The following is a 72089-nucleotide window of genomic DNA, read 5'->3' as shown; positions in this document are numbered from 1 at the left end:
ATTGGGACAATGCTCAGATCATGCAGCAAGAGAACAACAGATACCACCGTTGGATTAAGGAGTCAATAGAAATAAGAAAGCGTAGCCCAAGAACAATAAACAGGGATGAGGGGGCATACAGTACATGCACTCCCACACCTGGAGCGCCGTCCTGAGGGGGCAACACTGACAGCGGGAGGTGTGACCGACCTGTCAATATTGACAGGGAGGTCACACCTCCGTAACATCAGCTGATTATAAAGGCACGTCACACACCAACATCCGGGTGACCCTCTGATGAAGACGGAAGTTACACCGTTGAAACATGTCAGGTAAAGGTAAAAACTTTTACATGTCTGAAACAAAAGAAAACTAATGAGTTGCTGTGTATGACTGGTAGTGTTGGTAATTACCAGTCATACACACCGCCTAGGTGGCACGGTGGTGTAGTGGTTAGTGCTGTCGCCTCACAGCAAGAAAGTCTGGGTTCGAGCCCCGTGGCCGACGAGGGCCTTTCTGTGCGGAGTTTGCATGTTCTCCCCGTGTCCGCGTGGGTTTCCTCCGGGTGCTCCGGTTTCCCCCACAGTCCAAAGACATGCAGGTTAGGTTAACTGGTGACTCTAAATTGACCGTAGGTGTGAATGCGAGTGTGAATGGTTGTCTGTGTCTATGTGTCAGCCCTGTGATGACCTGGCGACTTGTTCAGGGTGTACCCCGCCTTTCGCCCGTAGTCAGCTGGGATAGGCTCCAGCTTGCCTGCGACCCTGTAGAACAGGATAAAGCAGCTACAGATAATGAGATGAGACACACCGCCTAGTGGCCAGTGTTAGTAATTACCAGTCATACACACCGCCTAGTGGTCAATTACTAACACTGGCCACTAGGCGGTGTGTATGACTGGTAATTACTAACACTGGCCACTAGGTGGTGTGTATGACTGGTAATTACTAACACTGACCACTAGGCGGTGTGTATGAATGGTGGTACACGTACACGGACAAACCACAAAAAATCGACTCGATGGGTTTACCATTTTTTCTTAGGTATGTTGCTCTGCTGGGAGCTACGCTATAAATGGTGATATTTCTAGACGTACTGAGGTAAAGTTTGGTGTTCCACGAGGTTGTGTCTTGGGTCCACTGCTTTTTTGTTTATATATGTTACCTCTGGGTGATATTATTCATAAACGTATTAGTTTCCACTGTTATGCTGATGACACACAGTTGTATGTTTCTGCAAAACCTGATGAGAGACACCAGCTTAATAGAATTGAGGAATGTGTGAAGGACATTAGACACTGGATGGTTATTAATTTCCTTCTGTTTAACTCTGACAAGCCTGAAGTACTTGTGCTAGGACCACATACAGCTAGAAGTAAGTTTTCTGATTACACAGTGACTCTGGATGGCCTTTCTGTTTCTTCACGTGCAGCAGTAAAAGACCTCGGAGGGATTATCGACCCCAGTCTTTCATTCGAAACTCACATTGATATCACCCGGATAGCTTTCTTTCATCTCAGAAATATTGCAAAAATAAGAAATTTAATGTCATTGCATGATGCAGAAAAACTAGCCCATGCTTTCGTTACCTCCAGGTTGGATTATTGTAATGCCTTACTGTCTGGATGTTCCAATAAGTGCATAAACAAGCTCCAGTTAGTACAAAATGCCGCAGCAAGAGTCCTTACTAGAACTAGAAAATATGACCACATCACGCCTGTCTTATCCACACTGCATTGGCTCCCAATCAAATTTCGTATTGATTATAAAATACTACTATTGACCTTTAAAGCACTGAATGGTCTCGCACCACAGTACCTGAGTGAACTTCTGCTCCTCTATGACCCGCCACGCCTACTTAGATCAAAAGGTGCAGGCTATCTGCTGGTACCTCATATAGTGAAGGCTACATCAGGGGGCAGAGCCTTTTCTTACAAAGCCCCACAGTTATGGAACAGCCTTCCAAGTAGTGTTCGGGAATCAGACACAGTCTCAGTGTTTAAGTCTAGGCTGAAAACATATCTGTTTAGTCAAGCCTTTTGTTAATGGTGTTTATGAGGTAAAGGTGTAGATCTGGAGGGTCCTCAGACATAATGTGTTTTGGTAAACTGGAATGTATGGATGCTGTCAGTCCCCCACTCGTTTGCTCACTCGAGTTTGTTGACGGTGTAGTGGCTGGCTGCTTTATGTCCCGGGGCTCCCTCATGCCTGTGTTACCTTCTGGCTCTCCCCTTTTAGTTATGCTGTCATAATTAGTTGCCGGAGTCTCTGCTATACTGTTCCTACTTATTGAGGTGACATTGGGCATACCCAACAACCTGTGTTTTCTCTCTCATCCCCCCCCCCCCAAATCTGTCCCTCTGAGTTACATGTCGGTCCTGGGATCAAGATGCTGACCTCTTCTGCTCCTCGGACCTGCCTGATTCATCCTGGTGCCCTGTGTCTGGCTGGAGTCTCATCGCATCACTCCTGTGGAGGGCAGCCCCATGTGGACAGTTGGGGGTCGCGCCTGGAGGACGCGCTGGACTCTTGCAGTGGTACTTTTTTGGCTGGGGACTGCAGTTGACTTGCTGACTTTGGGACTACGGTTGTCATGAACGGTTTTGCACTCAGCTTTCCGTCAGTGGGGGGTTTATAGCATCAACGAAGCTGACTTTATGTTAGGACTGTTAATGTTATAGTCATGTTGTCTGTTGTTGCCCGGATGGGGATGGGTCCCCTTTTGAGCCTGGTTCCTCTCAAGGTTTCTTCCTCATGTCGTCTGAGGGAGTTTTTCCTTGCCACCATCGCCACAGGCTTGCTCATTGGGGATAGATTAGGGATAAAATTAGCTCATGTTTTAAGTCGTTCAAATTCTGTAAAGCTGCTTTGCGACAATGTTTACTGTTAAAAGCGCTATACAAATAAACTTGACTTGACTGATTGTGTGGTGAGCAGCACTTGGGATGGTCCCATCCACCTGGGCTTGTTCCACTTCATCCTTCTAAAGTCCTTTATCACCACCCAGTCATCAGGTTTCAGGTCATGCAGTGGTCCCAGCGCCAAGACTGGTAAGGCTGATCTCACCTGTTTGTGAATATTATTCAGAGCAGGAGAGAGGGTTGCACACATACAAGACATTTTTGACAAAAATTGAGAGTAATTAAGTATACGTTACACTAAGTGTACACTATACGTACTGTAGGTATCATGCCGCCATCTTGTGTCAGAACTACAATTCCCAGTCCACTTCCGTGTGACCTACGTCACGCGTGGGCGGGATCATCTACGTCATCATACAAGGAAACATAAAACAATGGGACAACGCTTCCATCTTGCTCTCTCACGGCTGGCTTCCGATGGATCTGGACGTATAAAGAGGCGCGCTCTCCACCCCAAAAAGACGTCTTCTTTCTTGCAAGATCCATCACTCAGCGCGATTTTCCTTCTTACCCTTGGCAAAGGTAAACTCTAGAGTCGCACGATCTTTAAACTCAACCTGAGTTACAACCGGTTTACTTGCATTAGAAGTGACGTCACGACTGCAGCCCAGGCAGTTAAAAGTTAAGAAGCGATTGAATCCTTTTTAACTCAAAAGCGCTGTGCATCTGATTCTGATCAGAGACTTTTCCTCACGAACGCTGAGGTTCGGACCAAGAATCCTCTGCTTTCCACGGGAACCACCCAAGTGCTCCGCTGGACCAGAAAGTTTTCTACACCTCCATCCCGAGCAGCTCACGTGCTCCCACGGCGAGGCCTGAAACTACACCGGCGAATAGTTCTTCATATCTTGCTAAAGGCAGGATTAAGTAAGATTTTGGCATTTGGGCATAATTAGGATAGTCTTAGGAATTTGCTTTTATTTGAAATAGTGTGAATTTAAACCCAGGTTTATCTGTTACACTGTTAGACACGCAGCGTGTTGATTTATTTTGGTTCTATGTTCTCTCAATTGTTTAATAGATAGGCTGCGCATGCTTCTCTCTTTTATTCTTACTAACAATACAATTTCATTATTATACATCTTGATCTCATTAAGATTTCAGTGGATTCAGTATGGTTATGAGCTAGTGGGTTAGCTACAGCTTCCCTTTTGTCTGCTTAGCAACACAAAGCTAATCAAGGCCTACCATGTGCTCAGCAGGCCATCAGGCCTGATAAACCACACCTCAGCTAGAAATCCACAAGTTAGCTTTTAGTTAGCTACGGCTAACACCCTTGTCTTTAGCAACACGTGCTCAGTAGGCCTCACCAGGCCTAACAAACACACTTTAGCTAGGCCATAGGGCCTTTAGCAAACTCACACTAGCAACACAAGGCTAAACACAGAGCTAATCCTTTGTTCTGTTTAGATAACATTCTTTTGTTTAGCTACCAACAAGCTAGGCCTCCACCACGTGTAGTTAGCTACACGAGGCTAAACACATGGTCAAGTCCTACACACACACACACACACACACACACACACACACACACACACACCTCACTGCTTGTGTATATATTGATTTATTTTATCTTTTTATCTTTGTATAATAAATTCATTTATTAAACAAGCTGTGTTTATTTGTGTGAACAATATGAAGTCCCCAGTCTCCCTCGAATTCAAAAGGGTGCATATACAAGTTATGTAATATGGTAAGTGATCGTAATAATTTGGAAATATACCATAATTTAGCTGTTTGGTAATTTATTATTAAGCACCAGGGTTAATGGTATGATTCACTAAATGATTCACTGAACGATTCCCTAAATGATTCACTGAACGATTCATTGAATGATTCACTAAACGATTCATTGAACGATTCACTTCAAATGAGTGATTCTATGGTATGATTCAATTCAAATGAGTCAAAGTAAACGATTCAATGGGATTGATTCATTTTAATTATTAACCTTCAAAATTTAATGAGACTGATTTAACGAGATTGATCACTTAATATCAATAATTAACTGATTGCACCCACAGTTAAATTGGTGCCCCGTGTGAGGCGATTGGTTTGTTGACTTCTGGGATATTGTTCAACAACAAATAAACTATCAGTTGATTCAGCAACTGCTAAGGTATATCCCCAGGTGTGTTAAAACGGTTAACAGTAGTGTGATAACCATATCACCAATACTCATAACCTATTCAACTTAGGATAAGAGAGCATTTCCAAATAAACCTTATTAATTAATTACATAGTTAATTAATAATGATTAAATTAATAATTAACTTGATTAATTATCTAGCATCCAGCCTAAGTAAAATGGCATCCCCTCGTGTCTCAAAAATGGAAGACAACGCTCAAGATGTGTCTCTCCTTGAGGTCATCGCAGACCTCATTCACTACTCTGCCTCCGAAAAGGCAAACATTAAGTACACGAGTGAGTGTGAATGCCAAAACAACTTCGATAACTCAAACAAACATATGAGAGATCCAAAAAGAACAATTATTAGTGTCCAAGCGGCACTAGGTAAGCTATTCCTATCATACTTCCAAAATGCTGATTCAGAAATCAGATGCCTTCGCGGAGAGGTTGAAAGGCTGACCACCAGCAACGCCAAGCTGACAGCCGATAATAATGATTTACATAGGGAGTGTGAGCTCTTGAAGACCTCCCTTGATGATTGCATCAAGCGGCTAGAGAAAGCCGAAATGGTTGCTAAGAGGGCTGCCCAGGAGCAGACCCCCCCAGAGCAGCGCAAGGGGCGTGAAAGACCCCCAACAATGCGCCAAAGCTCAGAGCGGGAAGAGGCGTCCAAACCGGACACCGTAAATGATCTGGTCGAGGACCAGACATCCCGCCAAACTCCATCAACTCGCTACACGACTTCGTCGTCGTCGTCTAGCCAGGATGGAGCCGCCCTGCGCTCATCCCGAGCCCAGGCCCGTAGCACACCTAGATCAGTGCGCTTCAGTTTACCTGATCCATCTACAGATGAATCAGACCACGCATCTCGTGCGAAGCGGGAGCGATTCCAGAGTAGCTTAGATAGTGAGTGCTCAGAAGAGCCAAGAAGGTCGCACAAGGACGTGCACCAAACCCTTCGCCTACGGCAAATTGACCTACTTGCCAAAGATGTCGAACAATTCGATCCCGACAATCAAAGAACAAACGTAAATAACTATTTACGAGAAATTGATCGATGCCTGATGGACCTGCCGAACGCCACAACACGTGAAAAACTTAGACTAATCTGGAAGACCTCCAGTAGTAGCGTTTGTGCCTTTTTAGAGACACTACCCCCAAACATTCGCGATAGTTATTCGAAACTTCGCAATTACATGAGGGAAGAATATGCGCCATACACGGACGAAACCTCCGCGATATTGTGTGCATTACAAATCAAACAAAAACGGTCTGAGGCGCCTCGTGAATATTACAGACGGCTACGTACTGCCTATTTCCAAGGTAGTAGCGCACCAGGGTTGGAAGAAGATAGAGGTTTCATATCTCTCTTCTTACATAACCTCCACCCAAGCGTGCGGACCCATGTCACACTGACGTGCCGACAAGGTCACTATTCGATGAGGGAAATTAGGCGACTAGCCCAAATGACCTGGGAGACCATCGTCAAAACCGCAAACGGAAATGATGATGACCCCAGAGTCCTTAGCCTCCAGGGTGAGGACAAGCCCCCGCTAACCTTAGAAGGAGGTGAAGCACCGAAAGGGGGACCCACCTGGAAAAATTCCGGTCCAGCCCGATCCTTGTCGAGCCATCACAAGGGTGAGTGGAAAAATCGACAAGGTAAGGCCAGGAGGGACCGAGGGCGAGTCCACAGTGACGATGGCAATCGCCCATCACATGAAAAGGGTCGTAGGGAACAAAACGGTTGGCAGCAAAACCGTCATCCCCGCTCTGACCAGAAACGGCAGAAGCGTTCCGACCATAGCTCTAAACATAAGGGTAGAGACGACCAACACAGTGACTCAGACCAACCTGGTGAGTTCCACTCAGAGCTGGACTCTTTAAAAGCCCAGTTGGCTGAGATTAAAGAACTGTTACAGGAGACGTCAGACCCCTCAACAGAGAAAACAAAAGAGCCCAAGAAAAATGGCAAAAAGCTATTTGCTGGCATGACTAGGCCAGGAACCACGGGTATATCTCGTAAAAGGGGGAAGGAGATCCCTCTGAAACAGCAGGCGAGGGTCAGGATGTAGGGCCCCCCCCTGGTGGCGAAGGCAAACACACAAGACGCACCTCTCATGTGCGCTAAAGTCTTCACCACCATTTCTCAGACACACGGCTCTCACAAGGCGACCCAATCCCAACCAAGCCCTGCGACATAAACTTAGTCAACTTCACACCAAAACAAAACCCCACAGTCGTTGGATCCCACAAAATATGCACAAACCCGTTGCAACGAGATCAGTGTGAACACCGATCAACCAAGCGCCACGTGAGATCAAATTTCTGATGAACTTCAGTTCATGTCTTTGCACACCGAGTCCGGTGTCGAAACACCTGACATCGCGACTCCCCCTAGTGGCAAAAATCTCCCTCTATCCATCGACTCAGACACAGACACCCATTTCACCGCTGGTGTAATGGCTGCGCTGTGGAACATGTTAGGCGTCGAGGCGAAATTCCATATCGTGTACCACCCTCAATTCTCTGGTCAGGCTGAACGAGCCATTCAAACCATTGTGAGCATGCTGCAAAAGTATATCACAAACCATGGTAAAATTTGGGACGTGAAACTTCCCTTGGTGCTAAGGGCCATTCGGTCCACCCCTCATTGCGCCACTGAAGTCACACCCTATGGGATGATGACTGGGCAAGAGTCGGTTCTTCCCCCGCATCTCCTATACAAACCAGAGGCCATGAGCGTCACGATTGCATACACCGCACATCAACATGTCGCCGACCTACGATGCCACCTACAGTCGACCTTTACAGGTGCCCGAAAGAATCTCGATCCGAGAGTAGAAGGACACAAAGCCTACTACGCCCGAATCTCAGAGAAGTTCCTACCACCCTGGTCGAGACCTTTCGATCGTGGGAAAACCGTTCCCTGTCGCGTATCACATTAGGACATCTAGGCCTAATCAAACGCTTTCATATCGATTTCCACGATAATCGAATCAAACCTTTTGAACAGTCCAAAAGGGGGTGGACGACAGCTAGGCCCATCCTGTCCACCTAGCTTGTACGCATCACTCAACCATAAGCGTACACTAACATTCCCGGTCAGACTTCACCAACACAATGAAGTAACCCTTCAGTATAACATGGTAGATAAAATACTAAAATCCGCTATTATTACTAGTGTGTATTCATCGCAAATACACCTGGCATATAGTCTTGGCAGTGCTATCCTCACTTTTGTGAATCCACAAAACTTAGAGATGTGCACCTTCACGAAAGACATCCACTCTGCCCAGGCAACCCATACATAACACTACACACCTAGCTAGATAAGATGGTCTGTGTCCCCGACAGCTAGCCGCAGTAGCGCACGCTTTCTAGCCAGACCACCCACTGCTATTACACCATTCTAGAAGATTAGGTTTGCCAACCCAAACACTAATACTTCTTTTCTTCCTTCATTTCTTCTCTTTTTCTTTTTTTTATGCATAGGAAATTGAACACTACATGTTTCATGTTCCATGTTTAATTTTTTTGATGTGGTTTTGATCTAGTTAGTTAGATAGTGATTATATGCCCAAAATGCCCATAGTGATTATATTATGCCCAAAATGCCTCTGTCTCCAACTGTCTTACTGGAACTCACAAGTTTACAGTCTTCACAGGACACCATGGACTGCACAGGACAAGTCTACCTCAAGGACTATGGACACGGCGATGATACGATACGGTGCTCTCAGTGCTACGACTCCGTCATACCCCTGAGACCAAAAGGGGGACTGTAGGTATCATGCCGCCATCTTGTGTCAGAACTACAATTCCCAGTCCACTTCCGTGTGACCTACGTCACGCGTGGGCGGGATCATCTACGTCATCATACAAGGAAACATAAAACAATGGGACAACGCTTCCATCTTGCTCTCTCACGGCTGGCTTCCGATGGATCTGGACGTATAAAGAGGCGCGCTCTCCACCCCAAAAAGACGTCTTCTTTCTTGCAAGATCCATCACTCAGCGCGATTTTCCTTCTTACCCTTGGCAAAGGTAAACTCTAGAGTCGCACGATCTTTAAACTCAACCTGAGTTACAACCGGTTTACTTGCATTAGAAGTGACGTCACGACTGCAGCCCAGGCAGTTAAAAGTTAAGAAGCGATTGAATCCTTTTTAACTCAAAAGCGCTGTGCATCTGATTCTGATCAGAGACTTTTCCTCACGAACGCTGAGGTTCGGACCAAGAATCCTCTGCTTTCCACGGGAACCACCCAAGTGCTCCGCTGGACCAGAAAGTTTTCTACACCTCCATCCCGAGCAGCTCACGTGCTCCCACGGCGAGGCCTGAAACTACACCGGCGAATAGTTCTTCATATCTTGCTAAAGGCAGGATTAAGTAAGATTTTGGCATTTGGGCATAATTAGGATAGTCTTAGGAATTTGCTTTTATTTGAAATAGTGTGAATTTAAACCCAGGTTTATCTGTTACACTGTTAGACACGCAGCGTGTTGATTTATTTTGGTTCTATGTTCTCTCAATTGTTTAATAGATAGGCTGCGCATGCTTCTCTCTTTTATTCTTACTAACAATACAATTTCATTATTATACATCTTGATCTCATTAAGATTTCAGTGGATTCAGTATGGTTATGAGCTAGTGGGTTAGCTACAGCTTCCCTTTTGTCTGCTTAGCAACACAAAGCTAATCAAGGCCTACCATGTGCTCAGCAGGCCATCAGGCCTGATAAACCACACCTCAGCTAGAAATCCACAAGTTAGCTTTTAGTTAGCTACGGCTAACACCCTTGTCTTTAGCAACACGTGCTCAGTAGGCCTCACCAGGCCTAACAAACACACTTTAGCTAGGCCATAGGGCCTTTAGCAAACTCACACTAGCAACACAAGGCTAAACACAGAGCTAACCCTTTGTTCTGTTTAGATAACATTCTTTTGTTTAGCTACCAACAAGCTAGGCCTCCACCACGTGTAGTTAGCTACACGAGGCTAAACACATGGTCAAGTCCTACACACACACACACACACACACACACACACACACCTCACTGCTTGTGTATATATTGATTTATTTTATCTTTTTATCTTTGTATAATAAATTCATTTATTAAACAAGCTGTGTTTATTTGTGTGAACAATATGAAGTCCCCAGTCTCCCTCGAATTCAAAAGGGTGCATATACAAGTTATGTAATATGGTAAGTGATCGTAATAATTTGGAAATATACCATAATTTAGCTGTTTGGTAATTTATTATTAAGCACCAGGGTTAATGGTATGATTCACTAAATGATTCACTGAACGATTCCCTAAATGATTCACTGAACGATTCACTAAACGATTCATTGAATGATTCACTAAACGATTCATTGAACGATTCACTTCAAATGAGTGATTCTATGGTATGATTCAATTCAAATGAGTCAAAGTAAACGATTCAATGGGATTGATTCATTTTAATTATTAACCTTCAAAATTTAATGAGACTGATTTAACGAGATTGATCACTTAATATCAATAATTAACTGATTGCACCCACACGTACACTAAGTATACGTTATACTATATTATATGTGGTGCAGAGGGTGACTAATTTTACCTGTCACCCTCTGCACCACATATAACGTATACTTAGTGTTTATTAGGGGACATGTGACGTGGGAATATTATCCGTATTGATAATATATATCATATTTTTGCAACATTCGCATCCTGTTGCATATTCTATGTATATATTCATAGTATATTATTTAAGGTATGTGTATATCTTGTTTTTTTTATTCTCTTGACCTCAGTATTTTATTTTATTTTGATTTCAGTACTTATCTAATTAGAGAATCCGTTGTTATTGCTGCTATCATTCCCCCTTTTGACACATGGTCTTTCCCATGTGTCAACTTAGCATAATATGGAAACATATATTTGGGGAGACAAGGTAGCCTGTCTGGGCTTGCCCAGACCCCATCTTTAATACTACACTCTTCTTTCTGCCACACAGCCTTTTCCTCTGCTGTGGCCCACTGCTGGAGGTCAGAAACCTGTAAGGGAGGTGTATAAGGGTTAGTTGAAAGCATTAATGAAGTTGGGGTCCTTGTGGCTGCCTGTTTTGCCGCTGCGTCAGCTTGTGCGTTACCTAGAGAGACTGAATCGGATTTGTTAGTATGTGCATCACACTTGCATATAGCAAGAGCAGATGGGAGTAGGACAGCATCCAGCAGGTCAGAAACAAGCTTGTGGTGGGCTATTTGTGTGCCTGAGCTGGTCAGGAAATTTCTATGTTTCCAGAGTGTGCCAAAGGCATATCTGCTGTCTGTGTAGACAGTGGCTGATTTACCTGTTGCATGTTTACATGCTTCTGTCAAGGCATATAGCTCTGTTACTTGAGCTGACAAGTGACTAGGTAGTGTTCCCACTGTGATTAATTCTTTGTCTGAAACTACAGCATAGCCCACTTGATTTTTACCTGTTTCTGGGTGTCATGATGCTGACCCATCCACATACAGAATCATGTCTGGATTCATGAGTGGTTCATCCTTGAGGTCCAACCTAGGGGAACATAATTGGTTAGTAAGTGCCACGCAGTCATGTGGATCACAGTCCTCCTCTGTAGGGAGCAAAGTAGTGGGGTTAAGTACAGTACAACGTTTTACTGTTATGTTCGCCATGTCAAGCAGGACCGTGTTACATCTTATCCACCATTGTGTTGACAAGTGTGAAGTTTTCTGTTTTAGCAGAAGCATGGAGACTGAAGGAGGGTGGAGCCTGGAGTGAGTACAAACAAGTCCAGACTCTGTTTGAGCATTTGGTTATAAATGGTTAGTGACTCGCAATACCCTTGGGACAAACATTTGAAGATGTAAGGCTTGCCATCAAATGTAAATGCAAACCAGTATTGAATGTCTTTATGTACTGGAATGCTGAAGAATGTGTTCGCTAGATCTACTACAGAAAACTATCTGCTATCAGGTGGCACTTGACCTAGAATAGTGTAAGGGTTTGGAACATCTGGTGCACACTGTCTGACAGTTGCATTCACTGCTTGTAAGTCTTGTAATCAAGCAGTGATTACCTCATCAGGTTCGGGAGGTTTTCTGGCTTTCTTTACAGGAAATATAGGAGTGCGCACTGGTGAGTCCAGGCAAGGGACAATTACTCCTGCCTGCAACAGAGACTCAAAGACAGGCCTAACGCTTTCTATGGCCTCTGGCTTTAGTGGGTACTGTGTCTGTCTAGGTCTAAAATCTGACTTGGGAGTTATCACAACCAGTTCAGCATGCTTCATTAAACCCACATCATGTTTACCTGTGGCCCAGAGCTCTGGTGGAACCTCTACCAGCCTAGGATGGACTTGGGCTGGGGAGACATCTCCTGAAATGCTTGCAAAAGCCCCCACTGAGCGTGTGGAGAGCTCTACGCTGTGCTGTACATGTACAAGCATAGAGAGAGACTGTTTAAAGACATCCTTTTCTGGATTATAAAATACAGAAGGATCCATTGTATTAACTCAATCGGAGGCTTTCTTACTCACACACCCTTGAAGCCAACGTCCCACCTCCTTCCATGGGACTGCCTTTGGTTTGGCTAAAGAAATGTGGGGTGTGGATGATGGGACATTAAACAGCTCCTTTTGGCAGCACCTAGGGAATTTGGTTGTGCCCTCTGATTGAATCCAGGCACAAATGTCTGTGCAGCGCTGTAATTCAACAGAACACACACAATATTCTTTTGACCAGTAGAAATCTCTAAGATGAATACATTCTCGCTCGCAGGTGTCTTTAAACCATACTCTCTCATATGCAGCATCCTCTCCATCATGCACATGGGCCATGCAGTGAAGGTCCGTATGCTCCATATAGTCAACATCATGTGCTATGATTCTGTCATGTGCTTGCTGCACAAAGTATTGAGTTACATTACTTAAAGTGTCTGGACAGACCTTCCACTCATATGCATAAACGGGGAGCTTTTGTTCATGTAAAACACACATCAAAGTGGTATTTGTCCCTGTAATGCCCTCTGGGGATGATGTAAGAACCAAGCCAAATTGCACATTAAATCTCACCCTAGTAAATTAACTGGGCAGGAAGAGGAGATCAGGAATGAGTATGACACTAAAATTTACTCTACAACATTCACATCAACTACTGCACAGTGCTTTATAAATTATCTCCCAGAGTTATCAACTTTGATTGGGTCACTGTCAGCCCCCGCAGAACAAAGCCTGTTCTCCCCGTGTCTGTGTGGGTTTCCTCTGGGTGCTCCGGTTTCCCCCACAATTCAAAGACATGCAGTTAGGTTAATATGGGACAGCCTTGGGCTGAGGTGCCCTTGAGCGAGGCACCTAACTCCCAACTGCTCCCCGGGCGCTGTTAGCATGGCTGCCCATTGCTCTGGGTATGTGTGTGTGCTCATTACTCACGTGTGTGTTCACTGCTTCAGATGGGTTAAATGAATTTCACAGGTATGTGATGAATAAAGTTGTGCTTTCTTTCTTTTCTTAATCTCAACCACTAAAATCAAATCTTGGATCTGGACCTTCCCCTCATCCCATTCCCGAACCTTGGTTGAGGATCATCAGACTGATCACCAACCCCTTCAACCAACATCCAGATTAAGGTACGGAAAAATTGTTTGCTCGGGAATGTGGTGTCTGGGCTGTGGTCGGTGGGAGAGTAGATGGACTTTGGACAGGCCCGTGCAGAACACAGGCCCCGGCTTTTGCTGGGGCAACGGAACTCTTTCACCCTAACACGCCAGTGCCGTCTGAGTCCGGTTTGCCTCCCCTTGCCTGCAGTCTGGATCATCACTGGTTCTGATACTAAAATCAAAATTTAAAGCCCCATTTTGAATTCATTTCATTCAGAAAAAGAGCATCCACAAAATTTAGATATGGTTGGTTACTATTTCAGGGTCCAACGGTTATCATTTCCCCCTGCTCCCCAAAAGGAAGAAACTTAGGCACGTTTAAGCTGCAAATTGGTTCCCATACAGGAGGGGGAGGCAGGGTTAAAGGTTTCATGGCCTCAGGAAAGGAAGAAACTTAGGCACATGTATGCCACAATTTTATTCCCAAACAGAAGGGGCAGGCAGGAGCAAATGTTCCGTGCCCTGGGATAGAGAGGAAGAGGGACAGCCATGTGAGCACAGGAGGGAGAGGCATTTTTTTCCTCCCCACCTGGCAGAGAGAACAAGCTAAAAGGGGATTTCTTTTTTTTTTTTTCCTGGCCTGCTGGCAATTTAGCCCTAACCCTAACCCCAACCTTGAACCCTAACCTCGACCCTTAGACCTAATCTCAACCACTAAAATCAAATCTTGGATCTGGACCTTCCCCTCATCCTATTCCCAAACCCTGGTTGAGGATCATCGGACCGATCACCAACCCCTTCGACCAACATCCAGATTAAGGTACAGAAAAATTGTTTGCTCGGGAATGTGGTGTCTGGGCTGTGGGGGGTGGGAGAGTAGATGGACTCTGGACAGGCCCGTACAGATGGCAGGCCCCGGCTTTTGCTGGGGCAACAGAAATCTTTCACCCTAACCCTTAAACCTAATCTCAACCACTAAAATCAAATCTTGGATCTTGACCTTCCCCTCATCCCATTCCCAAACCCTGGTTGAGGACCATCTGACTGATCACCAACTCCTTCGACCAACATCCAAGATTAAGGTACAGAAAGATTATGGTTGCTGGGGAATGTGGTGTCTGGGCGGTGGGGAGTGGGGGAGTAGATGGACTTTGAACAGGCCCGTGCATAACACAGGCCCCAGCTTATGCTGGGCTAACAGGAATCCTTCACCCTAACCCTGACCCTAAGCACAACTACCCCTTATCTAACTCCCTAACCCCAACTGAGGACCACCTGGTTGATCACCAACCCCTACAACCTATATCCAAGATTTAAGGACAAGGTTGGATGACAAGTGAGAAAAATTGATGCTTCCTAGGGTTTGTGGTGTCTGGGCTGTGGGGAGTGGGGGAGTAGATGGACTTTGGACAGGCCCGTGCATAACACGGGCCCTGGTTTTTGCTGGGGCAACGGAAATCCTTCACCCTAATACGCCAGTGCCATCCGAGTCCGGTCTGCCTCCCCTTGCCTGCAGTCTGGATTATCACTGGTTCTGATATTAAAATCAAAATTTAAAGCCCCATTTTTAGTTCATTTCATTTGAAAAATAAAAAGCATCCACAAAATTTAGACACAAACCATTATGGTTGGTTACTAATTCAGGGTCCAAGGTTTCATGGCCTAAAGAAAGGAAGAAACTTAAGCACATGCATGCTGCAATTTTATTCCCAAACAGAAGGGGCAGGCAGGAGCAAATGTTTCATGCCCTGGGATGGAGAAGAAGAGGGACAGCCATGCGAGCACAATGATTGATTCAGCACAATTGCCATTTCTCTCTCCCCACCTGGCAGAGAAAACAAGCTAAAAGAGAATTTCTTGTTTTTCCTGGCAATTTTGCCCACATGGGGGGATATATATTGGGTGTTGTAGTGACATTTTATCACATTTGGGTGAAGAATACCACACAATATTTTATTTTCCTTTCTTGCACAGGGAAGAGGTTGAAAATAATTATTTTTCCTTGCCTATTAGCAATATGATGGTGGTATTTTGCCACATTTGGGTGGTAAATACCACACAAGATTAAGTGGCCATTGGGTATTTACAGTAATAAAACAGCCTCATATAACAGCAAATAAGATTTTGCTTATTTCGGGTCATAAAACTCACAAATAAAAGCTTTTTCCTCTTGAATTTTATCAAACCTCGGCCTGAAGGTTTATTTGAACCGAAACGTTGCAACATAAGTCAAGTCAAGTTTATTTGTATAGCGCTTTTAATAATAAACATTGTCGCAAAGCAGCTTTACAGAATTTGAACGACTTAAAACATGAGCTAATTTTATCCCTAATCTATCCCCAATGAGCAAGCCTGTGGCGACGGTGGCAAGGAAAAACTCCCTCAGATGACATGAGGAAGAAACCTCGAGAGGAACCAGACTCAAAAGGGAACCCATCCTCATTTGGGCAACAACAGACAGCCTGACTATAATATTAACAGTTTTAACATGAGGACAGTTTCGTTGATGTTATAACTCTTCATTGATGGAAAATTGAGTGCAAAACTGTTTATGACAACTGCAGTCCTCAGCCATAAAAGCATTACTGTAAGAGTCCAGAGCATCCTCCAGGTATAACCCTCAACTGTCCTCATGGGGCCGTCCTTCACAGGAGCGGTGCGATAAAACTCCGACCAGACACAGGGCACCAGGATGGACCAAGCAGGTCCAAGGGGCAGAAGAGGCCAGCATCTCAATCCCAGGACCAACATGTAACTCAGAGGGACAGATGGGGGGGGGGGGGGAGAGAGAAAGAAAACGCATGTTGTTAGGTATGCCCTAAAAATGACAAGTATTAAATCTGTGTGGTAGGCTCGCAGAGACGAGAGTCTTTACATCAGGCATAACACACAACAATGGCATGTTAATATGGTAAAGAATATATCATGACCTGTTCTCGCTGGATGCTTGATTGGGTGATGGGAGCACACTCCTCAGCAATGATGAGATGCAGATGGGACCCTTAGGGCTGGCCAAGACAATTCAGTTACATTTCACCGGGTCTGGGACATGCGACAGAAAATCTGACGGACGATTCCCTGCAGGCTACGATAGCCAGTCGAGGTCTCGACATAAGGCTTGATTCGTATTAGAAATGGTCAATGCACAACGTAGGGGATAGCGTATGACTCCCCAAGAACGTCACAAGAAACTAAATTGCTAGAGAGCATAATTTTTTGACACTGAATTTTCCCAATTCAGGGATTATTTTTCTGATTGCAAATTCCAACTCTGGACCCACCAGAGGCAATTATTTATTAATTCATTATTTATTCATTCGCCGCTGGTCAAGGAGGTAGGCTTTTGAGGTCAAAAATAGCAATAATTACTGATCAAGTGGTGAAGGTTTTGGGTTAAGAAGCAGACCATTTAGAGTTTAAGAATGCAATTATGGCTGGTTAAGTGGCTAAGGTCATGGGTCAAGAATTAGAAGATTTTGAGGTTAAAACTGCAATCATTGCTCATAAAGTGGTTAAGGTATTGTATAAAGAATTAGAAGGCTCTCAGGGTAAGCAGCCAATTAAGCCAAGTGGGGGTTTCCAATCAATTAGATTTGTTTTAAGGGCTTTTTGCCAGAACCCCCAAACCTAACCCCAACCTCTACACCTAAACTTAACCGTGACCCCAGGACCAAACTCTTAAACCTAATCTCAACCACTAAAATCAAATCCTGGATCTTTACCTTCCCCTCATTCCATTCCCAAACCCCGGTTGAGGACCATCTGACTGATCACCAACCCCTTCGACCAACATCCAAGATTAAGGTACAGAAGGATTATGTTTGCTGGGGAATGTGGTGTTTGGGCGGTGGGGAGTGGGTGAGTAGATGGACTTTGGACAGGCCCATGCACAATGCAGGCCCCAGCTTATGCTGGAGCAATGGAAACCCTTCACACTAACCCCACTTAACCCTAGCCTTAGCCCCTAACCCAAAACCTAGCCCCAGACAATGACAGAAAAAAACCAAATATAACATGGGGGTACTTACCAGGCACTTGTGCAGCATCAAGCATAGGCCTTGGGAAGGACAGGAGACAACACAGCCCTGGCCTAGGCCAGGATGTGGATTTTTCGTGAAACCCTAACCCCAACTCCTAATCTGACCCTAGTATTTTGTCATGTTTGGGTGTTAAATATTACAAAATACTATTTTTTCGTTGTTCATTGCACAGCAAACAAGTGAAAAAGAACTTTTTTTTTCTTGCCTGCTAGCGATTTGAACTCATACTCAGGATATATATCAGGCACTGTAGTGGTATTTGGTCACATCTGGGTGATGAATACTACACAACACTATTTGCTAGTGGGTACAGGCAGGAAACCATCTGCTGTGCCTAGTGGCTACTGTTACTTATAGTAATAAACAGCCTTGTAGAACAGCAAATAAGATCTTGCTTATTCTGAGCCACAAGCTCTTGAATAAAAGTATTTGGCTCTCCTGTGGATGTTCCATCAGTCTGTGGTCGCCAGTGTCCTGTTTTACACCGTGGTGTGCTGGGGGGGGCAGCACATCCAAGAAGGACACATCCAGGCTGGACAAACTGATCAGGCAGGCCAGCTCTGTGGTTGGCGTGAAGCTGGACTCTCTGGTGACGATGGCAGAGAAGAGGACCATGGACAAACTACTGAGCATCATGGACGATGCCAGTCACCCTCTGCACACCGTCATCAGCAACCAGAAGAGCTTGTTCAGTGACAGAATTCTCCTTCCCAAGTGCAGGACGAACAGACTTAAAAAGTCCTTTGTCCCTCACTTTAATTTATCTAGAAGTTTTTTCTCTATTTTCTATTTATCCTGTAATGATGCTGCTGGAATCTTAATTTCCCTGAGGGAACCCTCCCAAAGGGATCAATAAAGCTCTATCTAATCTAATCAATCTTTCTGCCTGACGAAGGTGTACAATAACAAACATTGCAACAGTAGGCTTGCCTCTTGTTAGGAATGGTAAACTTAGCTTATGCATGACCTAGGGGATGGTGTATAAATCCTCAAAAACCAAGTGGCTATAGAGCACAATTTTTGACACTGAATTTTCCCAATTCAGGGATTATCCCTCTTATTACAGACCCTGACTCTGCAACCACCAAGGGCGAGATAAAGAGTCAGACAATAGATAACAGAGTTGCCAACAAAAGATTTGATTTCACAAACAGACAAAAGCAATGCTTTACACACAGGAACAAAAACAAAAGAAGGTCAAACAAAACATACAAATGCAAACCCAACAACACAACCAACAAGCAGCTTCAAGGGAGTACCAGGAATTCATTACACTGGTACATCTCATATATATATATATATATATATATATATATATATATATATATATATATAGGTGGCACGGTGGTGTAGTGGTTAGCGCTGTCGCCTCACAGCAAGAAGGTCCGGGTTTGAGCCCCGTGGCCGGCGAGGGCCTTTCTGTGCGGAGTTTGCATGTTCTCCCCGTGTCCGCGTGGGTTTCCTCCGGGTGCTCCGGTTTCCCCCACAGTCCAAAGACATGCAGGTTAGGTTAACTGGTGACTCTAAATTGACCGTAGGTGTGAATGTGAATGGTTGTCTGTGTCTATGTGTCAGCCCTGTGATGACCTGGCGACTTGTCCAGGGTGTACCCCGCCTTTCGCCCGTAGTCAGCTGGGATAGGCTCCAGCTTGCCTGCGACCCTGTAGAAGGATAAAGCGGCTAGAGATAATGAGATGAGATTAAATATATATATATATATATATATATATATATATATATATATATATATATATATAACCTGATCCAGTCACCTTGGCAAGGTCTCCACCAGATCATGTCCAGAAAACAATCCCCCCCACCATTTCACACATAACTGGGTTAGGTAACTCAACGAGAAAAGGGCAAAGAGAAAGGCCAGTTCCAGCAATGTTATGATATGCTCCTCTTACATTTGTAGCACCTGCACTCAAGCTTGGCCTTCCAGGATTGGTCTCCACTCCCATGAACAGATTCACCACCAATGTCGTGGGATACTCGTGTTGCCTTCAATGTGAGAATCAATCATCATTATTCACAAGTGATGGAAAAAGAGAGGAGAGTCGCAAATCGTGTACTGGTCACTGTACTGGTTTGTGGTAGTGAAGAAGCTCAGTATGTGGATGATGCTCTGTTTACTGGTCAATCTATATCCCTATCTTCACCTATGGTCATGAGCTATGGATAATAACTGAAGGAAAGAAAGAAAGCACAACTTTATTCATCACATTTGTGAAATTCCTCTCTGCATTTAACCCATCTGAAACAGTGAACACACACACACAAACACACACGTGTGTGGCCACTGTAAGGTTTCCCTACATGGTTGCTACCCTTACCCTCTGTGATAGAGTGACAGGGTAAGAAGCTCAAAAAGCCAGTTGAGGTGGTTTTATTACAAGAATGCCCACTGGTCAGTTCCTGCTACAGTGGTATCAGGCACGTCACACTGGATGGAGACCCCACAGCACCCTGTTGCCTCCACAACCCATACCATTAAAAGTGGAAGGATAACGAATGCATTTCTAACAGACAATGCACATCCCTGCTACCGCGTTAAGCATAATACGGGACGTAATACAAACTACAGAGATAATGAAACGTTTTCAGCTGGCAACTTGTAAATAGTAGTTCTATCTCTCTATTTCTGAAGTTATGCTCTGATCACAGCTCTTATGCACAAACACCCTTTTGTTCTTATTTCTAATACTGTGTTCTGTGCTTTGATTATGAAGGCATATAATACTTCTGTGATAGTAGCATTAATTCAGAAATATGCATTAGGATTTTGGAATAAAACCTATGCTGCCTTTCAAGAAGAAAACTTCTTCCAAGTATATTTCAACAAGACAATGCAAAACCAAATTCTGCGCACATTACAAAGGCATGGTTGTGGAAGAAGAGGGTGCCTGTCCCCTCTGTCCACAATAGAGAATGTGTAGAGAATTCTGAATTCAAATAAATAAAAATTGACAGTGACCCCATACACACCTTAAAAACTGCTTCCAGGTAGAATGAGACAAAACACCTGAAGCGCTTTATCACTTGGTGTCTTCAGTCCCAAAACATCTTTTAAGTGTTGTGAGAAGGAACGGCAAAATTAAGTCGTACATGCATTACCGTCCCAGCTTTTTTGAAATGTGATACAAGAATCAAAATTGAAATGTGTTTATTTTGAAAATACAATAAAATTAACAAGGTAAAACATCAAATAATGTGCTGTTGTATTAAAGTGCAATACAGGTCAAATATTATTTACAAATAATTGTTTTCAGTTTTAATTTCATTTTCAACATACCATCCCATTTTTTTTTTTCATTTAGAGGTTGTAGTTTATAACAATTTTGGCTTTAGATCAGTAAATATACATACATAGTATTTGGTTAAATCTATAACACTGACCATACTATTCACTGTTTTGAGAAGGTAAACATCGATGTACTCGCAGCAACTGTTGTTCTGCAATTTCAGTTCAAAATGTTGCTTGAAGGTTTGAAGTTTACTACAGTAGAACAGAAACAACAGCCACTCAGGCCTGTAACCACAAAAATGTAGTAATTATCTTTACATGCTATGACAGAGCAAACAAGACATTTTTTTTCTTCTTCGTTTTGTCAAACCTCACAAGGTGGGGAAATAATGCGATTGCAAATTAACATTTACAAGGAACCCTGAATGCGGCATCAGAGACACTGGCTAATCCATATCTCAAGAACATGCTGAGTTCTATAGATCTCAATGCAATGATTACACATCAAAATACTGCAGCTTCAGCTGAAGTAAGTTGACTGAAGAATCAGGAGACCAAAAGCCAGGATTTAATAAAAGAGATTATTTATTGGGCCCACAAAGACAACCTTGGCAACAATCTTAGTCTTGGTCTAGGTCTAAACAGAAGTCGAACACAGCCAGCTTATATTCTGATGTTGATGTGTACATGTAAAGGACACACTCTAGACCAGATAAATAATACCCAAGGCTAAAAGAAAACATGAATAAAGACAATCATCTTGACCCAATAAACCGATGTTTACATTATGAATGAGCAAAGTACAGACATATGCACTGTGAGTGAACTAAGACCCTTACTGGATACACAAATTGTTATAATCATCGAGATCAATTCAATCACTGAAAAACAGAAAATACTACATCAATTGACAGTTAAGCACCAGGTGGTTAGCTATGTGCCGAGGCCCCGTGGTCCAAGCCTTGGCTAGTAGGCGGTGATAGGATTGGCCTGAACTGCATGCCTTTTGCATTGCATCAATGGTGGTGTCACCAGGCATTCTTGTTTAGAAAAAAAGAAAGCAACTCCCATTGTACTCTGACTCTTAGAGGACTAAATTGGTTCTTTCAAGTCCTTCTTTCACACATGCTGAAGCTGTCAAATGTTTGTGCTGTACATTCATGTCACTGGATCTGCACGATGTATACTTCCATATTCACTACCACCCCAGAACACTGGTATGTCTTGAGTTCAAACCTTTGCCTTTTAGGCTCTCGAGAGCCCTACAGGCATTTTCGACATTCCAATGGCCAGAAGTGGCAGGATCCTCCTGTGCCTCCACCAGTGTGCAGGCCATTCTAGACAAGTTACATCTCACATTTTCAGGCTCAAGGTACACTCTCTGGTGTTAATGCACACCAACACCAAAGCACCAAATTAACAGGTGTTGAGCTGGTTTCAATGAGGATGGTAAGCAACATTATGCCACACTTCCCCGCTGGATGGAAATCTTCACTACAGGTGCTAAACTCACAGGATGTGGTCCCCCCCATGAAATGCAAGGCTGAGGAATGTAATCATAACTTTATAAATAGGTTATGAACTATGAGTCCGATGTCCTGGAGCATGAATCAACAAAATCCAACAGCCTTTCTATCAATAGTTGGGACTCCGTTACAGTATTTTATGGCTAGAGGAAGTAAATCATGCACAGAATCTTTCAATGAACTGAAAATGTTGGTACTGTTTCTACTCTTCACATGTGACTTGAGTTTGATGACAATTAAACTGTCTGGTATCTCACTGGCTCTGTTTTAGTTCTGTTTTAACCCTAATGCTGCAGTACTACACTGATAATAGTGTTGTAATTAATGCATTACTTGCATGGTGATGATGGCCTGGCTGTGGCCAAATGGTAAGAGAAGCAGTTTTGGGACCAAAAGGTTGCTGGTTTGATTCCCTAGACCAGCAGGAATGGCTGAAGTGCCCTTGAGCAAGGCACCTAACCCCTAACTGCTCTCCAGGCTGCTCTGGGTGTGTTGTACATCACTCTGAATAAAAGCTAAAAGCCATTAATGTAATAAATGTTGTGACTACTTACGGTCAAAAGAAAAACAATGGTCTTATTTTAAACATTACCATTAGATTATATATTTTATCATCCACAGAAAGTAAAGATAATTAAAATGGGAAATTCAGTTCAAAATACAGCAACAATAAACATATATACTCACCAGCCAGTTTATCAGGTACACCCATACACCTGCTGTTATGCAGTTCTTCAATTTGCCAATCCCTTGACAACAATACAATGCATAAAATCACGCAGATACAAATCAAGAGCTTCAGTTAACGTTCACTTCAAACATCAGAATGGGAAAAATTGTGATGTCTGTAACTTTCACTGTGGCATGGGTGTTGGTGCTAGATGGACTGGTTTGAGTATTTCAGAAACTGCTGATCTCCTGGGGTTCTCTCACACAACAGTCTCTAGAGTTTACGCAGAATGGTGCCAAAAACACTGAGTGAGCGATGGTTCTGTGGGTGGAAACATCTCGTTAATAAGAGAGGGTCAGAGGAAAATGGCCAGATTGGTTCGAGCTGGCAGGAAGGATATAGTAACCCATATAGTCACTCTTTACAACCGTGGTGAGCAGAAAAGCATTTCAGCATGCAACAGCAGAAGACCACATTGGGTTCCACTCCTGCCAGCCAAAAGGAATCTTAGAATCAAGAACAAGTTCCTATTAAAAGTGGTCGGTGAGTGTATAAATTGACAACTTTACATGTACCATAGAATGGAAATTCCTATTTGCATTGGCATAGTTGAAAAAGGAGAGTTCAGTACACGGAACTGGTGTATCTTGAAACGCAAACACGGTTGTCCCCTCTTTCAAATGCAAATCCTGTATATGCAAAAGAGGGTGGTAAAATAGGCCAATTCCAAAATCCGGAAGCATTTCGTAACTTCTAAGATTCATTAATATTCATGCACAAAAAGTTGCATCCACCAGTCCACGTTCAAGTTCAAGCTACAGTACATTACCATGGACCTGCACAGCCATTACACTAGTTCTGCAGTTATGGTTATGAACAGAACAAGGACAACCATCACTGCACAATCACAACAAGATTAAGGGTGTTTGGTGCACCAGTCATTGTTGATATCGATATTCCTGCTCTTACTGGAGTCCTTTGTTCGGTCCACGAGGTGTAGCATTCTACAAGAACCTGCAAGTAGCTACGCATACTGTGTGATTTTATTCACTTTTTGATGATTTAAGCCAGATCAAAGAAATGGCTTGCATTGTCATAAATCAACAATATCACATGCATCTTTATCAACCCTTTTGTCAAGTAAATCTCTCATTTAAATTTCATCAACAAGACATAACTTAAAAAATAACTAGTTCGGTTACTTAGAGAAACATCCATTCTAACTCTCCATTTCACCATGTTGCTTTGAGTCACAGCCAGGGTTGTCAGATTTATATTAAAGTTTGGGAAATTTCTAATAATATTTGGACTGTAAAAAAAATCCTGTGTGTTCAGACTGACAATTGCTTTATGATGAATGAGTTTGAAATAACTACTTGATTGAATTACATAAAAAAATATCCGGCAACCCTGGCTATCGTGGTGCCTGTGTGAACCATCGCGCTGCAAAAAAGCAAATCAGAGCAGAACTCATCAATACAGTAATGAGAGCACCAAAAAGGGAATACAGCTCGTCTCATTATAGGGCCAAATCATACTTTCTATCAGACATCAGAGAATTTCAAATACTGAATAAATGCATTCCACTGCCACTTTAAATCATGCATTGAGTTAGTGCACTTGTGGGTCTCGAATCTAATGGAATATGTCTTTCCACACTACGAGCAGTGATACCGTCTCTCTCCTGTGTGAATCCGCTGATGTCTCTGGAGCTGACTCTGTGTCGTAAAACTCCTTCCACACTGTGAGCAGTGATGCGGCTTCTCTCCTGTGTGAATGCGCTGGTGTAATTGAAGAGAACTCTGATGAGTAAAACTCTTTCCACACTGTGTGCAGTGATACGGTTTCTCTCCTGTGTGAATACGCTGGTGTCGCTGGAGATCAGTATGACGAATAAAATGCTTTCCACACTGTGAGCAGTGATACGGTCTCTCTCCTGTGTGAATGCGCTGGTGTAACTGGAGAGAACTCTGACGAGTAAAACTCTTTCCACACTGTGAACAGTGATACGGCTTCTCTCCTGTATGAATCCACTGGTGTTCTTGGAGATGACTCTGTCTCGTAAAACTCTTTCCACACTGTGAGCAGTGATACGGCTTCTCTGCTGTGTGAATCCACTGGTGTCGTTGGAGTTTATACTGTTGAGTAAAACTCTTTCCACACTGTGAGCAGTGATATGGCTTCTCTCCGGTATGAATGTGTTGGTGTCGCTGGTGATCGGTGCGACGAGTAAAACGCATCCCACATTGTGAGCAGTGATATGGCTTCTCTCCGGTATGAATGTGTTGGTGTCGCTGGTGATCGCTGCGACGAGTAAAACGCATCCCACATTGTGAGCAGTGATACGGCTTCTCTCCGGCATGAATGTGTTGGTGTCGCTGGTGATCGCTGCGACGAGTAAAACGCATCCCACATTGTGAGCAGTGATATGGCTTCTCGCCTGTGTGAATATGCTGATGTAATCGGAGATTATTCTGTGTCGTAAAACTCTTTCCACACTGTGAGCAGTGATACGGCTTCTCTCCTGTGTGAAACCACTGGTGTTGTTTGAGATGAGATTGTGTCCTAAAACTCTTTCCACACTGTGAGCAGTGATGTGGCTTCTCTCTTGTGTGAATCCTCTGGTGAGTTTTGAGTGCATTCTGATGACAAAAACTCTTTCCACAGTCTGAACAGTGGTGAATTTCCTTCTGCATATCATTGTGAGAAGTTTCAGAACTGAAAGGATCAGATGATGTTGGCTGACGACTGGAGCCCTCGGAGGGTATCTGAAGCTTACATTTAATCTCTCCTGATTCCCGAAGTCTTTCATACTCTTCGTAGTGGCATTTCTGGATGTGTTTGTGGAGATACATTTGAGATGCATAGGAACGAGGACATGTGGAGCAGGAAAAGACTTGCAGCAGAGTGTTGTTTACTGCTGGGGAATATCAGAATATCAATATCAGAAACTGAAGATGAAATGCAACAAGATAATAAAAAGTAAGAACACTATCCCAGTGTAAAGGAGTGTTTGAGGCGAAATAAAAATACTCCAGATTCTAGAATGAAGTCTTACTAATCTGTAATTTAAGAAACCAACAACAGAGAATAAGTGGATCTGGAAATGACTCTGTGTGCAGATTCACAAGGCTCAGGGACACCAGCATGGATTTGAGAACCAAAAAAAAAAAATGCAGACAGCTGCTGGTGATGACAAATCATACAATTCCTGAAACAGCTGCTGGAAACCCATGCCGTGAGAACAGAACCAGACAGGTTAGCCCAGCCATGCAAATAGTACAGAATAAAATAAAATGGGATATGCCAGTGGTATTAAATGATTAGAGAATCTCACAGATCCTGCATCTTACATTGTCAGAATAATGTAGTGATGCAGTCCTCAAAGGAAGTACTGTACATCAATGCCAAATAATTCTCACTGGCACTTTTAGCCAGCTTCTTCCATGCTTAGACCAAAAAAAACATGTCTGAGAATGAATACATAGCAGCCTCTAGCTAGGAATACTGGTGGATTTAATAAGGTGTTAGAACAGTCAACAATAGCCACATCCCCATTAGAGATGAAATAGTATGAAAATCATACTGACCAAATCATCAGTATTATTGCAGTATTGTTATGTGCTGAAAATGTTCAAAAAGTACGAATATATAAACTGAAATATCTCATTAAGTTTTATATTGAAAACCACAAAATTAGCAATACTATGAACTTTTTGTTTGCATAAACATTAAAATAACATTACGGCTGACACCAACAACTATTTTTCTATCAATTAACCTATCGACTATTTTACAGAATCATGAAAAAATAAGCAGTATTTTCTGCTCAGAGATGCTGAGGAGCTTGTCCGCTCATGGCACCGAAACTACACCCAGTCATGGGAAATATGCAGTCTCCAATAATATCTGGCTGCAGAGTCACAGAGCTGCAGTTTTAGACCCCGCAATTTTAAAAGAGCAGTTTTAGGCCATTGGCATTCAGCGCCACATTTATCTTAGTGATTATTAGGTTACAGCAATATTAACAAGCATGAAAAGCAAGCAAAACTAAACTCACTCTCACTGCGCACAGAAAAAGTGGCATGTGGATCTGTGCCAATCTGTCTCCAACATACAAAACCCAGAAAATAATAAAACCAGCTAAATTCTGTCTTACCTTTCCTCAGGAGAGCTGGTGTTTCAATCAAGCTAGCTGAGTCAATTTTTAGATTCATGATAGCCAGAGGCACACATGCTTGCTTACATGATGGGTGAAAACTGGCCAAAACTAGTGGCTCTAGAGGAGTGCTCTGGTTATAGTAGACTCCACTGCACAACACACTTTCAGCCCAGAAACATTGTTAAGCTAAGAATTAGCTTTTAAATTTTTAAATAAATTGCACATTTATTATACTTGTAATGCCTTAAAACAAACAAACAAACAAACAAAACAAACAAACAAACAAACAACTGAATAGTCTCACTCTAAAGTACCCAAGTAACGTTTTGTTCTTTGATTATCTAACCCACCTGCATTAATCAAAAGGTACAGGTTATTTATTAGTGCTACAATTATGAAGACAAGAGCTGGAGGTCGAGCCTTTTCCTACAAAGCTCCCCAACTTTGGAACAATCTTCCAATTACTGTTTACAGACCGAGACACTGCCTCAATTTTAATTCTAAACATATTTTGTTAAATAGCTTTTATCTAGGGTGAAGGTGCAGATCTTTTTTTTTTTTTTGGGGGGGGGGGGGGGGGGTCATGACTCAAAGAGCCACAGTTGAGTTAGATATGGTAGTTCTCATGCCTGATGGGATGCCAGTGACTGAGCCAGACAAACATGTACCATCGTTACACTCTATTAACAAATTTCACACTTTACCAATAAAATACATTCAATTTCAGTTCAAGGTCATTATTTGGTGATTAAATAATTAACACAGAGGTTACATCCTAAATGACATCCTTGTGGCGGCTGGGGTACAGTTGACTGCCAGTTTGCGAACGGAGGGCAAGGCCGGGGAAGGTGAGTGGCAAAATTATCACACCTGTGTCAAATTAATTGTGTGTGTGTGTGTGTGTGTGTGTGTGTGTGTGTGTGTGTGTGAGAGAGAGAGAGAGAGAGAGTGAGTGAGTGAGTGAGTGAGTGAGAGAGAGAGAGAGAGAGAGATGTCTTACAGCGACAGCTGAGGGCTTATACTTAGAGAGGAAGCAGAGAGGAAGAGAGAGCTTCCCCGCACACTGTGTTGGTGTATGTGCACGTGTGTCCAAAAGTAAATTGTTGAGAAGCTGAAAAGCTTAAATAAAGTTGCCACAGTAATAAACTCACTTGTCCCATTGCTTCAGTGTCCCACCACTCCCAACAAAAGTGCTACATTGGTGCCAAAATCTGGGACACTGAAGTGAACTGCTGACATGGAGTCCTCACCGTTTAAAGAGATCATCCACGCCTTCGCCGCCATTCAGCAGAACCAGCACCAGGCACTGGTTGCACTACACAACAAGCAGGACCAGCACTTTAAAGTGCTGCTGCAGGCCCAGCAGGAGAATAACCAGGTGGTCCAGAATCTGCTCATGTCGGCAGCTCCCCCCTTGTTACGCTGACAAAGGTGGGGCCTCACAAAGACCCAAAAGCCTTCCTCGCTCTCTTTGAGCAAGTCGCGGAGGCGTGGGGGTGGCCGGTCAAGCAGTGAGCAGCACGCCTACTATTGCTCCTGACTGGAGAAGCACAGCTCGCACCACAGCAACTACACCGGGACAGCAAGCTGGAGTAGCCTCCTTTGAAGAGAGCCATACTGCAATGCATCCGCTGCACTCCCAAGCAACGTCATCAGTGCGTCCGTGCGCCAAGTCTGGAGGAGGTCAGCCGGCCATTCGCATTCAGTCAGCAGCTAGCTCTGGAACACCTGCCGGCAGTGGCTGAGGGTGGAAGGTCATGACATCGAAGAGATGATCAGCACGGTCGCACTGGAACAATTCATCGCTTGACTGCCAGGAGGAACAGCTAAGTGGGTCCAATACCACCACCCAGCATCGCAGAATAGAGCCATCAGTCTGGCTGAGGACTATCTGGCAGCGGTTCCAGTGGCAGGCAGGAAGCCTGCCTCTTCTCTCCCTTGCCCTGTTCCTGCACCATGGACTCGAGGATCAATTCCACACAGCCAGCTCGCCGAGCCCATGGTTCCTCTTCCCCTCGTGTTTCTTTGTCTCCTCCCCCTCAGGTGAGTGATCCCCAAGCCACCGGTGCAGAGGTGAGGCCCAGGCTAGTGTGCTGGCGCTGAGGGGAGCCTTGGCACTTCCAAGACCAATTCCATGCAATGGAGCTGGAGGCAGTGGTCCAAATACTTGACGCACCAGAGACCACCCCAATCAAGCTGGAGCATACTGTGTTATGAGTATCCAAGAGGGTGCCTGCCACACACTGCTGGATTCAGGCTGTAATCAGACCTCCATCTACCAAAGCTTGCCATAGTGATGGATAGCTTGACGGACGAAGTGAGGCAAGAGTCACCATGGAACATGATGTTTGCGGATGATATTGTGATATATGGTGAAAGTAGAAAGGAGGCCGAGTTGGGTTTGGAGAGATGGAGTTATGCATTGGAACGAAGAGGAATGAAGGTGAGCAGTAGCAAAACAGAATACATGTGCATCAATGAGAATGGGGATGAGAGTGTAGTAAAGATGCAAGGAGTAGACAAAGAAAGTTGGTGAATTCAAGTACCTGGGGTCAACTGTACAGGAAAATGGGGGCTGCAATAGTGAGTTGAGAAAGAGAGTGCAGGCAGGGTGGAGCAGTTGGAGAAGGATTTCGGGAGTCATTTGTGATAGGAAAGTCCCCACAAAAATGAAAGGTAAGATGTATAAGACAGTAGTGAGACCAGCTATGATGTATGGATTGGAGACCGTACTCTTAACGAAGAGACAGGATGCAAAATTGGAGGTGGCGGAGTTGAGGATGTTAAGGTTTGCGATGGGAGTGACCAGGTTGGACAGGATAAGGAACGAGCACATCAAAGGGACAGCACATGTGGAGAGCTTGGGAATTAAGCTAAGAGAGATGAGACTGAGATGGTATGGGTACATCCTGAGAAGAGATGCAGAGCATGCTGGAAGGAGAATGTCGAGGATGGAGCTGCCAGGTACACAAAAATGAGGAAGGCCAAAGAGAAGATAAATGGATGTGGTGAGAGAGGACATGAAAGTGGCAGGTGTGGTAGAGAAGGATACGGAACACAGGGCACAATGGAGACAAAAGATCCGCTGTGGCGACCCCTAATCGGGAGCAGCCAAAAGAAGTTGTTCTTGATTGTGTAGGTCCACTTCCATGGTCAAAAAGTGGTAGCAATTGGGTCAATCCATGTGAAATCACCAGAGGCCTCACCACTGACCATCTCAGATTTGCTTCATACTTTCTGGAAATATTGTCAGTGTGCCCAATAAATAGTGTACAAAATTTTAGGCTTGCACCTTCATTAGTTTCTAAGATATAGGGGCTTAAAAAAGGGGCGTGGCCTCAATTTCACTGTTGAAACGCGTGCTACAAAAAATGGACCTAACTTCCATAAGTCATTACTTGTTCAAAAGAAATCAAACTTTCTGATTTATTACGCTTTAAAAAAAATTGAGCCTTTAATTCAAATGCATATTACAAATGTATGACAAGGTCTACCATAAAAACAAATTATACCACTGGAAAGAGCTTGTTTTGTTTAGCAAATGCACAAAATATGAAGTTGGTACCCTAAACCAAACTATAAATATTAAGGTATCAAGTATGGCATGTTTTACGATAGACGGAAATGCTGTTTTAAGGCATATAATCTACTAGCAGACAAACTAGCAAAACATCATTTCATTGCCAAACACCAGAGTGGATATTTGAAGAATTTGAAGGAAAATCTGTCAGCGGATGAATGTATTAAGCTTTTGGATTTTGCCGAAAACTATTCATTCTGTGTACAGGATTCTGCCCAGGGATACCACTGGGACAACAGCCAATGCACTCTTCATCCATTTGCAGTGTACATTAGAGCAAAGAATGAAGATGGTACAAAAGTAACAAAATGCATCTCTCTCTGCATAATAAGTGACTGCCTTAAGCGTGATACAGTGGCCATGCATGCATTCTTAAAAAAGGTTTTACCATATGTATGCCATTTACATCCCCAGCTGAAAAAGGTCACTTACTTCAGTGATGGATCAGCAGCCCAATACAAAAACTATAAAAATTCCACAAATCTAATAAAGCATGCAGACGATTTTGGACTTTTGGCAGAATGGCATTTCTTTGCCACTTCTCATGGTAAATCACGCTGTGATGGTATTGGAGGCACTGTAAAGCAGTCAGCAGCTCGAGCTAGCTTACAGGCAGTCACGAGTGATCACATACAAACCCCATCTGATCTGTTTTTGTGAGCAGAAAAACATATCAAGAACATCCATTTCATCTGGGTTGGTACAGGGGAAGTTATGGAGAGTGGAAAAGCATTGGAGACAAGATTTTCAAGGTCAGCTACTATTCCTGGAACAGGAGACAACCACTCATTCGTTCCAATCATGTTCAACCAGCTGCAGGTCAGCAGGGTGTCAGGTGGTCCTAGCTTCATTGTGGATATGAGTGGGACTCGGCCACAAGTAATGCATAAAACCCCTGTTAAATCAGCAATCTCTCTGGCAGATACAATTCCTGGTAAATATGCTGTATGTTTGTATGACAGACAGTGGTGGATAGGCAACATTCATGAATTATCAGAGGAGGAACAAGATGTACAAGTAACATTTATGCATCCTCATGGTCCCTTTCAGACTTACTGAAAGGGACCAGGAGAGAGGATAACTGTTGGGTCCCTCTGGTGCATGTCATGAAAATTATTGATGCCCCACTTACATCAACTGGCAGGCAGTATAAACTTCCATCTGATGTGGAAAAGCAAACCAATACACTGTAAGCTCTTCAAATAAAGTATTTTTAAGGTTATTTTTCCTGCACTGTAGGTTTGTAATTGTATTGTAATATGCCTTAAAACAGCATTTCCGTCTATCGTAAAACATGCTGTACTTGATACCTTAATATTTAGAGTTTGGTTTAGGGTACCAACTTCATATTTTGTGCATTTGCTAATCAAAACAAGCTCTTTCCAGTGGTATAGTTGTTTTTATGGTAGACCTTGTCATACATTTGTCATATGCATTTGAATTATAGGCGCAAAATGTTTTTTTTTTTTTTAAAGCGTAATAAATCAGAAAGTTTGATTTATTTTGAACACATACCTAATTGCCTAAAGAGTAGTATAACATGAGTAATAAATAAGAAAATTTGAAAGATCCGGTGTGCTTTAATGTGGAGATATGGAGCGTCAAAGTTGCTCCAAAGCACATTTATGATTTTCAGCAAGCCATAACTTGGCAAATATTGAACTGTGAACTTTCTATTTTAGTATTTAAAGGCGTCTGGCAATGAAGAACAATCCTTGAAAATTTCATGTATCTTGCATGAATAGTTTAAAAGTAATGACTTATGGAATTTAGGTCCGTTTTCTGTAGCACGCGTTTCAACAGTGAAATTGAGGCCATGCCCCTTTTTTAAAGCCCGTATATCTCAGAAACTAATGAAGGTACAAGCCTAAAATTTTGTACGCTATTTATTGGGCACACTGACAATATTTCCAGAAAGTATGAAACAAATCTGAGATGGTTAGTGGCGAACATTTTTCTAAATCTGTTGATTTGGGGCTGAATTACCCAATTATATATTCACCATCATGTGCTTAAATACTCGTTAACCCTAGGCATATCCTTTGCGCACCATCACGACTAAAGCAGTACTTAAAGCCTTGTCTCAGTTTGTCAATTTTTGGAATACCCAGGTTTGTGCAAAGTCATCAAGGATCCAATTTCACCTCATGTGTTTTTACTGAGGTACTGAACAACTGCGTATTCAGCACCTTACTTCAACAGCCTATCATGCTCAGTCTCAATTGAGAGGTTTCATCAGACTATGAAGTCTCTCTTGCGTGCCCGTGTTCAAGCTAGATGCAGACTGGGAAGAATCCTTACCATGGCTTATGCTCACGGCCCGAGAAGTAAATGTGGCTGGGGACTGTAGTTGACTTGCTGACTTTGGGAGTGCGGTTGTCATGAACAGTTTTGCGCTCGGGTTTCCGTTGGTGGGGGGTTTATAGCATCAATGAAGCCGACTTTATGTTAGGACTGTTAATGTTATAGTCATGTCTGTTGTTGCCCAAATGAGGATGGGTTCCCTTTTGAGTCTGGTTCCTCTCGAGGTTTCTTCCTCATGTCATCTGAGAGAGTTTTTCCTTGCCACCATCGCCACAGGCTTGCTCACTGGGGATAGATTAGGGATAAAATTAGCTCATGTTTTAAGTTGTTCAAATTCTGTAAAGCTGCTTTGCGACAATGTTTATTGTTAAAAGCGCTATACAAATAATCTTGACTTAATTCAAAAAAAGAGTACAAGTTTTAGCCCAAATGATTTGGTTTTTGGTCATAAGGTTCAGGGGATCCTGTCTGTCTTGAGTGGGGTGGGACATAAAACTGAATCGCTTAGGAGTATTGAAGCTTATGCGAATAGCTTCAAAAGATAGATTATTTCGAGTGCAGGAAATTGCGAGGCAAAATCTACAATGCGCACAGCGAAAAATGAAGCACATATGACCGCACAGTAGAGTTTCGCTCATTTGAAGAGGGGGATCGAGTCCTTATGCTTCGCCCATTAGTCGGTTCACTTTTTGAGTCCAAGTTTTATGGTCCTTACACAGTTGTTTGCAAAGTGTCGAGCGAGAATTATTTAGTTTCCACACCATCTTGTAGGAAAAAGGCAATATCATGTAAATATGATTAAGCCTTATTATGATTTGATTTGTGTCAAGCCAGTTTTAACTTGTGCTCTGGCGCTTGATTGTGACCTATGTAAAGAAATAGGGGATGAACTGGTGTCACCTAATGATGGCATTTTAAGGGGGCGATTGAAAAATTCAGAATGTTTAGCACAGCTAGAGCGTTTATTAGCATATCTACTAGCATCTCAGCAGGCTGAGCTGATATAGCTTATTAATAAATACCCTGCTCTGTTTGGTGACACACCATTGAGAGCAACTTGGATGGAGCATGATGTTGATGTGGGTGACACTGCTGCTATTGGGCAATGTTTTTGTCGCGTGTCCCCAGAGAAGCGAAAACTGTTGGAATCTGAGATTCAGTACATGCTAGAAAATATCATCACTGTGCCTTCCTCTTCTGCGTGGGCATCGCCGTGCATTCTTGATAAATCTGACAAGCCAATTCGTTTCTGCACAGATTTTCGAAAAGTAAATAGTGTCAATAAAAGTGATTATTTTCTGTTACCCTGCATTGAAGACTGTATTGATGATGAAGTAGGTTTGGCCAAATTTGTGACAAAACTGGACCTTTTAAAAGGCTACTGGCAAGTGCCGCTACCACCAAGAGCAAGGGACATCTTGTCTTTTATCACCCCGTTTGGGCTCTATTCTTATACAGTAATGAATTTCAGTTTATGAAACGCCCCAGCCTCTTTTCAGAGGCTTAGGAATCATGTAATTTTAGGTTTAGCCAGGTGTGTGGTTTACCTTGATGATTTGGGCGGCACGGTGGTGTAGTGGTTAGCACGGTCACCTCACAGCAAGAAGGTTCCGGGTTCGAGCCCAGCGGCCGGCGAGGGCCTTTCTGTGTGGAGTTTGCATGTTCTCCCCGTGTCTGTGTGGGTTTCCTCCGGGTGCTCCGGTTTCCCCCACAGTCCAAAGACATGCAGTTAGGTTGACGTGGGGCAGCCTTGGGCTGAGGTGCCCTTGAGTGAGGCACCTAACCCCTGACTGCTCCCCGGGCTCTGTGTGTGGCTGCCCACTGCTCTGGGTGTGTGCGTGTGTTCACTGCTTCAGATGGGTTAAATGGGATGAATTTCACTGTGCTTGAAGTGTGCATGTGACAAATAAAGGTTTCTTCTTTCTTCTTAGGCAGCTGTGGCAGGGCATTCAGGCAATACTAAACTACAGGGGCTGTGCTGTGTCAGCCGGGGACTCAGATGCGGCACTTGCGGAGGAGCTGAACAGCTTCTTCGCCCGCTTTGAAGCTCAGGCGCAGCACACAGCCAAACCACCCCCCGGACCATCTCCCCAGCTCCCACTACAGCTCACACCTCGCCCCAGCACTCCACCCCAACTTCAACCGACAGCAATCATTGGCACTCCCCCGCTCATTCTGAAGGTCGAGCCTGAGGATGTGAGACGGGTGCTCCAGGCTGTAAACCCCAGGAAGGCAACTGGCCCGGATGGCGTACCAGGGAAGGTGCTCAAGGCCTGTGCTGACCAACTTGCACAGGTCTTCACGGACATCTTCAACAGGTCACTGGAACAAGCCATCATCCCGACCTGTTTGAAGTCTGCCACCATCATCCCAGCCCCCAAAAAGTCACCCACAGCTAGCCTCAACGACTACCGCCCCGTAGCACTCACCCCCGTCATAACGAAGTGCTTTGAGAAACTGGTCTTGCACCACATAAAAACCTGTCTCCCCCCCACCCTGGACCCCCACCAGTTTGCATACAGGCCTAACAGATCGACTGAGGATGCAATAGCCACTGCTCTCCACTCTGTGCTGAGCCATCTGGAGAGACAAGGGAGCTATGTCAGAATGCTTTTCATCGACTACAGCTCAGCTTTCAACACCATAATACCGGACATCCTGATCCCCAAGCTAACCAGCCTGGGGCTCCCATCATCCACCTGCTCCTGGATCAAAGACTTTCTAATCAACCAACCCCAACAGGTGAAGCTGGGCCACCACCTTTCATCTGTCCGCACCCTCAGCACTGGCTCACCGCAGGGCTGCGTGCTGAGCCCACTCCTGTACTCGCTCTACACATACGACTGCAGCGCAACCCACCCAGAGAACATCATCGTCAAATTCGCTGACGACACAACAGTGGTGGGGATGATAACGGGGGGAATGAGGAGGCCTACAGAGATGAGGTCCTGAACCTGGAGAGGTGGTGTGCAACCAACAACTTAGCACTGAACATCTCTAAGACAAAGGAACTCATCCTGGACTTCCGGCGGAACAGCGCTACCCCTGCCCCCCTGTATATCAACGGCGAGTGTGTTGAGCGAGTGCAGACCTTCAAATTCCTGGGTGTCCACATCTCTGCTGACCTCTCCTGGTCAACCAACACGTCAGCCCTGGTCAAGAAGGCCCAGCAGCGGCTACACTACCTCAGAGTGCTCAAGAGGGAGCAACTGAGCACAAGCCTGCTGGTGACCTTCTACCACTCCACCATAGAGAGTCTGCTGACCTACGCAGTGTCAGTGTGGCACTCTAGCTGCACAGTGGCTGACAGGAAGAGGCTGCAGAGGGTGACCAACACTGCACAAAGGATCATCGGCAGCCCTCTGCCTTCCTTAACTGACATCTACAACTCATACCGGCTCAGACGTCGCCCGGGTCAACAAGGTCTGCGTCAGTTGCTAGGGAACCAGGGCAAACTGATGAGAAATGGGCTACTGAAACAAGACATCGATGGACGAGGACAGAAAATACGGATTTGCTGGAATGCTACTATACAAGCAATCCCAGAGAGAGGGGATACATGCAGCGAATGTGGGACCATTGGATACTTCGAAACCCACAATCAAGGCTAACAAAGAAACAGCTATTAGCCCAGTGTTCCAACATCCGTCATCGAAATCTACTATCACAACTAGAGATTAATGAAATACAACAACGATGCTACGGAAAGGGGGAGCCAGGAAGACAGGTCAGCGGGGAGATGTCATCATCCCCACAACCAGAGATTGGGTACCAAGCCCCAACAGCTAACAGCCTCAACACAAGAGCTGCTGACCTGAGAAGGAAGATCGTGACCCAACTGGAAACCTGGAGCCCCCGACGAATACCGAAGCTGAGTTGCCAAGTACCTTCAGAAGATCTACTAGTAGATGTGAATGCTGCTCTGAAGACAATCCCCACAAGAACCATCACTGAGACCAACAAGCTGATACACAGTACAGCAACAGTAATCATGGAGATCATTGGACACAAGGTGGGCTCGGGACATAACAAACAGTATCCACCATGGAAGAGACGATTAGAGGCCAAGATAAAGGCATGTAGGTATCATGCCGCCATCTTGTGTCAGAACTACAATTCCCAGGCAACTTCCGTGTGACCTACGTCACGCGTGGGCGGGAGCACCTACGTCAGTCTGCCATGCACGCATAAATCCAAGCGGAAGCTCCCCCATCTTTGTCTCTCTCGTCTGGCTTCCGATGAATCTGGACGTATAAAGAGGCGCTCTCCACCCAAAAAGACGTCTTCTTTCTTGCAAGATCCATCACTCAGCGCGATCTTCTTACCCTTGGCAAAGGTAAACTCTAGAGTCGCGCGATCTTTAAACTCAACCTGAGTTACAACCGGTTTACTTGCATTAGAAGTGACGTCACGACTGCAGCCCAGGCAGTTAAAAGTTAAGGAGCGATTGAATCCTTTTTAACTCAAAAGCGCTGTGCATCTTATTCTGATCAGAGACTTTTCCTCACGAACGCTGAGGTTCGGACCAAGAATCCTCTGCTTTCCACGGGAACCACCCAAGTGCTCCGCTGGACCAGAAAGTTTCTACGCCTCCATCACGAGCGGCTCACGTGCTCCCACGGCGAGGCCCGAGACTACACCGGCGAATAGTTCTTCATATCTTGCTAAAGGCAGGATTAAGTAAGATTTTGGCATTTGGGCATAATTAGGATAGTCTTAGGAATTTGCTTTTATTTGAAATAGTGTGAATTTAAACCCAGGTTTATGTTACACTGTTAGACACGCAGCGTGTTGATTTATTTTGGTTCTATGTTCTCTCAATTGTTTAATAGATAGGCTGCGCATGCTTCTCTCTCTCTTATTCTTACTAACATTATAATTTCATTATTATACATCTTGATCTCATTAAGATTTCAGTGGATTCAGTATGGTTATGAGCTAGTGGGTTAGCTACAGTTTCCTTTTTGTCTGCTTAGCAACACAAAGCTAATCAAGGCCTACCATGTGCTCAGCAGGCCATCAGGCCTGATAAACCACACCTCAGCTAGAAATCCACAAGCCAGCTTTTAGTTAGCTACGGCTAATACCCTTGTCTTTAGCAACACGTGCTCAGTAGGCCTCACCAGGCCTAACAGACACACTTTAGCTAGGCCATAGGGCCTTTAGCAAACACACACTAGCAACACAAGGCTAATCTAGGCCTCCACCACGTGTAGTTAGCTACACGAGGCTAAACACATGGTCAAGTCCTACACACACACACACACACACACACACACACACACACACACACACACTGTTTTAGCTAGCCACAAGCTAGGCCATACACACACACCACACATGTATATACACCTCACTGCTTGTATATATTGATTATCCATTTTTTAATCTTTGTATAATAAATTCATTTATTATCAAAGCTGTGTGTATTCATCTTGTTGGTGAACAATATGTGAAGTCCCCAATCTTCTCAAAGAATTCAGAAAGGGTGCATATGTTATGTAATATGGTAAGTGATCGTAATAATTTGGAAATATACCATAATCTAGCTGTTTGGTAATTTATCCAGGATTCATGGTATGAGTCATTGAACGATTCCCTAAATGATTCATTGAACAATTCCCTAAATGATTCACTAAATGATTCATTGAACAATTCACTGAACGATTCACTTCAAATGAGAGTGATTCTATGGTATGATTCAATTCAAACGAGTCAAATTAAACGATTCAATGGGATTGATTCATTTTAATTATTAACCTTCAAAATTTAATGAGACTGATTTAATGAGATTGATCACTTAATATCAATAATTAACTGATTGCACCCACAGGCAGCACGGAGAGAAGTTAGCCAGCTAGCTGAACTACAGAAAGGGAACATGGTGAATAAAGGGGCACCCAGGAAGTACAACTCACTCTCCATACCAGAGGCACTCGAAACTGCCAAACAGCGACTAACAGCTCTGGCCACCCGGTTGAAGAGATACACCAAGGAGGGAGAGGCCAGGAGAATAAACAAGCTGTTCTCCACTGAACCAGCCAAGGTGTACTCTCAGTGGCAGGGGAACAACAACCGGTCAGACCCACCAAGAGCTGAGGCGGAAAAATACTGGAAAGACATATGGGAAAGAAAGGCATCACGCAACACCGATGCCCAATGGTTAGTGGACCTAAGAGCTGACCACAGCAACCTCCCAGAACAAGAACCAGTAACCATCTCAATGGCAGACGTCCAAGAAAGAGTGTCAAAGATGAAGAGCTGGACAGCACCAGGCCCCGATATGATCCATACGTACTGGCTGAAGAAGCTAACTGCACTCCATGAACGCCTAGCAGCACAGATGAACCAGCTGCTGAGGGATGGAACCCACCCAGAATGGCTAACCCAAGGCAGGACAGTCCTAATCATGAAGGACCCCCAGAAGGGACCCATCCCATCCAACTACCGGCCAATTACCTGTCTCTGCACAACATGGAAGGCCCTGTCAGGCATCATTGCGGCAAAAATGAGTAAGCATGTGGCTCAATACATGAGCGAGGCACAGAAAGGAATTGGCAGTAACACCAGAGGAGCCAAGCACCAGCTATTGGTCGATAGAACAGTTGCCCGAGACTGTAAGAAGAGACAGACCAACCTGTGCACTGCCTGGATTGACTACAAGAAAGCCTACGACTCAATGCCACACACATGGATACTGGAATGTCTGGAACTGTATAAGATCAACAGGAACCTAAGGACCTTCATACAGAACTCAATGGAAATGTGGAAGACAACCCTAGAGGCCAACTCAAAACCCATTGCCCAAGTCAACATCAAGTGCGGCATATACCAAGGAGATGCGCTATCACCACTGCTGTTCTGCATAGGCCTGAACCCCCTCAGTCGGATCATCACGAAGAGCGGCTACGGGTACCGATTCCGTAGTGGGGCAACAATCAGCCACCTGCTCTACATGGATGACATCAAGCTGTATGCCAGGAACGAGCGAGAAATAGACTCGCTGATCCACACCACCCGGATCTACAGCGATGGCATAGGGATGTCATTCGGATTGGACAAGTGTGGCCGGATGGTCTCAAAGAGAGGCAAGATGATCCGGACTGAGGGGATTGACCTACCAGAGGGCAACATAGGTGATATCCAAGACAGCTACAAGTACCTTGGCATCCCACAGGCTAATGGAAACCATGAAGAAGCCACAAGGAAGTCAACCACAGCCAAATACCTCCAGAGAGTAAGGCAGGTCCTGAAAAGTCAGCTGAATGGTAAGAACAAGGTCCGAGCCATCAACATGTACGCACTACCAGTCATCAGATACCCCGCTGGTATCATAAACTGGCCAAAGGAGGAGATAGAAGCCACAGATATCAAGACTAGAAAGCTCCTCACCATGCATGGAGGGTTCCACCCCAAGTCCAGCACCCTGAGACTATACACTAAGCGGAAAGAGGGAGGCCGAGGGCTAGTGAGCATCAAGACCACGGTCCAGGATGAAACATCGAAAATCCGAGAATACATCAGAAAGATGGCCCCAAAGGATGAACTGCTAAGTGAATGTCTCAGGCAGCAGAACCCTGATGAGAGTGCAGAGGAGGAGGAGGAACAGACAACCTGGAGAGACAAACCCCTACATGGCATGTACCACCGTCAGATAGAGGAAGTGGCTGATATCAAGAAATCCTACCAGTGGCTGGATAATGCAGGACTGACAGACAGCACAGAGGCACTAATCATGGCAGCACAAGAACAGGCCATAAGCACAAGAGCCATAGAGGCCAGGATCTACCAGAGTAGATCAGATCCAAGATGCAGACTGTGCAAAGAAGCCCCTGAAACAGTCCAGCACATAGTAGCAGGGTGTAAGATGCTAGCTGGATCAGCGTACATGGAGAGGCACAACCAATTGGCTGGGATAGTATACAGGAACATCTGCAACCAGTATGGAATAGAAGTACCCAAGTCCCAATGGGCCATACCACAGAAGGTGGCTGAGAACAACAGGGCCAAGGTTCTGTGGAACTTCAGCTTCCAGACTGACAAACAGATCCTGGCTAACCAACCGGAAATAGTGGTGGTGGACAAAGAGCAGAAGAGGGTGGTGGTGATAGATGTGGCGATCCCAGCTGACGCCAACATCAGGAAGAAGGAACATGAGAAACTTGAGAAGTATCAAGGGTTGAAAGAGCAGCTGGAACAGATGTGGAAGGTCAAGGGTTGCGTGGTCCCCGTGGTAGTGGGGGCACTTGGGGCAGTAACCCCCAAACTGGGAGAGTGGCTCCAGCAAATCCCAGGAACAACATCTGAAGCCTCAGTCCAGAAGAGCGCAGTCCTAGGAACATCGAAGATACTGCGCAGAACCCTCAAACTCCCAGGCCTCTGGTAGAGGACCCGAGCTTGAGGATGACATGGATACCCCCCCCCCCCGCCGGGGGTGAGAAGGAGATTTTTATATATATATATATATATATATATATATATATATATATATATATAAAAATGTGTGTGTGTGTGTGTGTGTGTATACTGTTATTATAATGCCAATTATGCACAATATGCCAATATACTTGAGCTGCATGTATGTATATGTGTGTATATGTATGTATGTATGTATGTATCATATATATATATATATATATATATATATATGTGTGTGTGTGTGTGTGTGTGTGTGTGTGTATATATACTGTTATTATAATGCCAATTATGCACAATATGCCAATATACTTGAGCTGTATGTGCGTGTATATATATGTTTATGTATGTATGTATTTACTGTTATTATGATGCCAATATACTTGAACTGTAATTATGTTACACATGGTCGCACACCACTGGATGCTGCTACTATCAGCCACTTTACTTGCCCTTAAGGTTTTATCTACTGTGCTTTGTCTTGGGTGTATTCTCCATGCAGGACCTATACAAATGTGTCTGTATATAGTAACTAGTAGTTCAATAGTAGTTTTTGTATTTTGTATATTGTACATACCTTTTCTTTTTATTCTATGTGTGTGTGCACTTTATGGAGCAGCTCTGAATCTCGTTATACTCTGTGTGATGACAATAAAGGCTTTCTATTCTATTCTATTCTTCTTAAGTGACACCTGGGATTTGCACTTACAGAAGCTCAAATCGGTGTTCGACTGCTTGACCGAGGCGCAGCTTGCCAGGTTTACTGTAAAGTGTGAATTTACCTGGGGCCATTTATGCCAAAGAACTACTTGCAATTATTGATAACTTTAACCTAGTACAACATGTACAGGGACCGACCCACTCTCGTGGTCATACTCTTGACCTCGTCATCACAAAGGGTCTTACTGTTTCTAATACTGTTGTTGACCTGGCCTTATCTGATCATTTCTGTGTTTTCTTTGAAGTTTCTATGTCTCCTCACATTCAGAATAGCTCAACGACTATAGGTAGGAGAGTCATAAACAACAACACGTGTTCTTTTTGAGCAAGCTCTCTCTCAGAACTCAACCAAAATGTCAGACTCTGTAGATGATTTACTGGAATTTTTAAATTTAAATATGACCCAAATTATGGATGATATTGCTCCATTCAAAATAAAAAGAGTCAATGATAAGCAGAAAGCACCATGGAAGCAGTACCCAGCTGTTAAACTGCTAAAGAGAGAATGTAGAAAGACTGAAAGAAAATGGCGCAAATCTAAACTTCACATCCATTATCAAATCCATAAAGAGATGCTTTGTAATTATAATTATGAAATTCGTAAAGCAAGACAGTCTTTCTTCTCCAACATCATCAGCAGGAATATGAACAATGCCCATGTGCTATTTTCAACAGTAGAGAAGCTAACTAATCCCCCACCACAATTAGCACCAGAACTTCTCTCAGTTAATAAATGCAATGAGTTTGCATCCTTTTTCAAAGGTAAAATTGATAAAATACGGCAGAATATTTCTCATAATATATCTCAGTTGCAAAAAATTGAAAAACTGCAATCACCAATGACACAGATAGATAACTTCAACACAATGTCAGAATTTTGTTTAATTGATTATGAGACTCTTGAAAAAACTGTACAAAATCTCAGTTCCTCAACATCTGAACTGGACATTCTGCCCACCAACTTTTTTAAGTCTGTTCTTCATCTTATAATTACAGATGTGCTTCAAATTATAAATACATCCTTGGAGACTGGCGTTGTTCCTGTGTCCCTAAAAAAGCTGTTGTAAAGCCCCTTCTTTAAAAAAATAATCTGGATCCTTCAGTGTTAAATAACTACAGGCCAATATCAAATCTACCATTCATCGGGAAAATCCTGGAAAAAATTGTCTTCAATCAATTAACTGCCTTCTTGATATCAAACAGCCGTTTTGATAATTTTCAGTCAGGATTTCGTGCCAATCATAGCACTGAAACAGCGCTGATTAAAGTTATAAATGACATACGTCTTAATACTGATGCAGGCAAAACATCGGTCCTGGTATTACTGGACCTCAGTGCAGCTTTTGATACTGTTGATCACAACATACTGCTATATCGACTTGAACACTGGGTTGGATTGACTGGTAAAGTTATCAATTGGTTAAAATCATACTTAAAAGACAGAAGCTTCTTTGTTACCCTGGGAAATTGTTCCTCAACGTCAATGTCCTTGACCTGTGGTGTCCCCCAGGGTTCGATTCTTGGACCATTACTTTTCAACCTTTATATGCTCCCACTTGGGCAAATTATCAATAAAAATTCAATTTTGTATCACTGCTATGCAGATGATACCCAAATTTATTTTGCTCTATCACCTAATGATTATGCCCCCCTTGAATGTCTCTACCAGTGTATCGATCAAATCAATAGCTGGATATCACAAAATTTTCTTCAGCTGAACACAGATAAAACAGAAGTAATTCTATTTGGAAAAAAAGATGAAAGACTCAGGATTACCACTATTCTTGACACAAAAGGGATTAAAACTAAAGAAATGGTTAAAAATCTTGGTGTTTTCATTGACAGCAAGCTAAACTTTGACAGTCACATGAAAGCAATCACTAAAACGGCATTTTATCACCTAAAAAACATTTCCAAACTAAGAGGACTTATGTCAAAAAATGATCTGGAAAAACTAATACATGCCTTCATCTCTAGTAGGGTTGATTACTGCAATGGCCTTTTCACAGGCCTGCCAAAAAAGACCATCAAACGACTTCAGCTGGTTCAAAATGCAGCGGCGAGGGTTCTCACACGAACAAAAAGAACAGAGCACATTACTCCACTTCTAAGGTCCCTTCACTGGCTTCCAGTAAGCTACAGAATTGACTTTAAAGCATTGCTGCTGGTGTACAAATCTCTAAATGGTACAGGACCCAATTACCTCTCTGATATGTTGCAGCGGCCTAACCCAATCAGATCTACCAGATCGCAACAGAAAAATTTACTATTAAAACCAGTTGTTAAAACAAAGTGTGGTGAAGCAGCTTTTAGCTACTATGCAGTACAGCTATGGAACCAACTGCCAGAGGACATCAAAAATGCTCCTGCTGTTGGCAGCTTCAAATCTAGGTTAAAGACCAAGCTGTTTTCAGATGCTTTCTGTTAAATAATTAATATTGTCTTCTTTACATTCTTTATAATCTTTACTTCTCTGCATGTTTTAAATTTACTTTAACTTTATCCTATTTTATTCTTTATTCTATTCTGCTGGGGGTTTTTTTTCTTTTTCCCCTTCTTTCTTTCTCATCTTATTTGAACTACTACTTCATTTTATTATTTTATTTTTACTATTGTTTAATTCTTATTATTTTCTTTTAATTTCCTTTAATTCTTTTAATTAATTGTTTTAGAATAAAAAAAATATTTTATGTAATTTTATTTCTCTATTGTTTACTGTTTTTGTTTTTACTTCTGTAAAGCACATTGAACTGCCATTGTGTATGAAATGTGCTATATAAATAAACTTGGCTTGCCTTGGGGCACTGCAACATACTTCGGGAAAATTGTCGGCAATGGTGAAGTGTGTCCTGTTCATGTGAAAATCTTGACTATTCAGCAGTATCCACTTCCTACTACAAAGAAAGATCTGCAGAGATTTTTAGGTTTAGCGGAGTACTATCAATATTCCTGCAGAAACTTTGACTGTTGTGGCTCCCTTGACCAATCTTTTAAGGGATGGAGAAAAGTATGTGTGGACATCAAACTGTCAGATGGCATTTGAAAATGTAAAACCCATATGTTGTTCTACTCCTGTTTTGGCCGCTCTGCATTTTGATAAATCTCTCTCATTACAGGTTGATGCCAGTAATGTTGGAGCTGGAGCTGTCTTGATTCAAGCTGATGATCATGAAGTTAACCATCCTGTTTGTTTCTTTTCAAAGAAATTCTCCACATATCAGCTTCATGATTCAGTGGTGGAAGAGGAAGCTCTAGCATTAATACAGGCTTTACAACATTTTGCTGTGTACATTCTGGTGTACCATTGACTGTTTTTACTGACCATAATCCTTTGATTTTTCTGAATTCATTGAAATGTCTAAATCAGCATCTAGTTTGTTGGTCTTTATTTTTACAGTCTTACTGTTTAGATATAAGGCACATTAAGGGGTCAGATAACATTGTGGCTGATGCCCTATCTCGTGTTTGGCTACAGTATGTGTTGCTGTGGTGCTTGATTTTTTTTTCTCCTTGGCTCTTTTTTTTCCTCTTTTCTACCCTTAATTTGCTCCTAGGCACCATGGTTGCTGGGCGGACAGGGGAGTGGAGAGTTGGAGAGAGAGGATAAGTACCTCCGCGGACATATGGCTTTGTGCTGGATGGGTCTACTGCTGGTCTATGTGCTGGATATGGAACGACTGAAATCTTTTGGTCTTTGTTTGGAAAACTATGATCCCCATAAGGCTCTTTGTTTTTTTTTTTTTTGTTTTTGTTTTTTTTTGGGGGGGGGCATGTGAGTTCAGCGCTGCCGCTGTGATTGCTTGTAGGTGTGGCTGGGGAGCTCGTTACAGCAACACCTGTGAACTCCCTTTAAAATGCGGAGCCTTTGGACAATGGCTGCTACTAGTGGGCTCGGCACGGCATGTCTGCCATTTCGTTTGTGTTTTGGTTATTTGTAATGGCTTTGTTTTGTATTTGGTTTACTCTGTAAATATTTAAATTCTCTTTAAGTAAATTAAGATCATCAATCTCTGTAGTTGTCCTCCTACCTTTGTTATGATTTGTGAGCCAGTCATAACAGGGACATTGACTATGAGGTGAAGCAAACAGATAGGGGTGGGGCACTGCAGATATACCACCTCAATCTGTTTAAACTTTGGAACAACAGTGCCCATGGCACTGATGATGGTAGTTCCAGAGAGAGAGGAGCTGGGGCCAGAAGTAAAAACGAACAGCCCCCGGTCCCCTGTGGAGACCACCTTTCACTGTCCCAACTCATGGAGGTTGCCATGTTACAAGAGAGGCTTTCTGAGGTTTTTTCGCCCCTTCCCGGTTGCACTGACCTCACAGAACACCACATCGAGAGGCCTCCAAGGGGTGGTGGTGCATAACTGCCCATACCACTTAACCAAACACAATAAAACTCGAAATGGGAATCATCAAGAAGTCTACTGGACTACTGGAGCAGTCTGGTGGTCTTGGTCCCCAAGGCTGACAGGTCAGTCCAATTCTGTGTGGACTACAGAAAGGTCAACACGGTGTCTAAATTTGACCTGTACCTGATGCCTCATATTGACGAGTTGCTCAATCGATTAGACGCAGCTCATTTTTTCAACACTGGATTTAACAAAGGGATATTGGCAGATCCCCTTGACTCCCCTATCCTGTGAAAAAAATGCCCTTTTCCACCCCTTTCAGTTTACACCAGTTTGTCACCTTTCCGTTTGGGTTATTCTGGGCCCTGGCAAATGTTCCAACATCTCATGGACAAAGTCCTGCACCAACACACTGCCTATGCTGCGGGATACCTCGACGACATCATTATACATAGTATTGATTAGCCATGGCACGTTAAATAAAAAAAAACAAACAAAAAAACAACTTAGGGCTGTTCTGAAGTCATTGAGGCACTTCGGACTCACGGCTATCCCAAAGAAGTGTGCAACTGGGCAGGTGTATAGTATATCTGGGCTTCCACTTGGGTCATGGGCAGGTGCGTCCCCAAATTGACAAGACTTGCAGCAATTGTGACCTGTCCGAGGTCCAAGACCAAAAAGGGGGTGAGACAGTTCCTGGGCCTGGCTGGCCATTATGGTAGGTTGTGCCCAACTATTCAGATATCACCAACCTGCTGAGTGATCTCACTAAAAAGGGGTACCAGATCTGGTCCAGTGGATGGAGCTGTGCCAACGGGCTTTCATCCAGGTAAAGTTTGCACTGTGTGGTGGGTCACTATTACACCCCCTGACTTCTCTCTCCCCTTTATTTTGCAAACTGAAGCACTGGACAGAGGGCTGGGGGCAGTTTTTGCCCCAGATGGTGGAGGAGCACCCAATGTTAGACATTAGCTGCAAACTCTCAGCTACATACAGCACCATTGAGGAGGAGTGTCTGGCCATCAAGTGGGCAGTCCTCAGCCTCCAGTTCTACCTGCTGGGGTGCTCTTTCACCCTCTGTTCAGACCATGCCCTGCTCCAGTGGCTCCACCGCATGAAGGATGCCAATGCATGGATCACCTTTTGGCATTTAGCTTTGTGGCCTTTTAAACTCGAGGGAGTCCAGAGGCCGGGGGCACAGATGGTGGTGGTGTATTACCTCTCTCACCGGGGGCAGTCAGCTGCATGCCGGATGGCTCCCAGGTCTAAGTCAGGCGGTGGAGGTATGTGGCAGCGGGGGCGTGGTTGAGCATCAGTTTGTGAACAGAGGACAAGGCTGGGGAAGATGAGTGGCAAAATGATCACACCCATGTCAAATTAATGGTGCACGTGTGTATCTTGCTGTGACAGCCAAAGGCTTATATGGAGGGAGGAAGCAGAGAGGAAGAGACAGCTTCCCTGTGCACCATGTGTGTGTGTGTGTGTGTGTGTGTGTGTGTGTGTCACAAAAGTCAGCCATTGAGAAGCTGAAAAGTTTAAAGGAAGTTGCCACAGTCATTAACCCACCTGTCCAAGTGCTTGTGTCCCTCCACTCACAACAGAAGTGCTACAATCCTATTGTACTTTTACTTACACAAGATGGTGTGTAATATAATATAATAATCCGTGAGTGTGTCTCTAAATGTCTTACAGAGGTAGTCTTTATTGTCAGGATCTTCCTCTTTAATCGCGAGACCTTCAGGTGGATTGTCGAGGTTGTCTCCATGGTTGTAGATGTTCAGCTCCAGCATCTCCTCTTTCTTCACACGTACTTCTGACACTTCGGATGTCTCTCCATCTGAAGTCTCTCTTTTCATGTCCTCACACAGCTAATGATAAAACAACAATAAAACATCAACACTGTTTATCAGGTTTGTTAATCTGAAATCACTGTTTTTGTAATACAAATCATCATTAATATTTACCTGTGAGGGATCCGGAACCCAAAACTTCCTGGAGAAGCGCTGTCCATCTCCTGTTGACTTCATTATAACAGCTCTAAAACAACAACAATAATAATAATAATAATAATAATAATAATAATAATAAAATTAAGAGACCACTGCAAAAGTATCAGTTTCTCTGGTTTTACTATTTTTGTGATCTTGAAACAAAGTGGTGTCTGCAACCACTGACATCACCCCTTTGACCACCTTTCCGTCCGAAAATGCCTTTTTGTGCTTAGCCAGGTAGTGTGCTGCTCTGAAAGAAGCTTCCGTAGCCGCTTTTGATTGCTTTGCCGGCTTGGTGAAAAAAGACTGTTGTCTGCCCAAAGCTGCCTTGAGGTCACGAGTCTTTTGAGTATGTAATGCACTGCCTGGAGGGTAGCTAGCATCAAATGCTCTGTGGCATGTAGAAAAATGTCTCTCCACGTTGTCTCTCTTAGCCAAGGCTACGGCAGCTCCACAGATCAGACACACACAATGTTCACCAACTTGAGTAAAGAAGAACTCTTTCTCCCATTCATCCTGAAAGTGGCAAGTCTACATCACCCCTGTCTTATCCACACTGCATTGGCTCCCAATCAAATTTCGTATTGATTATAAAGTACTACTATTGACCTTTAAAGCACTAAATGGTCTCGCACCACAGTACCTGAGTGAACTTCTGCTCCTCTATGACCCGTCACGCCTACTTAGATCAAAAGGTGCAGGCTATCTGCTGGTACCTCGTATAATGAAGGCTACATCAGGGGGCGGAGCCTTTTCTTACAAAGCCCCACAGTTATGGAACAGCCTTTCAGGTAGTGTTCAGGAATCAGACACAGTCTCAGTGTTTAAGTCTAGGCTGAAAACATATCTGTTTAGTCAAGCCTTTTATTAATGGTGTTTATGAGGTAAAGGTGTAGATCTGGAGGGTCCTCAGACATAGAGTGTTTTGGTAAACTGGGATGTATGGATGCTGTCAGTCCCCACTTGCTTGCTCATTCGAGTTTGTTGACGGTGTAGTGGCTGGCTGCTTTATGTCCCGGGGCCCCTCATACCCGTGTTACCTTCTGGCTCTCCCCTTTTAGTTATGCTGTCATAGTTAGTTGCCGGAGTCCCTGCTTGTACTCAGTGCAACATGTATACTGTTTCTACTTATTCAGGTGACATTGGGCATACCAAACAACCTGTGTTTTCTCTCCCCCTCCCCACCAAATCTGTTCCTCTGAGTTACATGTCGGTCCTGGGATCGAGATGCTGAACCTCTTCTGCTCCTCGGACCTGCCTGATCCATCCTGGTGCCCTGTGTCTGGTTGGAGTCTCATCGCATCGCTCCTGTGGAGGACGGCCCCATGAGGACAGTTGAAAGTCACACTTGGAGGATGCTCTGGACTCTTACAGTAATGCTTTTATGGCTGAGGACTACAGTTGACTTGCTAACTTTAGGACTGCAGTTGTCATGAACAGTTTTGCACTCAAGTTCCCATCAATGAAGAGTTTATAATATCAACGAAACTGACTTCTTGTTAAAACTGTTAATATTATAGTCATGCTGTCTGTTGTTGCCCAAATGAGGATGGGTTCCCTTTTGAGTCTGGTTCCTCTCGAGGTTTCTTCCTCATGTCGTCTGAGGGAGTTTTTCCTTGCCACCGTCGCCACAGGCTTGCTCATTGGGAATAGATTAGGGATAAAATTAGCTCATGTTTTAAGTTGTTCAAATTGTGTAAAGCTGCTTTGCGACAATGTTTATTGTTAAAAGCGCTATACAAATAAACTTGACTTGACTTCTTTTTCTTGCTCTCTGACATCACGTTTAAACACTTTTACAAAACTGCCTTTACTTATCACAGTGTTGATCGCTATCGATTGGTGGGCTAATGACTGAGGACTGAACGCAAATGGGAGTTGGCACGCTGGCATAGTGGGCTAAACTTTAAACCGGCAAAGAAAATTATCTACATTAGGCTTCTATTTTAATTTAAAAAATGTTAGGGGGATTTTTAGAAAAAACTTCTGGATTAAACTTCAAGGCATCTTAAAACATGAAAACAATAAAAATAATATTTTTTTAAAGATTACCAAATATGATTTGAACAGTGCAGTAGTCACTGGCTATTTTTAGAACTTCCATCAAGGTGCCTCCCAGGCTCCCAGCAGGCTACCTGGTGCCTGCGGGCACCGTGTTGGCGAGGCCAGGTCTACAGGCTTACCAGTGCTACATTCAAGAACCATATCCACGATGACCAAATATCTATTCTTAAATTTCATGGCATTTTAAAGAAATCTTCAAACTGATTTTTATACCTCAAGATCTGCAGTCACACTGCAATTAATTCAAACTGACCGTAGCATCACACATAGGACCATGATAAAGGTGTGCTACATGCACATGCAGGGCTCAAAATTCATATTTTTTTTTCACCAGCCAGCCGACTAGTTACCTTCCAAAGTAACTAGCCAAACAGAAAATCAACTCGCCAAAATTGGTTCATGTATGAATTTTACTTCTGTCAAAAATAACACAAAAGAGAGTAGTTACCATTGTTCATGATTAATGTGCATTTATTTCAAGACCAGAGTATTTTGATACTGTTTTTTTTGCACACTTTACAAATTGGCATTTGCTGTTCCACGTCCTCCTCGCGATATCCAAAAAAATGCCAGATGACTGACCCCTTACTAGTTCTTTTAGGAACCAATTCGTCCGCTTCCATTTTTAATTTGTCGCTCAAATTGACAGAGCTTACACGGTAGCCTATGCAACACCAGCGATTGCATGAACTGAGTCAGGGCTGTAAACCGAAACTAGGAAATCTTCCTGCAAGTTCCTTTCAGCACCGAGATGTCGCCCGGGATTGGTTGGCAAGTGCGTGACGTTATTGTTTTTCTTTACCCTTAGGCAGCCTCTCACGTTACTGCCTGAGGGACAGGGAGAAAACCACCGGAAAAGGTTTTAAACAAATGCAACAAACACGAAACAAACACAAGTTTAAGTTTATTAGCATTTATATAGCGCACATAATTGTACTATATGATGATGATGTTCGTCCTTCGCGGCGAAGACGACCACAACTTCTCGTATCACTGGGTCTTGTGAGTGTGAAGATGGCTGATCAGTCCGATCCTCGCTCGAAAATGTCTGTTACAGTGTGGACACGCATGTGCCGGGGGCGAACCAAGCTGGGAGGTGGTGGTCGCTCTGCTTTTGCGTCTCTGGCGTTTCTGCTCCTGCTCCTCCACACGCCTCACTTCATAGCCTGACACACCAGAGTTATCCACGTGGCACCATGCACAACGGTCTTGTGCCGTTGTTTCCCAGGTGTCAGGGTTGATGCTGCAGCACTTCAGGGAAGCTTTCAGTGTGTCTTTGTAGCGCTTCCTCTGGCCTCCTTGAGACCGCTTGCCTTCCTTCAGTTCACCATACAGCAACCTCTTTGGCAGTCGCTCATCAGGCATACGGAGAACGTGCCCTGCCCATCTGAGCTGGGAGCGTTTGAGCATCGCGTGAACGCTCTCCATCTGGGCTCTCTGGAGTACCTCTGTGTCTGGCACTTTGTCCTGCCATTTGATGTGCAGCAGGTTTCTGAGACATCTCATGTGGAAGGAGTTCAGCTGTCTGGCATGCCGACTGTACACCGTCCATGTTTCACAGGCGTACAGTAAAGAGGGTAGGACGACAGCACGGTACACCTTTAGCTTAGTCTGGAGGCTGATTCCTCTTCTCTCCCAAACTCTGTCTCTGAGTCTGCCGAAGGCCGAGCTGGCCCTGGCAATCCTGTACGACACCTCCTCGTCGATGCTGACAGTTCGTGACAGTGTGCTGCCAAGGTAAACAAACTTGTCCGCCACTGTCAGCTTCTCGCCGTGGACCGTGATGGTTGGTTCTGTGTAGGGAGTTGCAGGAGCTGGCTGGTGCATCAGCGATTGCATGAACTGAGTCAGGGCTGTAAACCGAAACTAGGAAATCTTCCTGCAAGTTCCTTTCAGCACCGAGATGTCGCCCGGGATTGGTTGGCAAGTGCGTGACGTTATTGTTTTTTTACCCTTAGGCAGCCTCTCACGTTACTGCCTGAGGGACAGGGAGAAAACCACCGGAAAAGGTTTTAAACAAATGCAACAAACACGAAACAAACGCAAGTTTAAGTTTATTAGCGTTTATATAGCGCACATAATTGTACTATATAGCACATAATTGTAATATATAAAATTTTATATTTATCATTATTTCATTATTTAAAATTATATCTAGTTTTATTGTGTTACTTTTTACATTTTGTTAAGTCCCATAGTGTGTGTGTGTGTGTGTGTGTGTGTGTGTGTGTGTATATATATATATATATATATATATATATATATATATATATATATATATATATATATATATATATATACACACACACACACACTGGCACTTAAAATGTAAAAAGTAACACAGAATAAAACTAGATATAATTTTAAATGATAAAATAATGATAAATATAAAATTTAAAGTAAAAGTAAAATGTAGACTAGAAATAAATTTAACAAATTAAGAATAATAAAATGAAAATAAATAAAAAAATAGAAATTAAGGGGTAATTTAACAACTTAAGATAAAAAAAATCCACTGGCCACGTTTGTATGAACATGACCAGGACTGTTTATGATTTGAATTTTAACTCAACATATTATGGAAAGCCCTGGAGAAAAGATGAGTTTTCAATTTGCTGCGAAACTCCTCACAAGAGTCAATTGATTTTAAGGATACTGGGAGGTTATTCCATAGTCTAGGACCACAAACACTAAAGGACCTGTCAGCAAAGGTCTTCCGTGTAGTTTTAGGAATGGTAAGAAGACGACCTTGACCTGATACTCGAGTTGATCTTGTAAATTCCCTGACACTAAGTAAGTCACTAATGCCGCTTTTCCACTACAAATGCGGCTGAGCCGTGCCGTGCCGAGTCGTGCTGAGTCGAGCTGAGCGGGGCTGTTGGAGTTGCATTTCGACTACAACCGCGCTGAACCGTGCTGGCTGGAAGTGGGTGGACACATTGGGTGGAGTTAGCGAAAGTGGGTGGACGTCAGGTGATGTCGTTAAGCAGCGCAAACAGTGACATCAGTGACAGTGGCGGAACAAGTCAGAGCCGGGCCGGGGGCGGGGCAAATGACCGGGCCCTTTATTAAAGCTTATCATAACATCATTTTAGGCTACAAAATGTCCGCAACTGCGGTGTTTACCAATTTCAACACTACCAGGTGCAACTATATGTTATTTAGTACATCAAGTCCTTCAAACGAACATGTAACTCAGAAACAAAAAACATTAGGATACTGTACATGGCTCATAATAAAACATCAATAGCGCACATTATTTGAAGGGCATGCGAATGAGCGCTCAGAGGTTGCAACGGTGACAGGAAGAGTCAGAAATAAAAGGAGGGCGGTGCAAACCTCACTGAATGCACTGTGTTTACCAATTTCAACACTACGGGGTGCACATTAAGTCCTTCAAACGAACATGTAACTCAGAAACAAAAAAACATTAGGCGACATACTGTACATGGCTCATAATAAAACATCAATAGCCTACTGCGCGCATTATTTGAAGGGCATACGGCGAGCCTTGCGCTCCGCGAACTCGTCCACGATGCTCTGTATGTCACTGATTCAGTGAGCTTTTAAGCAGTAGTCTCACGACCCGAATAGTAAACAATAAACATGGAGGACATGGAGTCGTTAGTGTTGCTGGTCTTGGTGCTGTGGCTTGTTGTCACCTACAACGCCAACAGATACTGGCAAGAGCGTATAGATGAGGCGAGGCGCATAAGGCTTCAGAAATTCTCGTAATTCGTAATTATTATTCTTCCGGGTTTGCGGTGTTTACAGATCCCAGCGCGCTCGCGGGGCGTGTGTGGGCATGTGAGGACACGCCTCCTCACCAATCAGTGCACAGGGGAGTGTCTGCTCACGCCCCCAACCTCACTCGGCTCGCTTTGGCTCGCTTCAGCCCCACTCCAAAACGGTGCGAGTTTTAGGGGCTAAGCAGGGCTGAAGCAAGCTGAGTCGTGCTGGTTTTTGGTAGTCGAAACGCGAGCCGTGTCGGGCTGAAGTGAGCTGAAAAAGGGTAGTGGAAAAGGGCCATAAGGTACTTCGGGGTGAGGTTATGGAGGCACTTGAAAACTAAGAAAGTGATCTTGAACTCAATCCTGAAGGCAATTGGCAACCAGTGTAGGTCATATAGTGCACAAGTGGCACTGTTAGACAGTTTCCTTCTGAGGACAAGTTTGGCAGCACGGTTCTGGATAAGCTGAAGTTTTCGTAAAAGACCAGTTGAAATTCCAGACAGCAGGGAGTTACAGTAGTTTAAGTATTGGAGAACTAAAGTAGTAGCAAGTTGTTTAGCATTTTCCAAAGACAGATACTGCCTTATTGAAGATAACCTATGGAGATTGAGAGATGCTATTTTACATTTGGCTAGGACTAGTTCTTTAAATTTTAGTTGCTCATCCAGGACTACACCCAAGTATTTGATGCATTTAGAACGAAACACTAATGCTTGATTTATTCGTATGCTCTCCAAACTGCACTTTTGTAATTGGGCGAAGCTGCCAAAGTAGATGAATTCAGTTTTGACATCATTCATCTTAAGCTTGTCATGGTTCATCCATTCCTTTATGTCCGCAAGGATGAGTTGTGTTTTTTGTGAATTTTCTGTTTCCTTATCAGAAGTTGGCGAAAAGGAAGTATATATGCAGTGATCATCAGCGTAGCCCATGATTTGGGTATTTCTAGGAATGACAGACGCTAATGTGCTTGCATAGGCTGTGTACAGAACTGGTCCCGCAACACTACCCTGAGGGACAGAGCACGAAAGATCTCGAGGGTTGGAGTAGGTGTTGTTAATTTTCGCCCTCATTTGGCGCCCGTTAAGATATGACCCGAACCATTTAAGTGCTTGACCCGAAACACCAAAATTTGTTTGAAGGACATCCAATAGGAGATCATGATCCACAGTGTCAAATGCTGCGGACAGGTCAAGACTGATAAGTGTCGTGACTTGCTGCTGTTCCATAGCCCACAGAAAGTCATTGGTAACCTTGACTAGGGCCGTTTCCATACTAAAATGTTTTCTGTAAGCACTTTGATAGTTGGGTATGAGTTTATTGTCATATGGTACAAATTGACCTAGAGCACACTTTTCAGCTATCTTTGAAACAAAGGATAGGTTGCTGACTGGTCTGTAACTGCTTTTAACTAATGACATGCCCAACTTCTTGAGAAGAGGTTTCACAACAGCAACTTTACATTCCTCATAGAAAATTCCACAGACAAAGGAACTGTTAATGATTTTTGTTATAACGGGTGTAAAAATGTGATGATATTGTTTAAGAATAGCAGTTGGAATAGGATCTGATGAGCAAGTGCTAGGTTTTGAAGACTTAATAAGGTTGGCGACAGTTACTTCATCAACCTGTGTAAATGCAGAGAAGTTGTACTCGGTGGGATGCTCCGGCTGATAGTTGGGATGCTCAGCTAAATCACTACGAATTTTATCAATTTTGTTGATGAAAAAAATCAGCAAAATCCTCCACGAGGCCTAGATCTGAGGTTGGCTCTGGCAGAGGATTTTCACATTGAAGGTCGAGTATTTGTGAGATCTCTCTGTAGAGTTTAGCAGTCTCTTCCGAAGCTGCTGATTTTCTCATTAATATAAGATGCCCTTTTTCTAGTACTAGACTTTCTAAAAGCAACTTTACTCCTTTTGAAATTAATATAGTCTTCTAGATCTTTTGAAGACCTCCATTTTCTTTCTAATTTTCTCCGTTCACGCTTTAATTTCTTAAGATCTACATCAAACCAGGGAGTATGATCCCTGGCAGATATGCGTTTAGTGATGACAGGAGCATGACGCTCGAGTACAGCAGTAAGTTGTGTGTTGTAATTTTCCATGAAACTATCACCTATTGTTAACTCCATAAGCTTCTGACAAGTTTCAGTAAGATCAGCTAAGAAGGCCTGATGGTCAAGATTTTTGATCTTGCGATAATTGATGGCCTTGCGGATAACTTTAGGTCTCTGCACCGACAGCTGCACTTCGACAAAGGCATGATCACTGATGAAGTGAGTGCAGGAAGGTTTGCTGAGGATATGACCTGACCCTGATGCAGATATGATGAGGTCGAGAATGTTGCCAGACTCATGTGTGGGTTGGGTGACATGTTGTATGAGGTTATTCACTGATAGGATGTCATTGAAGCACTTAGTGTTATCTTCCTCATCATTTACATGGATGTTGAAGTCACCCAAAATGATTGCATTGGGATAGTCGGTGATAACGTTATTGATGAACTCAGCAAATTCTGTAGTGAAAGTTGAACAAGGAACCAGATGACTGGGTGAGAATGGAGGTTTATATATACTAATAAAATACAGAGTATCATTGCCTACCATGACTCTGAACTCGCCACTCTCAAAAGAATCAAACTTTTGACTTTTCATCAGTTTGACTCTGTATTGTTTTAAAAACCACAGTCCCAGACCTCCTCCAGGTCTGTCCATCCTAGGAATAGAAATGAAGTCATAAGTCGATCCTCTAAGCTGGGAGAGAATATGACCATCATTTTCCCTGAGCCATGTTTCACTAACAAAACACGTCACACTGACTGCTAGTAACATGATCAATAAATTCAAGACACTTGTTTCTGATGGAGCAAGTGTTGACTACTGCAAGCTTTATGTTCAATGTCTGTGAGAGTATGGTGTCACTTCTCTCTAATTGTCGAAGATTTTTGTTGCATCTAACATACTGAACTTTAGTCAAGCTTCGTCGTTGTGTAACCAGTACTGGAATTGAAGATTCACAGTCTTCATTAACAGACCGATGTCGATGAGATACAGTAGTTGGAGCCTCAGACTCTAGAAATTCATTCTCTATTAGCGATAAATGTCGAGGAAACCAGAGATTGTTTTTAAAGAGACCCTTTCTCACAGTACACGCAAGATGATGATTACCTAAGCATCCTATTTCTTAAGGTCTCTGATGTGTACTTGAGATATGGAGCAGTAATATTGCCATTTACAGTAGTATTTCCATTAAGAGAGAATTCAATTTGTGAATTCCTTACCCAGGGAGCTTCCATTTGGATAGTCTCATCCAACACAACCATGGCAGTAGTGGCGGATGAGGTAGCCTGTGTATGGCTTGTAAAAGCAGAGTCCTCATGTACTCCTGATTTAAGATTAGACAAGAAGCTTTTTCGCACTGGAGACTGTTGATAGTTTTCATGATCAAAACGTTGTTGATAATCCTGTGGTGGATGTGTATTTGATGGTATCACCCGCTGCTGCTGGTGATGATGATGATGATGAAGGCGAGTGCTGCTGATGCCGCCACTGTTCAAAGGGGAAGAAGGGGGATCCCCACTGGCGGGGCCACCGTTTGAAGCTGGTGTAGCTCCGACAGACCTCTGCTGCGCTTCCAGCATCAGCATGGCGGCGCTGCCGGTGAGCACGGCTTTAACAAATGGCTTGGCCAGGTCCAGCGCCGATTTGCCGTCGATGTTGCGGATGTTGGCGTCGGCGCCGTGCTGGAGCAGAAATATACACATGTCGAACTATTCGTTCCACAGTGCTCTCCCTGAAGCTGATTATTTTCTGAGGATGAACCACAACCCGTGGACAAAACACTCAAACAGAAAACAAACATCAAGCTACACAAACACAAAAAAGAAAAAACAAAAAGGAAAATAAAATAAAAATAATAAGCTCCAGTGAGAAGCGGCAGCCAGAATGCGCACAGCGTACTCTCAACCGGAAGTGGAAACATAGCAACATCGGCAGATGACCATAAAATACTCGATAGTTACGATATAATAATTATATGTATCTCACACAGACTTTTCAGGAGATACCGAGTATATTCGATATAATCGCACAGCCCTAGTCTAAATCTTCGCTTCATATATATCTTTTATTTTCAACTAGCCAGCTGGGCTGCCTAATGGCAGGAATTACCCGCCAAATGACAAATTAAGAGTGACTTTTTTTAAGAACAGCCCACTTCAGGAAACTCACCATCTCAGAATTTAATCACAATTTGTTATTATAGAGTCTAGGGATTGGAATAAAAAATTTTACTAACCTTTACCAGATTAACCCCTTCCCGGCCGGATGGGCCATGCCCAAAATTTGGAGGTCCGACCACGGGTATGACATTCATGTTGGTTTAAATTGAATATTTTCAAAGATCCCATGATTCTGATTGCTTTTTCTGAGAGAGCATATGGGTGATCTATAAATTGCTTCCAAAAAATTTGTGGGGGTGCGAAGCGTATCCACACTAGCGCCACCTACATTTGGCACGGACGACTATCTGGCCACCTAGAATTAAGGCTCCAAATAAAATATGTAACTATATCCCAAGGATTTTTTTGTTTGTTTTCTACTGCTGCATATGTAAGTAAGCTAAATCAAATGAAAAAATAATGGGACTAGTGAGAATAATTTAGAAAATCTAATAAAAAAAATAATGAAAATCCTTGCCGACACCCTACTTCGGGCCACGCCCACAAAAATATTCTCATTATCCCATACAAACAACTAGTTCTAAAAGTTGAACCAAAAAGTAGGCTATCTATTTTTGATAGAAAGTTTGTGGGTAACATTGTTGGTAGGCTAATATTAACACATTTATAAGCTTGATTTTCCATCTTCGCCCATGGCATTTTGACCCCTAAACTGTACCTAGATGTGGATAAACTGATCTATGATACTAGAAGTTTTATTGGAATTGTATTTTCTGACTTCTTTTCTGCTATTTATAAAATATTTTAGATGTTATTGTACTTCACAAAAATACATACACTTACTGAAAGTGTAATGATATTTAAATTTTCACCGACTAGGTATCTTGTAACACAGCAACATTGAGGCCTTATCAAAGTGACAAAAATTTTCTGCTTCTCAGCTTGAAAAAGATCACTTCATGGTCACTGAAATTTTAGCCAATTTATCATTGAAAGAGGGCTTAAAATGGGTTAGAGTCATATTATAGATCTCATGCACACTACTATATATGTTGGTATCCTAGACAAAGGAATAGCATTGTAGTGCACATTTCTTGTACTTGTTTATAAGGGCGTTTCTACGACGAGCTCCCATTTGTTCTAGGGGCATTATTCCTTGAGATTTTACTGGTGTTAAGTTTGAGTTTATAACTGGTAAAATGTCATTCAAAGAGTCACTGGCCTCAAAACGGTAGGATGCATCCAAATCTGAAATGTCAGAGTCAACATCACTATTTGATCCCATTGCACTAATGGATATAGCAAGTGGAATGTCATCGATATCATGCACAGACTCATTTACAGGAGTACTTGTCTGTTTTGGTTTAGGTCGTAGTTGATGTTCAGGAGTTTTCAGAACTTTTTTGCACTGATGAGGGTCCTTGCGACAAGAAGTACATATTGGTGAGCCAATTGGAATGTCTAACTGATTACAAATGGACACAGTTCCATAACGGAGTGAAGATGACTTAACCTTTTTATTTGAAGGATGGTTTGGATGTTGACATGCTTTTCCAGGTTTCCAATAAATTCCAAGCTGAAGTCTGTTTTGGACAAATTATGTCATCATCTTTATAGCTTATTTGATGGGCTCTGTTCATTATCAGTTCAACTTCAGTTGTCCCTTCCAAGTCTATTTTTAAGTTAGACCCATGAGATGCAACAGAGTAAGCCATGTTACAAACTTCAGTTGGAACATCCTTTGGCTTTGTTGACGATAAACTGCATTTTCCAAATTTGCCATCACGGAAGATGCACCTTTCTATTTTAACCCTAGAAAAGGATGCAACTTCTGAACACTAATCTGAATGGTAGGTTTTGATATATTGTTTTTGATATTTTGTCAATGATTTTTTTGAAAGTTTGAAAGAGAGACAGAAGAAAACAAATTGATGACAGGCATAAATTAATTTTCCATCAATTATTATGAAACCAAATTGAAGTGTAAAGAGAAAACTTACCCACACAGCTACTTCGGCTTACACAATGCAAAATACCAGTGTTCTTCTAGTCTGCAAACTGCGTAACGTAGGCAAGACTACGTTGTAACGTCATTTGGAGCACTACAATGCTATTCCTTTGTCTAGGATACCAACATATATAGCAGTGTGCATGAGATCTATAATATGACTCTAACCCATTTTAAGCCCTCTTTCAATGATAAATTGGCTAAAATTTCAGTGACCATGAAGTGATCTTTTTCAAGCTGAGAAGCAGAAAATTTGTCACTTTGATAAGGCCTCAATGTTGCTGTGTTACAAGATACCTAGTCGGTGAAAATTTAAATATCATTACACTTTCAGTAAGTGTATGTATTTTTGTGAAGTACAATAACATCTAAAATATTTTATAAATAGCAGAAGTCAGAAAATACAATTCCAATAAAACTTCTAGTATCATAGATCATTTTATCCACATCTAGGTACAGTTTAGGGGTCAAAATGCCATGGGCGAAGATGGAAAATCAAGCTAATAAATGTGTTAATATTAGCCTACCAACAATGTTACCCACAAATTTTCTATTTGGAATAGATAGACTACCTTTTGGTTCAACTTTTAGAACTAGTTGTTTGTATGGGATAGTGACATTGTTTCTGTGGGCGTGGCCCGAAGTAGGGTGTCGGCAAGGATTTTCATTATTTTTTTATTAGATTTTCTAAATTATTCTCACTAGTCCCATTGTTTTCTCATTTGATTTAGCTTACTTACATATGCAGCAGTAGAACACAACAAAAAATCCTTGGGATATAGTTGCATATTTTATTTGGAGCCTTAATTCTAGGTAGCCAGATAGTCGTCTGTGCCAAATGTAGGTGGCGCTAGTGTGGATACGCTTCGCACTCCCACAATTTTTTTGGAAGCAATTTATAGATCACCCATATGCTCTCTCAGAAAAAGCAATCAGAATCATGGGATCTTTGAGAATATTCAATTTAAACCAACATGAATGTCATACCTGTGGTCGGACCTCCAAATTTTGGGCGTGGCCCATCCGGCCGGGAAGGGGTTAATCTGGTCAAGGTTAGTAAAATTTTCTATTCCTATCCCTAGACTCTATAATAACAAATTGTAATTAAATTCTGAGATGGTGACTTTCCTGAATATGCTCTTTTTGGGCTGTTCTTAGAAAAAGTCACTCTTAAGTTGCCTCGGGCGACCGGACCACCGCGAATTTCGAGCCCTGACATGTATTAAAAAACTGTAAGTGAATGTGATTGTCAGATTAGCACATTCATGCCTCCAGAATTCACATTTCTGGTTATTTTACCCCAGGCTCCCATTTTGCACCTAAATATATAAAAAGTTATACTACCCATCTACTAATATTTTATTTTTATATATCATGGTTTTCCCCAAAGCGTTTTAGCGTATCGGGCCGAATACGCTTGCTCTGCCTGCCAATACACTTAGTCGATTTAGTTAAAATCCGATACACTTAGATTTATACCAGTATGTTAAATTTCCTACCCACAAGTAACTAGAGACATAGGAGAGCAAATAACAGATCCATTTATATATTGATTGATATTTGTGTTAAACAAGCGGCCTTTTTTTCCAAAGTGTGTGGTGATTAGATTAGATTCACTTTATTCATCCCACATCGGGGAAATTCACGTGTTACAGTAGCAAGAAAATGTCAAACAGATAACAAATAAAACTGAAATAAAAATTAGACAAACGAAGGATTAAATACAGAGGGCTATTTGCATTATCTACCGTGAAAAACTATATTCGATATATCACACAGCCCTAGTCCGAATCTTCGCTTCATATATCAGGGTTCTCCACAGATTGAAAATATAGGGGGGTGGGGGTCAACCGGATGACCTTGAAACAAATCTGCATAAATTTACATGTCATTTGCATAAATTTTGCATAAAATACTCTCAAATAGTAATTTAGAATAGAGGAATCAATTGGACCGATACAAAATCAATTTGGATCGATGTTTTCGATGTCGACAGTGGAACGCTTACGCGTAAAACCGAATCGCTCGAGAGACATTTCGACAGAGTGTACGCACTTCAAGAGCTACAGTATCACTGACAGCCAGGTTATATCCTCACGGTTTTATAGGCAATATCATGCTTGCCGCACCAACTTTGAACTTTTTGTTTTTATCCTTTATTTCTCTGCCGACAATAACAATCAGTTATCTCGAACTTGGTGTCGATTCACACGTTATTATAAAGGCGTGTTATCTCCCGGCACAAGAACAATGTGTCAAAAACGCCGAAGTGTGAAACATTTTTCTTAGACTATAATCGTCAGACTGACTAAACTAATTGCTGGTAAATGAGTTTCACACTCGGGTGTTGTTGCGTTGTCCGTACTCCAACAGAGAAAGGCTATCTGTCACAAAGAAAACAAAGGGATGTCTCTTCCTCATACCTGCCAACCTTGAAAAAATTTTATGAGTACAAATTTACAATTTCATGAGTACCCCCCCTCGCGTCAACCTCACCCCAACCTGGCGTGCATGCGCCCCCACAGACCACAACCAGCAGACCAAAAACACACTTTCAATCCAGTTTTATTGATTGATCTTGGGAACATAGTCCAGTTTTGTAAAACATTCCTATTGATAGACTTTGGGAAACTTATTGATGGCTCTTGGGAACTTCCTTCCGTTTTGAAAAGCACAACAAACATTAAATACATGTGCAAATGAAATGAAATTAAACCAGAGCCACTCTTTCAAAATAAATAACAACACATTAAATTAATACAGTATGTAAAAAAGGCACTTTCAACACAAAACATGGTATGCACAAATTTCCCATGCAATAGGTTTAGACTTTTGCATTTTTTAACATGTTGGAAGTATATTGCATTATACAGTAAAAATATTGCATTATACAGTACACTGCAGTATTTTGTAGTACGCCTTTTTCATGTGCAAACTATTGCATTTGCATTCGAAATATTGCATTTACTGCAGTAATACTGTAGAAAAAAGCATTTAATACTGCAGTACCATGCAGGTTTTTTCATAAGAGGGATGACCAGTTTTCGACTTCACATCATCTGCAAACATTCTAGGCTACCATTGACAGAAGTTACTGACTGCCCTTAAGATATACAACACGCTATGTTTTGTTGAGCACATCAATAAAGTGGTACTTATCATAGTGATTCAATGAGAGCGCGAGAGGAATTGTAATCAGGTTTCGTTGGTTACCGCATCGAATATGCAACCTCGAGTGACGGCTTCGAAGTTAAATGAAGAACTAGCCTGCAGTGTTGTGCATGAACGCGTTCAAAAGAACGCGTTCACTGAACACGCTCGTTTTTCCATGAACTTTGAACTGAACGCAACAACTTTGTAATGAAAGAACTTGAACGTGAATTCGTTCAAATTATGCGACATAAACGACAAACATGAAGATGAACGAAACATGAAACCTGATGAATCGAGTGGCACGTCTACTTGCAAGATATTTTATGTTCTACTACTTCACTGTCAGTCTGATGTTGTTGTCACTCACTGCCCTGAGGTGCCGCGTGTGTGCAATGCATCATGGATAATGTAGTGTGAAGCCGGAGATAGTGGATGGCTCTATGATTTGGCGCCATACTACGTTACCCATGATGCAGCAGAGCAGAGTAGGCGTAACCCAGCGTTCCCTAGCTACAGGCAGCAGACAGCGCGCACACCACAGCCGGCGCACACTCACAGCAACATGGCCAGTGAAAGTTCAAGTAGCGGCACGGAGAACACAGATGAGTACAATGCCAAATAATTTTAGAAATTTGATTGTTGTGTGCATACACAGATGTGTACTGAAGAATGAGGCTATCTGAAGTTTTCCTGTTTTGTATTTTGAGAAATAAAAAGCCCTTGAGCATGCATCCCTCTGTCTGATCAATATGGTTGATATGGTCAATGCTGTTGATATGGATCTTAAAATAGCACTCCTTCAGTGTATATACATATTGGCAGTCATCTTTTTAGAAACACACACATTTATGAGGAAGTCTAGTTGTCGTTTATTAGAAGTTACTGTTAGTTGAAACTGAAAGCATTTGTTTGAAGTCACGTGTAACGTTTTGGTAGCAGTGGTTGAGTCAGTGAAGAAATCAAAATATTTTGTCCTTTTTTCCATATATAGTATGTACAATAACTTCCATTTTGTGTGATAGAATATAATATCTATAATATGTGAGTAGTTTTGAGCTAGAATGTAGCATATGATTTTAGTCTTTATTTTCATATCCCACCTAAAAGTAAAATGAACTGAACTTTGAACTAGTTCAGAATTAAAACTGTGAACTATGAACGTGAACAGTTCACTTTTAACATGTTTGAACTGAACTTGAACTAGTTCAAAAAAAGTGTGAACTTGCACAACACTGCTAGCCTGTACTGTTGGTGTTGTAAATGCACAAAATAACGGCTAGGAAGCTCTTGAGTACACGTGAAACACAACCGTTTCTGTTACAAATATAAAAATGACGTCTCTAACCGACGTTTCAATCCCCGACTCGCTCTAGCCACCTGGCTGCACCGCTGCACTCAAGTCAGAGACGCGAAGGAGGAAGGGGAGGGGTGAAGAGGGCAGAGCCACACGCTCTGGAAGAGGGGCGGGGGGATTGGGCAAAGCGTTCCATTCTGGCTTTGAGTTTTCTCACAGATCAGCGGTATCAACTTCAGCGAGAACTTGACTGAAATGCGAGTTCGGACAATATGCGTACTTTTTAATGTGAAAACGTACAGTCGTACAATGAGGTAAAAATTCGTAGCGGCTACGCAAGATGCGTACAGGTTGGCAGGTATGCTTCCTTTTGTAAAGGGGCAGCAGAAATTAAACGGGGGCGGGAATCACAGAAAGGGGGGAGGCCCGCACCTCTAAAACCCCTCGTGGAGAACCCTGTATATATTTTTTATTTTCAACTAGCCAACTTTGATTCTGTCAAAGTAATATGTCCGCGTGGTATGATATAAACAAACTGTAATCTGTTGGCTATGTCAAGATTACATGTTCAAACCGTCCAATAAAAATATCGAAAGAAAACGTCAGACATCCCAGAATTTTCCAATTTATTATAAGTGATCTCATTGGCTGCCCCACCAGATGGGCAAAGCCGACTGATTTTAATAAGCTAGGAGAAGGCTCGCTAGACAATTTGATCCACATCAGCATGGATGACAGCGAGATGGACTATGAAAGGGTTGCCCAACATTGGGCCAAGCAAAAGCCAAGGAGAATTAATCTGCTTTAAAGGAGTAGAAAACTTAATTCATTAGTTTGGGTTTACAGAAAGATTATGTACTTACAAACACTCTCACAAAGTGAAGTTGTCCAAATGTGTCAAATATAGCATAATTTCAAATAATAATCATAAGCAGTTTTGGCAGTGTGATGTCACTGGGATCCATTTAACAAAAGGCGGCTCCGGATTATTCTTTTGTTAAAGGCTCACAGTGACATCACACTGCCAAATACGCTTATCGTTATTATTCGAAATTATGCTACATTTGACACTTAAATTCTCTTCATGAATGTGTTTAAAAGTACATAATCTTTCTGCAAACTTGAATGTATGAATTAAGTTTTATTTTCCTTTAAATATGTTTTAATCTTGATCGTCCATTTAATAAAGTGCCAAAATTTAAATTTTATAATATGCAGTTGCCTTACTTTTCTTTTCAGTGTATCTAGCACACATCTTACAGCAGGTTATGGTTGCTGAACTGCTGGTTGTCCAGGTGGTGCTCTGAAAACAGTGTGGGCTTTATAGATAATTGGGCTAATTTTGAGGGCACTGCTGGCCTGTTAGGGCGGGACGGTATCCATCCCACTCGGGAAAGTGCTGCTCTCATTTCCTGCAGCATAGGTCATAGTCTCAGAACAGGCCTAGTTAATTTCTGACAATCCAGAGCCAAGGCCAGGGAGCAGACGAACAGGCTAAACCGACTGTCTGCTAGCTGCACAGAGTCGTCACTCAGGGCCCACTACATCGAGACTGTGTCTGTTCTCCGAGCTCAGCGTGTGCAGACTTGAACACACACTCACACTGCAATCTCTGAACAGTGGACAATATTGCACTATTGCCTTACAATGTTTATAATGTCTCTCACACAAAGTTTACATTTATTTATTTTTATATACTACCTCAATATGCACACTCAACTCTACACCTTACATTGTTTGTGTCGTTTATTGTCCATTTACTGTTTGTCTATTGTGTCATTTACTGTCTGCAGTGTTGCACTTGTTGCACTCTTGCACTTTATGTTGTTATATGTAGATTTGTAGTCCTGTGAGGTTTAATGTAGCACTGTGGTCCTGGAGAAACATAGTTTTGTTTTAACTGTGTACTGTCCCAACTGTATATATTGGAAATGGCAAATAAAAAGACCTTGACAATCATGCCCATTTTGTCAATCTGTGCAAGCGGGTGTGACGTGTAGCTGATCTACATTGCCTTAGATAAATGAAGATAACTCCTGACCAAACTAGAACAATAACATCTCTCTTTTTATTTGCATCCCTCACTGCCATTTCTGCCAAAGGCTCTGGTCCTTCTTTCATCAAGACTCCTGAGGCTAATTTACTCCATTCATTTTTCTTTTTAAAGTTTGAGCCATTGAGCTTGAGCTCTCACATTCAATATCAAACACGTCTAGACTTTGGCTTTGATCTGGTCTGGGACGTTTCCATCGAAAATCTGACAGTCATAGTGTTCATCCCAGATATCAATGTCAGATTTTCAACAAAAACAGACAAAACCATGATACAGATTTTCTGTTTTTTTTTTCTTTCACTCTTGCAAATCATCATAAAATGCTATAGGGGGTCCATGCAAACGGCGCTGTGCACACACGTGTAAAAATGATCACACACTATCAATACTCACAGGAGAAATGTCCGTCAACAACCTTTGACTTGACAATTGGTACAGTTCACTGCTGCACATGCAGACATTTTTCTTGAAGTTTTCTCAACAATTAGATGAATAACACGTCCAGTTTTGTGTGGCTTCCGAGGCAGAGATACGATCGGACCGATCCGATGTATGTGGTAATATGGCGGCCAGATCGCTTCACCCGATTAGCCAATGAACTCTCCAGATATTTCACAGAGAGACTGCGGGCCACGGGGAAGCTGGAGCCAGCTGACATGGGGCGAGAGGTGGGGTACACCCTGGACGGGCCACCGATCCATCACACAGCCAACACAAAGAGACAGACGGCCATTCACACTCACATACAGACCTACGGGCAATTTAGAGTAGCCGACTAAACGAGTGCATGTCTTTGGACTGCCGGAGGAAACCCACACGGGGACCATGCAAACTCCACACAGAAAGACCCCCACAGACCCGGAACCTTCCGCCAGCGTTAACCACTGCACCACCGCGCTGCCCTGTCAAACGCTTTAAAATGAGAAACAGTGATTACTGGTCCAGAAGGTGGAAGGTTTCCGTTTGTACTCAGTATTAAATGCACTGAAATGTACAGCGTGAGGTTTGCCAATCGAGTCGGATTCTCACGTGCGACTGCGAACAGGGAATCCACACACAAACAGCTTAAATCAGAGTTACACAGCAAGCGAAACGGGACATCATGTTGTAATCAGTTATTCTGTTTAAATGAAAAATCGTGACACATACCTCAAGCTTCTAAAATCTCCGACGCTCCTCTGTGTTCACTTCCATTCCGCATTCCCGACGCTCCGCGTCTTCTTCTCCAGTGTTGTCATGGACACCGGTTGGCGTACTGTTGCCACCTGCTGTATGATGTGATGCAACACGCCACGTACAGTGAGCCACTCCGGACATGAGGACCCGATTTTCAAATACTTTACTGAAAAAATATTTTAATAAAATAAAGATTTCAGTAGTTTAAAAATAAAACGAGGTTAGCCACACTAAAACACGTCTCTAAGACCGAATTACAAATATCTCCTTATTGGATAAATAGTGCACTACATAGGGTGTACAGGGCATTATTTTATACTGAACATGAAACAATAAATCTTTGGTAATATATATATATATATATATATATGTGTGTGTGTGTGTGTGTGTGTGTGTGTGTGTGTGTATCTATATATCTATATTACTATGATACTAATGGAAGATGAATTATTCAATTTTAGCCTTTCTGCTGTACTGAGCTTGTATGATTATTTTATGCCTCAAGATTCTTGTTTAGAGCTCATCTCATCTCATTATCTCTAGCCGCTTTATCCTTCTACAGGGTCGCAGGCAAGCTGGAGCCTATCCCAGCTGACTACGGGTGAAAGGCGGGGTTCACCCTGGACAAGTCGCCAGGTCATCACAGGGCTGACACATAGACACAGACAACCATTCACACTCACATTCACACCTACGCTCAATTTAGAGTCACCAGTTAACCTAACCTGCATGTCTTTGGACTGTGGGGGAAACCGGAGCACCCGGAGGAAACCCACACGGACACGGGGAGAACATGCAAACTCCGCACAGAAAGGCCCTTGCCGGCCACAGGGCTCAAACCCGGACCTTCTTGCTGTGAGGTGACAGCGCTAACCACTACACCACTGTGCCGCCGGAATGTATTTCTGTTAGTCCTTTTAGAAAGTTAGTTCTCTCTTATTTCAATATTTTATGGGCATGACACACAAAACTGCATTAGCCTGCTATCTTCAATATCGTTAATTAGTATACTCCTAAGTCAGCATAACTATACTAGGCATTTAAATAAATAAAGTAATAAATGAAAAAAAATTATATATATATATATATATATATATATATATCTCATCTCATCTCATCTCATTATCTCTAGCCGCTTTATCCTTCTACAGGGTCGCAGGCAAGCTGGAGCCTATCCCAGCTGACTACGGGCGAAAGGCGGGGTACACCCTGGACAAGTCGCCAGGTCATCGCAGGGCTGACACATAGACACAGACAACCATTCACACTCACATTCACACCTACGCTCAATTTAGAGTCACCAGTTAACCTAACCTGCATGTCTTTGGACTGTGGGGGAAACCGGAGCACCCGGAGGAAACCCACGCGGACACGGGGAGAACATGCAAACTCCACACAGAAAGGCCCTCGCCGGCCACGGGGCTCGAACCCAGGACCTTCTTGCTGTGAGGCGACAGCGCTAACCACTACACCACCGTGCCGCCCATATATATATATATATATATAAAAAAATCTCCTTCTCACCCCCGGCGGGGGGATGGTATCCATGTCATCCTCAAGCTCGGGTCCTCTACCAGAGGCCTGGGAGTTTGAGGGTTCTGCGCAGTATCTTCGATGTTCCTAGGACTGCGCTCTTCTGGACTGAGGCTTCAGATGTTGTCCCTGGGATTTGCTGGAGCCACTCTCCCAGTTTGGGGGTTACTGCCCCAAGTGCCCCCACTACCACGGGGACCACGTAACCCTTGACCTTCCACATCCGTTCCAGCTGCTCTTTCAACCCTTGATACTTCTCAAGTTTCTCATGTTCCTTCTTCCTGATGTTGGCGTCAGCTGGGATCGCCACATCTATCACCACCACCCTCTTCTGCTCTTTGTCCACCACCACTATGTCCGGTTGGTTAGCCAGGATCTGTTTGTCAGTCTGGAAGCTGAAGTCCCACAGAACCTTGGCCCTGTTGTTCTCAGCCACCTTCTGTGGTATGGCCCATTGGGACTTGGGTACTTCTATTCCATACTGGTTGCAGATGTTCCTGTATACTATCCCAGCCACTTGGTTGTGCCTCTCCATGTACGCTGATCCAGCTAGCATCTTACACCCTGCTACTATGTGCTGGACTGTTTCAGGGGCTTCTTTGCACAGTCTGCATCTTGGGTCTGATCTACTCTGGTAGATCCTGGCCTCTATGGCTCTTGTGCTTATTGCCTGTTCTTGTGCTGCCATGATTAGTGCCTCTGTGCTGTCTGTCAGTCCTGCATTATCCAGCCACTGGTAGGATTTCTTGATATCAGCCACTTCCTCTATCTGACGGTGGTACATGCCATGTAGGGGTTTGTCTCTCCAGGTTGTCTGTTCCTCCTCCTCCTCCTCCTCTGCACTCTCATCAGGGTTCTGCTGCCTGAGACATTCACTTAGCAGTTCATCCTTTGGGGCCATCTTTCTGATGTATTCTCGGATTTTCGATGTTTCATCCTGGACCGTGGTCTTGATGCTCACTAGCCCTCGGCCTCCCTCTTTCCGCTTAGTGTATAGTCTCAGGGTGCTGGACTTGGGGTGGAACCCTCCATGCATGGTGAGGAGCTTTCTAGTCTTGATATCTGTGGCTTCTATCTCCTCCTTTGGCCAGTTTATGATACCAGCGTGCTATCTGATGACTGGTAGTGCGTACATGTTGATGGCTCGGACCTTGTTCTTACCATTCAGCTGACTTTTCAGGACCTGCCTTACTCTCTGGAGGTATTTGGCTGTGGTTGACTTCCTTGTGGTTTCTTCATGGTTTCCATTAGCCTGTGGGATGCCAAGGTACTTGTAGCTGTCTTGGATATCACCTATGTTGCCCTCTGGTAGGTCAATCCCCTCAGTCCGGATCATCTTGCCTCTCTTTGAGACCATCCGGCCACACTTGTCCAATCCGAATGACATCCCTATGTCATCGCTGTAGATCCGGGTGGTGTGGATCAGCGAGTCTATTTCTCACTCGTTCCTGGCATACAGCTTGATGTCATCCATGTAGAGCAGGTGGCTGATTGTTGCCCCACTACGGAATCGGTACCCGTAGCCGCTCTTCGTGATGATCCGACTGAGGGGGTTCAGGCCTATGCAGAACAGCAGTGGTGATAGCGCATCTCCTTGGTATATGCCGCACTTGATGTTGACTTGGGCAATGGGTTTTGAGTTGGCCTCTAGGGTTGTCTTCCACATTTCCATTGAGTTCTGTATGAAGGTCCTTAGGTTCCTGTTGATCTTATACAGTTCCAGACATTCCAGTATCCATGTGTGTGGCATTGAGTCGTAGGCTTTCTTGTAGTCAATCCAGGCAGTGCACAGGTTGGTCTGTCTCTTCTTACAGTCTCGGGCAACTGTTCTATCGACCAATAGCTGGTGCTTGGCTCCTCTGGTGTTACTGCCAATTCCTTTCTGTGCCTCGCTCATGTATTGAGCCACATGCTTACTCATTTTTGCCGCAATGATGCCTGACAGGGCCTTCCATGTTGTGCAGAGACAGGTAATTGGCCGGTAGTTGGATGGGATGGGTCCCTTCTGGGGGTCCTTCATGAGTAGGACTGTCCTGCCTTGGGTTAGCCATTCTGGGTGGATTCCATCCCTCAGCAGCTGGTTCATCTGTGCTGCTAGGCGTTCATGGAGTGCAGTTAGCTTCTTCAGCCAGTACGTATGGATCATATGGACAGCCTGGTGCTGTCCAGCTCTTCATCTTTGACACTCTTTCTTGGACGTCTGCCATTGAGATGGTTACTGGTTCTTGTTCTGGGAGGTTGCTGTGGTCAGCTCTTAGG

At 43.2% G+C, this 72089-nt stretch overlaps 1 protein-coding gene across 3 annotated transcripts; it reads right to left on the bottom strand.

Moving 5' to 3' along the window:
- Nucleotides 1-21480: 21480 nt before the first annotated feature.
- Nucleotides 21481-68344, bottom strand: LOC132882280 (zinc finger protein 501-like). 3 transcript variants are annotated; one of them, XM_060915576.1, is made up of 4 exons: nt 68271-68344; nt 48610-48682; nt 48336-48513; nt 21481-26029 (listed from the first exon to the last, which is right to left on the bottom strand). In XM_060915576.1, exons 2-4 carry the CDS (start codon nt 48670-48672, stop codon nt 24768-24770), a joined length of 1503 nt encoding a protein of 500 aa, XP_060771559.1. In that variant the 5' UTR covers nt 48673-48682; nt 68271-68344; the 3' UTR covers nt 21481-24767. The 3 variants fall into 3 exon arrangements, with proteins under 3 accessions (XP_060771559.1, XP_060771560.1, XP_060771561.1); XM_060915577.1 differs by having other exon boundaries at nt 21481-26026; XM_060915578.1 differs by lacking the exons at nt 48610-48682; nt 68271-68344 and adding an exon at nt 33153-33440 and having other exon boundaries at nt 48336-48399.
- Between the last annotated feature and the right edge of the window lie 3745 nt (nt 68345-72089).

Source organism: Neoarius graeffei, chromosome 2 (genome assembly GCF_027579695.1).
Source record: "Neoarius graeffei isolate fNeoGra1 chromosome 2, fNeoGra1.pri, whole genome shotgun sequence".
Lineage (NCBI taxonomy): Eukaryota > Metazoa > Chordata > Actinopteri > Siluriformes > Ariidae > Neoarius > Neoarius graeffei.
This window is presented reverse-complemented; position numbering and strand designations above follow the sequence as displayed.

What these genes read in the sequence shown, in the direction of transcription:
- LOC132882280 (XM_060915576.1), bottom strand. Translation starts at nt 48,672, where the DNA reads ATGAAGTCAACAGGAGATGGACAGCGCTTCTCCAGGAAGTTTTGGGTT. An exon ending in GGGTTCCGGATCCCTCACAG is followed by an intron (nt 48,514 to 48,609) that starts GTAAATATTAAT and finishes TTTTATCATTAG; the next exon opens with CTGTGTGAGGACATGAAAAG. An exon ending in TGACAATAAAGACTACCTCT is followed by an intron (nt 26,030 to 48,335) that starts GTAAGACATTTA and finishes GATATTCCCCAG; the next exon opens with CAGTAAACAACACTCTGCTG.